Genomic DNA, 72,089 nt, shown 5'->3' with positions numbered 1-72,089 from the left:
TTTTTTTTTCTAGGCACTTCTTCTGGCAAAATGATTCAATTTTGTTATACATTTGAAATTTTTATTTTTTTGTCCAGTTTTATTGAGATATAATTGACATAGAGCACTGTATAAGTTTATGGTGTACAGCATAATGATTTGACTTACATATATCATGAAATGATTACCACAGTAAGGTTAGTGAACATCCATTATATATATACAAAATAAAGAAATATAAAAAAAATATATTTTTTCCATATGTTGAGAACTCTCCACATTTACTCTCTTAACGACTTTCATATATAACATACAACAGTGTTAATCATATTTGCCATGTTGTACATTATATCCCTAGTTCTTCTTTATCTTATAACAGGAAGTTTGTACCATTTGACTACCTTTATCCAATTCTCCTCCCTTCCCCCAACATCCCCACCACTGGTAACCAAAAATGATCATATCATTTGTAAATACTTTCTCCCATTCAGTAGGTGGTCTTTGTGTTTTATCTAGGATTTCCTTTGCTGTGCAAAAGCTTTTAAGTTTAATTAGACCCCATTTGTTTGTTTTTGCTTTTGTTTCCTTTGCCTTAGGAGACATATCCAAAAAGATATTGTTATAATTTATATCAGAGAGCATTCTGCCTATGTTTTCTTCTAGGAGATGTATGGTTTCCAGTCTTACATTTTGGTCTTTAATTGATTTTGCTTTTATTTTTGTCTATGGTATGAGAAAATGTTTTAATTTTATTCTTTTACATATAATTGTACAGGTTTCCCAGAACCATTAATTGAAGACACTGTCTATTCTCCATTGTATAGTCTTGCTTCCTTTGTTATAGATTAATTGACCATAGACGTGTGGATTTATTTCTGGGCTTTCTATTTTGTTCCATTGATCTAGGTGTCTGTTTTCTATGCCAGTACCATGCTGTTTTGATTGCTGTAGCTTTGTAGTACAGTCTAAAGTCTGAGAGGATGATATTGGCCTGTAATTTTCATTTTTGTAGTATCTTTGTCTGGTTTTTGTATCAGGGTGATGCTGGCTTCGTAGAATGAGTTTGCAAGTGTTCCTTCCTCTGCAATTTTTTTGAATTGTCTGAGAAGGATGGGTGTTTACTCTTCTCTAATAGTTTGATAGCATTCATCTGTGAAGCCGTTTGGTCCTGGAGTTTTGTTTGTTGCGAGCTTTTTTAACTACTTATTCAATTTCATTACTAGTAATCGGCCTGTTCATATTTTCTATTTCTTCCTGGTTCAGTCTTGGGAGATTGAACACTTGTAGGAATTTGTCCATTAGGTTGTACATTTTATTAGCATAGAGTTGCTCATATTAATCTTTTATTATCCTTCATATTTCTGTAGTGTTTGTTATAATTTCTCCTTTTTCATTTCTGATGTTATTAGTTATGGCACGCTCTCATTTTTTCTTAGTGAGTCTGGCGTAAAGTTTCATCAATTTTGTTTATCTTTTCAGAAAACCAGCTCTTAGTTTCATTTCTCTTTTCTATTGTTTTTTAAGTTTTTTTTTTTTTTTTTCATTTATTTATGCTCTAATCTTCATGACTTTTTCCCTTCTACCAATGTTAGGTATTGTTTGTTTAGGTATTCTTTTTCTAGTTTCTTTAGGTGTAAGCTTAAGTGGTTTATTTGAGACTTTCCTTCTTTCCTTAGGTAAGCTTGTATTGCTGTAAACTTCCCTCTTAGAAATGATTTTGCTTTGTCCCATAAGTTTTGGATCATAGTGCTTTCCTTTTCATTTGTCTCTAAATAATTTTTGATTTCCTCTTTGATTTCTTTAATGATTCATTGGTTGTTTAGTAGCATATTGTTTATATTTCATGTGTTTGTATTTTTTGCATTTTTTTCTTGTTCATTTCTAGCTTCACAGCATTATGGTCAAAAAGATGCTTGATACGAGTCAGATTTTCTTAATTTTACCAAAGCTTATTTCGTGTCATAGCATGTGATTTATGCTGGAGAATGTCCCGTGTGCATCTGAGAAGAATGTGTATTCTGTTGCTTTTGAATGGGATGTCCTATATATATCTATTAAATCCATCTGCTGTAATATGCCATTTGAGGTCAGTGTTTCCTTATTAATATTCTGACTAGATGATCTGTCCATTGAAGTAAGGGGGGTGCTAAAATCCCCTACAATTATTGTGTTACTGTCAGTTTCTCTCTTTATGTCTGTTAATATTTGCTTTAGGTATTTAGGTACTCCTATGTTGGGTGCATATATATTTACAATTCTTGTATATTCTTCTTGGATTGACCCTTTGATCATTATATAATGTTCATATTTGTCTCTTGTTACATCCTTTGTTCTAATGTCTATTTTTTTAAATCTTTCCTTTTTTTTTTTTTAATAGATCTTTATTGGAGTATAATTGCTTCACAATACCATGTTAGTTTCTGTTGCACAACAAAGTGAATCAGCCATATGCATACACATGTCCCCGTATCCCCTCCCTCTAGAGCCTCCCTCCCATCCTCCCTATCCCACCTCTCTAGGTCATCGCAAAGCACTGAGCTGATCTCCCTGTGCTATGCTGCTGCTTCCCACCAGCCAACTATATTTTGTCTGATACAAGTATTGCTACCCCAGCTTTTCTTTTGTTTCCATTTGCATGAAATAACTTTTTACATACTTTTAGTTGGTATGGGTCTTTAGAGCTGAGGTGAGTCTCATGTAGGCAGCATATATATGGGTCTTTTTTTGTATCCATTCAACCTCTCTATTCCTTTTGATTGGAGAATCAATGCACATTTAAAGTAATTATTGATAGGTATGTACTTATTGCCATATTGTTCATTTTTTTTGGTAGTTCTTTTTTTTTTACTTTATTCTTTTATTCTCTTCCATTGTGATCTGATGACTATCTTTAGTGTTATGTTTGGATTCCTTTCTCTTTTGAGTTTGTGTATGTATTATAGTTTTCTGATTTTTGGTTATAATGATATTTTATATATATATAAATGTACCATATATATATATATATATATATATATATATATATAATTATTTTAAGTTGCTGATCTATTAAGTCTGAATGCATTTTTACAACCCTGCATTTTTATTTTGCCCAACATTTAAAGTTTTGACCTCAAATTTTATATCTTTTTGTTTTGTGTATCACTTATCTACTTATTGTGGATATAGATGATTTGACTACTTTTGTTTTTAACTTTTCTACTAGATCTATAGGTTGTTGATCTACTGTCTTTACTGTATTTTTCCCTATATCAATGATATTTTTCATTTCATAATTTTAATTTTTTTAGTTGTGGCTTTTTTTTCCACTTAGAGAATTCTCTTATATTTGTTTTAAAGTTGGTTTTATTGTTCTGGACACTTTTTTATTTTGTTTGTATGTAAAATCTCTATGTCTCCTTCAAATCTGAATGATAGCCTTTCCAGGTAGAGTATTTTTCATTGTAGGATTTTTCTTTCATCACTTTAATTATATCACGACACTCCCTTCTGGCCTGCAGAGCTTCTGCTGTAAAGTCAGCTGATAGCCTTATGGGAGTTCCCTTTTATATAGCTAGTTAGTTTTTCTTGCTGCTTTTGGTATTCTCTATATTTAATTTTTGCTGTTTTAATTACAATATTTATTGGTATGGTCCTCTTTGGATTGATCTTGCTTGGAACTCTCTATCTTCCTGGAAATCGATGTCTATTTCCTTTCCCAGGTTAGAGAATTTTTCAGCTTTTATGTCTTCAAATATGTTCTCTGACTATTTCTCTCTCTCTCTTCTTCTGGGACCCCTATATGTGAATGTTTATAAGCTTATTGTTGCCTGGAAGTCTGTTAAATGGTCCTCATATTTTAATTCTTTTTTTTTTTTTTTTTTCTGTTCAGCTAGAGTGATTTCTACTAATCTGTCTTCCAGTTTGCTGATTCATTCCTCTGTATTATCTAAGCTACTGTTGATCCTTCTAGTGTATTTTTTATTTCAGTAGTTATAATCTTCATCTCTGTTTGGTTCTTTATATTTTCTAACTCGTTGTTAGAAACTTCTCACTTCTCACTGTGTTTGTCTATTCTTCTCCTGAATTATTTGAGCATCTTTATGATCATTACATAGAACCTCTTTATTGGTTAGATGGCTTCCACTTTACTTTGTTCTTCTAGGGTTTTATGTTGTTCCTTCTTTGGAACATATCCCTCTGTTGCCTCATTTTGCCTAATTTGCTGGGGTATTTTTTATGTATTTGGTAGATTGGTTACATTTCCCAATCTTGGAGAAGTGGCCTTATGTATGAGATATTTTTAGGGGCCCAGAAGCATACTCTTCTCTGGCCACTGGAGCTATATGCTCTAGGGGTTCCCTTTATGTGGACTGTGTGGGCCCTTCTGTTGTGGCAAGCTGATGCTTTGGGCCACTAGTAGGCTGTCCCCTGGTCAATTGGTTGTTAGGCCCTGCCTAGTGTGGAGACTGCTGCTGGTAGCTGGTTGGGGATCTGGGTCTTGGCATGGCTGGCTGCATGGCCCTGAGGAGTTCCTGCCCTGGTACAGGATCACTGGTGGGTGTGGCCACATCTTGAGACAGCTGACTGCTGAGCCCCAAGGAGTCCTGGGTATAGTGCTGACCTCCTGATGGGCAGAGTCATGTCCCAGGTTGGCTGACTGTGGGGCTGGGATTCTAGAGCTAGTGTTGGCCTATTTGTTGTTGTACCAGGGCCAAGGCATCCTGGTTTGTGGGCTGGGTCCTGACATGGCTGGCTGGGGGGCTATGATGCTCCTATGGTTAGGGTCTACCCACTGGTGGACATGGCTATTTACCATGGGGTCCTAGCACTGATGTCTCCACTGGTGGTTCCTGGAGTCTCTGACTACATGGCCTGGAGGCCCCAGAGCTTTTGTTGGTCTGCTGGTGGGCTGGTCCTTGTCCCAGTGGCTGGCTGCAAGGTCTCAGGCATCAGAGTGGAACCAGGTCCTGGACTGGGAGCTTGGGGATTCCTGAGGCAGCCGACCTGCTGGTGGGTGGGACAGTGTCCCTGAACTGACTAGCTAGTCATTTGGCCTGGTATGTCCCAGGAGTGGTGCTGACCAGCTGGTGGTTGAACCTGGATCCCTGTGCTTATAAGCTAGGAGGAGGATTCTAAAATGGTGTTTCTCAGCACCAGTGTACACATGGTACATATTCCTCAAAATGGCTACTGCTAGTGTCTCTGTCCCCAGAGTGTGTCCCTGGAGAGGCAGGAGGCTCTCCAAATCAGAAAGTAGGTCTGACCCAGGCTCCTTTCTAATTAGTGTTTCTACCCTGGGTCTCAGAGTGTGTGAGTTTTGTGTGTGCCCTTTCAAAGTTGGTGTCTATTTTCTACAGCCCTCTGGCTCTTCCAAAACTAAGCCCTACTGACCTTCAAAGTCAAATGCTCTGGGGCCTCATCTTCCCAGTGCTGGACTCCCAAGCTGGGGACCTGATGTGGGGCTTGGATCCCTTGCTCCTTTGGGATAATGTCTGTAATTGTAAATATTCTCCCACTTTTGGGTCACATACCAAGGGATATGGGCCTTGGCTACACCTCATCTCTGCCCCTCTACCCATATTGTTGTGGTTCCTTCTTTATACCTTTAGTTGTAGAAGATCTTTTTCTGCTAGTATTCAAGATATTTTCATCCATATTGCTCTGTTAATAATTGTAATTTTGGTATGACTGTGGGAGGAGATGAGTTCAGGGTCTTCCTACTCTGCCATCTTGGCCACTCCCTTCTAGGAATTTTTTAAAAATTAAATTAAGGAAATTTTATTTTATTCTGAGTTTTCTGTGGGCCTTCATTATTAAAGTTTGGTGATTTTTTTATCATATAATATTTCTGTACCTATTAAGATAATTATATGTTAACCTTGAATGTATTAATATTGTTAAAACTGATTTTTCTTCAAATTAAACTTGTGTTCTTGTTATAGAATCAAATCGATGATTGATACCCTTTTTTACTTAATTTGTATTGCTAATATTTTGTTTAGGAATTGTACATCTATATTCATGGAAGAGATTTTTCTATAGCTTTTAACTCTGACAATTTTTGTCTGTTAAACAGAGCATTTATTCCTTCTATAATGCATGTAATTATATTTATACAATTGATTTTTTATTTAAACCTATTATTGTATGTTTTTTCATGTTGTTTCACTGTCCTATTCCTTTTTCTCTACTTATCATGTGTTTTTGATTGAATATTTGAAATTATTTTATTTTTTCCTAACAATTTATAGTTTAATACATCAATTTTTAAATTTTAATCATTTGTCTAAAACTTACAAAGTACATATTAAAATTATCAAAATGTAATATTAATGGTTATCTATAGTTTTTTCATAGACCATCTAAGAAATTTAGAACATTTAACTCCAAATATATCTTTTATCATTTATATCTCACCATTTTATTTGAACATTGTATTGGGGTACTTTGCCAATGGGATAAGGCAAATAAATAATAAAAGACTATGTAAAGTAAAACTACCACTCTTTACAGATACATTATTATTTATATAAACAATTCTATTTTTAATTTACAAAAAAGCCACTGGAACTGGTAAGTAAGTTTAGCAAGTTGACAGGATCATAGTTCAACATACAAAAATGAGTGACATTTCTATGTACCAGAAAGAATGTAATTTGTAATTTAAACTAAATAAGTAGCACCATCTATTACAGAAAAAAATAAAATATTTGCATCCATGTCTAATATATAGAAAAAAACCTGTATACTAATAACTACAAAACATACATGAGAAAAAAGAAAAGATTTAAATGAATTATATACTCTGCTCATGAATTGACTTATTATTGTTAAAATGTTAATAGTCCTTAAGTGAGTCTATCAGTTCAACACAATTCCTATCAAATTCCCAACAGGTTTTGGTAAAAAGTGTCCAGTTGATTCTAAAGTTTATCTGAAAGTGCCAAGAATCTAGAAGAGTCAAAACAATTTTGAAAAAGAAAGTGTCCAGTTGATTCTAAAGTTTATCTAAAAGGGCAAAGAATCTGGAAGAGTCAAAATAATTTTGAAAAAGAAAAAAAAAAGTTGGGGCTTAGGGTACCTACTTATAACACTTAGCTATGAAGCTACATTAATCAGTGCAGTTAGTCATTGTCATAAATACAGATATATATATTTATGGAAAGAAATATAAAGTACAAATAAAGAAAATACATACAGCCAAATTATTTTTAACAAATGAACCAATGCAATCAATGGATAGAGTATAATCTTTTCAAAAATGTTAGTAGAGCAATTAAGTATTCAAGTTCAAAAAATAATAATTTCATACTTTCATTACATCATATAAAAATTAATTTGAAATCTATCATAGATATCTATGTAAAATTTGACACTATAAAACAATTGTTTTTCAAAATTGAGGAAATCCTACTTACTCTAGATTAATCCACCATTTATTAAATATAAACAGAAAGAGAACCAAAAATTTGAATAATTGTCCTTCATCAACATTAAGACTTTTGTTATTCAAAATACACTATTAAGAGTGTTTAAAAAGTCAAGTGACAGACTGGTAGACAATATTTGCAAAGTATTTATCTGTTGAAGAATTTGTCTCTGGAATATGTAAAGAACACTTACAACACAATAGTAATGATTCAAACAGTCAGGGAAAAAGTTTGATGTAGGCAGTTTATTCAAGAAATACATGCATGGTGAATAATCACATACAATTTTGCTCAACACTATTAGTAACTAGGAAAATGTAAATTAAAATCACAGTTAAGTACCACTACATAAACACTATAAAGGCTAAAATTTAAAAGACTGCAAATATCATCATTTATTTTTTTTTAACACAGTAAACATGTAAAGCAGATTCAGAAGTTTAAACCTGTACCCCAAGAGAAAAAAATTTACCTACTAGAGTTCAGTGTTTATATACAGTATGTAGTTCCTTTTATCTTTAGCCAGTTCTGGAGAAGTCCAAGATCAGGTGATAGTAAACTGTATGTCTGGTAAGAGCCATTTCTTGGTTCATAGACATCTGTCCTATGGTGTGTCTTCACATGGTGGAGGGGACAAAGGAGCTCTCTGGAGTCTCTTTTGTAAGGCACCTTGAGGATTAGGTTCAACATATGAATTTGGGGTGTTGGCAGGGGGGACAAACAATTAGTTTATAGCAGTGACTCGGCAAGGCAATTGGGAAAGATAAGTGCTTCAACAAAAGATCATGGAAAAATTGTGTCTGTATGAGAGGGGGATGCAACAGAATATGAATTTAAACTATACACACTCAACATTTTAAGTTGGGTTTTGGAGCCAAATGGGAAGTGAACACAATAATATTTTACAAATATATGAAGAATATATTCATTACCTAGTTATAAGAAGAGTTTTCTTAATTAACATCAAAAAATATTAACCATAAATAAAAAATAGTAAAATGGATGACATTCAAATTAGGAATTTCACTTCATCCAAAAACATCATTAAGACAATGAGAATATCAACAACAAAAAAAGAGAACATATTCCCCATACATATAACTAAAGACATTTATTCTGAAGATATATTGATTTTCTACAAAGCAATAAGAGAGACAACTTAATAGAAAGATGTGGTAAAAGCATTGAAAATAAGCTTCAAAAATAAGGAAATTTAAAAGACCAAGAAACATTTAAAAGGGTGTTCATAATCAATAATAGTGAAAATTCAAACTAAAACCAAAATTACATAACCCAGAAAAATGGTTCCTAATTATCTAAATTTAACAGTTTTAAAACCCAGTTTTTGGTTATTATGTGTAGAAATGGGAAACTATAGACATTGCTCTGAAAATATAAATTGGGTTCAATCACTTTTAATTTTTTAAAAATATTTAAGGCTTTATTTTTGTGTAGAGCAGTTTTAGCTTCACAGCAAAATTGAGAGGAAGGTACAGATTTTGCCATGTACCCCTTGATCCATACATGCATAGCCTCCCTCATTATCAGTAACCTCCAAAAGAGTAGTACATTTGTTACAAAACATGAACCTATGTTTACACATCTAATCACCCAAACTCCATAGTTTACCTTAGGTTTCATTCTTGGTGTCGTTCATTCTATGGGTTTTAATAAATTTAAAATGATGTGTATCTATCATTACAGTAAAATACTCAGTATTTTTATTCCCTTAAATATTCTCTGTGTTCTGCCTATTCATCCCCCCATGCCACCCCAGCAACCACTGATCTTTTTACCTTCTCCATAGCTTTATCTTTTCTAGGATGTCTTATAGTTGGAATCATACAGTATCTATTTCAGTTTGGCATCTTTCACTTAGTAATATTTATTTAAAGTTCCTCCTTGCCTTTTCAATGGCTTTATATAATAGTTCATTTCCTTTTACTGCCCTCTGGATGTACCACAATTTATATATCCATTCACTTAATGAAGAATATCTTGGTTACTTCCAGGTTTTGGCAATCATAAATAAAATTGCTATGAACACAGATTTTGTGTGGACATAAGTTTTCAATTCTTTTGGGTAAATACCAAGGAACATGCTTGTCAGATCTTATCATCAGGGTATGTTTAGGTGTTTTTTTGGGCAAATATTAACATTTTTAGTGCAGATGGTGGGTACGTGAGCATCTTTTGCATATCTAAAATAATTCAAAAACATAAAAGGAAAGGAATCACAAGCTCACATGAAAGATTTTTTTCAAAATAAATCAGTTCTGGGACATGGTCCCTGATCAGTATGCATTCAACCAAACATTTATTTTCTCTGAAGTCTATAATTCCTGCATCTGTAGGACCAGGGTTCCAGATTTTGTAAATTTGTGTTATTTATATTTTTACCATGGTGATCTTGAGTATGTAATACCCTCAGTCATTACAGAAGTATTCTGCGTCCATTCTATTCTTACTTCAATGGAAAATTTAGCTAAAATATTTTAGGAAAAATTTTGACAAGTGTTCAAACAAAATGATTTTTCCTGCTAATCTGGAATTAGGTAGAAATTAAATTAATGATAGCTTTGCATTCCTTGAAGATTCTAGCTTTTGCAAAATTTTCTGTGAATATAAGTAGATTAGATACATACTGCTTTTTCCCTCAGGCAATGTATTCAGTTCCACCAATAAAAATGCCTGTGAAATGCAATATTATAATAAAATATACAGAAGAGAACATATTCTTTTCTGTAAGTCTACATGCCCAATTCATATTTGCTATGTTTTTATTTCTTTTAAGTCCAAGGATTTTCAGTATGACAGTGATTTTATGTTTTTAATGACAATATGATTTATTTACTGAGCACTTACTATTTGCTGGGAAAAAAGGCACACAATCTTATCATTATAATACTCTAACCAGGAAATGCCTGCCTTCAACTATGAGAGAACTGAGTTTCAAAAATCTTCAGTCAGTTATGAATGTTCTATATATAATTGATATCATTTGGAGCCAAGACTGGTATCAGGCTCTGTCCACCGAATTATAGTTTTGCACAGAGACCCTTGAAAAGAAAGTTCCACTGCCTTTCTTCTCTAGACAGATTATCTCCATGGCCAACACAGCTATGGGATGTGTTTTCTTGATAAACTTAACTGTTTTTGGATTTTGGGGGGGGGGGGTATTTGAGCAATCATTCTGTCAATTGAGACTTTGATAATTTCCCATGTTCTGCATATAAGAGTGATGAAGTTAAAAAATTTCCTGAAACTACACGTTTGGTCTCTCTGCTCTGCAGACTTTGGTTTTCAGTGCCAGTCTATGCCAAGAAAGTTAGGGGCTGGGAAAATGAATTCATGACCCCCAACTCTCTAAAAGCAATTATATCAATAACAACAAAACTGAACTCCACCTTGATGATGTAGGAAGTGCTGGAAACTGTCTCTATTCACTAAGGAAGAAAGAAATTCAGATTAAAGAGTAGGCTGCTTAATGAATCCCTGGGATGAGATCTAGAAGGGAGGGGAGGGGGGAGAGAGATTGGACATGTGTACATCTAATTTGGCACACGTTCAGGTTGCGCTGGATATGGACTCTCCTAGTCTCACTGCTCCTCTTTTCATTTGGTTTTACCATCTCATTTGCATCAAAATGCATTTATCATTGCTGAAACATTCAAAGGATTTTGGATTTGGAATATGGAAGAAAGTCTGGGATAGGGATATGGTTTTGTTTTTTTTTTTTTAATTTTTATTGGAATATAATTGATTTATAATGTTGTGTTAGTTTAGTTTTATAGGAAACCACCAAACTGCCTCCCAAAGTGGCTATAACCTTTTTGATTCTCACTAGCAATGAATGAGAGTTCCTGCTCTTCCACATTCTCAGTAGCAATTGTTGTCATAAGAGTTCCAGTATGTACTGTATAGCACTGGTTTCATTTGCATTTCCCTGATGACATATGATGTGAAGCATCTTTTCATATGTTTATTTGTCATCTGCATATCTTCTTTGGTGAAGTGTCTGTTAAGGACATTGATCTAATTTTTTAATCCTGTTTTTTGTTTTCTTGTTGAGTTTTAAGAGTTCTATGCATATTTCACATCATAGTCCTTTATCAGATGTGCATTTTACAAATATTTTCTTTCAGTCTATGGGAGTTATAAGCAAAAGCCAGGATAATTGTTACCTTTAAGCAATGTTGGAGGCATTTGTAATTGGAAAGAAGAATTCAGAGAAATTTTTGGGTTCTATCAATATTTGCTTTAGAATAACTGAAGCTTTATCCTTAATTTTATGCAGTTCTCTGTAAGTTTCATATATTTTAAAATTTTAATGTAGACTGTGTTCTTAACTCTAAAAAACAAACAAAAAACCATGTCCAAAGCCTTTTTTTTTCATCATTCTAAAAACTGTTTGGAACCTCCCCTAAATCTACTATTTTTGTATATATCTTCTTACTTAACATACTATAAGTAACTTCATGGTTAAATATTGTTATTTCTATTCCTATATGAAGAACTTAGGCCCAGAGGATTGAATATAATAGTATGTGTTCATTGGCAAGTTTATCTGAGACTAAGATTCTAATATAGCATTTATTGAAACTGAGACTCTAATATAGCATTTCTTTCTCTAAAATTTATATAATTTATCTTATTCTTTCTTCTTCTCAGACATATGCTCCATATATTATGTTCTATTTGAACATTGAAAGGAATTCAAACACTTAAAATTAAATCATTTAATTCTGGAAAATAAGATATAAAAATAGAACCACGCCATAAGAGAATAAACCAGAATGAGTGTCATTAAGTCAAAAGACATATAACACAATGTTATAATGGTAGTATAAAAAAAGTGTGAAAATTGTCATTGTATTTGAAATAGACACAAACACATTAAGAGTGTACAAACTCATAAGAGTAAAGGGTAAAGAAAAATATAAATTATGATAAAATTATTTTGATTATTTCACACAAACTTTTACTTTTTGTTCTTAATGTTGTTAACAATTCAGGCCCCCACTATACTTAATTGAACACATGAAATCTAATCAGGAATTATTGCTCTTGACTAAAAACTCATGACCTAAATGTTTTGAGCTCAAGCATCAGTGCCAGTCTTACATAACAAGGGCTGAAGTACATCAGAATCAAAAAGCTATTTAGAGACCTGTGCCAAGACCAAACAATAAATTATTACCAAGTACTTTCAAGAATTTTGAAGTGATAATCCATTATTGCTTTCTCTGTCTGGTTCTCACAGGAACTACCCACAACTCAAGAATTTTTTTTACCGATAGATTTCCAATTTCACGCCAATATTTTCACCCTTCCTGTCTGTTTCTCACCCTCCCCACCTATTACATTTTTCTTTCCAATATTTCCTACCGATCACATATTTTTTTGATTTGGCATTTTAAAAAAATATTTTAAATGTTTTAAAATTTACATTACATAAAATGTAGTGTCTTAAGTGTACAGTTCAGCATTTTTCTTTACTTGTAAAGTTCAGTATGTTAAGTATATTCTTATGGTTATACAACCAATATCTGGGACCTTTTCATATTGCAAAACTGAAACTCTATACCCGTTAAACATAACTTCCCATTTTACCCTCTCCCAACTCCTGAAAACCACCATTTTGTTTTCTGTTTTTATGAATTTGACGATTCTAGCCACCTCATATAAGTGGAACAAATAGTATTTGTCTTTTTATGATTGGTTTATTTTACTTAGCATAGGGTCTTAAAGATTCATCTATGTTGTAGCATGTCTCAGTATTTCCTTTTTAAGACTGAATAATATGCCACTGTATGCATGGACCATATTTTGTGTATTCATTTATCTGTTGATAGATATGTGGGTTGTTTCCACTTTTGTGCTATTGTAAATAAAGATGCAATAAACATGCATATGTAGCTATGTCTTCCAGACTCCACTTTCTATTATTTTGGATGTACCCAGAAGTGGAGCTGCTGGATTATATACAATTCTATTTTTAATTTTTTGAGGAATTGCCATACTGTTTTCAGTTTACATCCCACCAAGAGTGAACAATGATCACACATTTGGTAGTAAACATATGGCAATAAATTTTGAACCATTTCCCCTTAAATACACTGCCTTGCTTCTTTCTAGAGTTCAACATCATTCTCATTGTTGCTAGTATCTTATTGAAATTAACATTCTTTTAAATCCTCACCCTTGAGCTTCAGGAAATTTGTCTTCACCATTATGAAATACAAATAGAGGACTTTTTCTATCCTAGTCCCTGTTTTCTTTCTTCCAGCTTTAGTGAGATACAATTGACATGCAGAACTGTATAAATTTAAGGTGTACAGCACAATGATTTGACTAACAAATCATGATATGATTACTACAAGTTTAGGGAACAACCAATTCATATAGACACAAAATTTAAAAAAAAGAAAAAATATTTTTGTTGTGATAATTCCCAGATTTACTCACTTATCAACTTTCCTATATGACACCAGAAATGTTTATTATATGAATCATGTGTACATCACATCCCTTTATTTTCATTTCCATCTGCATGGAATACCTTTTTCCATCCATTCACTTTCAGTCTGTATGTGTCTTTAGATCTTTAGTGAGTCTCTTTTAAGCAGTATATCTATGAATATATTTTTATCCATTTAGCCACTCTTTGTATTTTGATTGGAGCATGAGGTCCATTCAAATTCTAAGTAATTATTGGTAGGCATGTATTTATTGTCATTTTGTTAATTGTTTTCTCATTGTTTTTGTAGTTCTTTTTTGTTTCTTCCTTCTTATTTTTCTCTCTTGCCTCATGATTTGATTACTATCTATAGTGTTATGTTTGGATTCTTTTCTTCTTTGTGGGTATGTATCCATTATATATTTTTGGTTTGTAGTTACTATGAATTATATGTGTATATATAATCATTTTAGTTGATGATCTCTTAAGAAATGCATTCTGACAAGTCTTCATTTTTACTCCCCCTCCTACGTTAATGTTTTGAACATTACATTTAATATTTTACATCTTTTTGTTTTGTGTAGCCCTTAACTACTTATGGTAGATACAGATGATTTTACTAATTTTGTCTTTTAATCTTCCTACTAGCTTTATGGGTTCACTACCTTTATCATATATTTACCTTTACCAAAGGAATTTTTCTTTCATAATTTTCATATTTCTAATTGTAATCTATTATTTTTCACTTAGAGAAGTCCCTTTAACATTTCTTTAAATATTTCATGCCACTCCCTTGTGGACTACAGAGTTTCTGCTAAAAAGTCAGCTAACAGTCTTTTCGGAATTCCCGTGTAAGTAACTAGCTACTTTTCCCTTGCTGCTTTTAACATTCTCTTTATGTTGGTTTTTTTTTTTTTCATTTTAATTACAATATGTCTTGATGCAGACCTCTTTGGGTTGATTATGTTTAGGAGTCTGTACTTCTGGAACTGGATGTATATTTTCTTTCCCAGGTTAGGGAAGTTTTTCACTATTATCACTTCAGATAAGTTCTCTGCCCCTCTCTCTCTCCCTCTCTCACCTCGTTCTGGGAATCCTATAATGTGAATGTTAGTATGCTTAATGTTGTCCCCAAGTTCTCTTAAATTGTTCTCATTTTTAAAAACTTTTATTTTTTATTCCACTTGAATTCTTTCCACTACTCTGTCTTGATTTTTTTCTCTGTATCATGTACTCTACTGTTGATTCCTTTGAGTGTATTTTTTATTCTAGTTATTATATTCTTCATCTATGTTTGGTTCTTCTTTAAATTTTTTGATTCTTTGTTAAACTTTTCACTGTGTCCATCTATTCTTCTCCCGAATTTGTTGAGGACCTTTATGCACTTTGTCCTTGTTTATAAGAATTTTGGTACCTGGATAACAATCTTTCTCTTCTCCACAACTCCTGCCATTATTCAGGGAAACTTCACATCTTTATGTATCATGCAATATAAAGTTATTACATCTTGATTACAACAATTTTTACTTTACTTTAGGGGTGTGTGTGTGTGTGTGTCTTTGTGAAGCTGTGTAGGAAAATATTCTGAAATCCAAATGAAACAACAGCTTGATTGATATGAAAACTTCATTCTAGTGAAATGTCCATCTTTGATTACTTCTGATTATAGGTGTACATCTTGAAATACAAGTTTTATACATAGACTAGAATTTAAAAAATACCAATGCAATTGCCTAAACCTGAAGGTTATAGCCCCCTTAGTTAAAAAAATGTGATGCTAATAGCTTAGCTTGAGAAATATTCTGGGTGAACAGGAAGTCTCATGAGAAAGTAAAATTATGTTTACAAATTTTTCTGGTAATGAAACATAAGATTATTTAATGCTTAAAATAAAGATAATCTTACTTTATTATTTCTGGCATATGAAAAAGAAAAATCCACACAAGCTAGCTTAGATAAAAGTCATTTGCTCCTCCAGTAAATATATTTTTCTATATAGTAGACTACACACATAAAATACATTGCAGTGATCCCCTTCTATAATTGAACTTCTGACAGAACTATTTTTATTTAAAATTTATATCCTCAGAAGATGATCAAGTTTGCTATATATAATATATTAGTTGTTTGGTAAATTTGTATTTTTAAATTAATTAATGCAATTTTCTTCCATATTTTTGGATACTATTAATCTCTTTGGTTCCATGATTTAGTTAGCAATTTCTGTGTGTATATTTTGATACATATAAAATATTTTCAACTTTTTTTGTTAAAAATAGCAGAAAAAATCAAATTCCATACTCATTTTTTTTCAAATAGTTGTTTTAAAAATCTGTTTTTGCTTCAGTGCAAATATTGCATTCTGAGGAAGAGTATCTGAAACCAGCAAAATGTTATTTATGAATCAGTGCTGCAGCTGAAAACTACATGCCTCCGTGTGATGGGGCACATGGTAGAATTACGTAAATTATGTGCTCACAGACTATTATAATACTTCTCTTGCCATTACTTAGTGGGGTTGTTTTTGTCCTTATATGCACTTGAATGTGAAACTAATGGAAGCTATGCAGGAAAGCAAGGCCAACCCATATGAGGAAGATGGAGATACAGCAAGACTGGGGTTCTAGTTAATCACCAAAGCAGGATGTGGAATAATAATACAGAAGCAAGGAAGCAAGGAAATTTTGTATCTTAGGACAAAGGAGTCTTTCACAGGACCCAAATGAAATAGAGCTCTGCATCTACCTGATGTCAAAAAGTAATCAATCAAAATTATCAAAATGTGATCAGTAGGAACTCTTACAGGTATGACTATACATTGGTACAACCACTTTTAAAAGAGTTTAGTACCATATTGATGTTTACTATCACATATACCTTGGCACAGAAACTCCATTCCTAGTATGCATGAATTCAATAAATCTCTTGTACACATATAGCTGAAGACATGTACACATATATTCACAGCAGCACTGTTTGAACTGGAAAAAAAAAATGGAAAACAACCCAAATACATTAAGTGTATAATGGATAAATATTGATATTGTCATTCACTGGGATAGTCAACAAAATTAAGTATAGTTACAAAAACAATGTAAATAATAACCCTACCAATAATATGAGTGAATACATAAATCCCAGAATCCATACAAACTTTATCTTAAACTTTTCTGAAATAAAAGGAAAACAAAAACAACAGCAAACATTTTTATTAGGACTAAACATATGATAAAACTAGGAGAGTAATAGCATGATAAAAGATTAAGGATCTTACTATATATTCTTTAAATATAACATTATCAAAATGAAAGAACTGAGAAAGTAAAAGAGACAAATATATACCTTGCAAACAATAACCACAATTGAGCTGCAATATTTATTCTGAAAATAGCCACATAAATCGATTTTAAAGTAAATAAATGTTAAAGAAATAAAGAGGCAATTTTACAATGATAAAAGCGTCAGCTAGTAAGACATATATAGCATTTATAAACATATATGCACTTAACAATAGAACCCCAAATACATGGAACAGAAATTACAGAATTAAAGGAAAAATTAGATACTTCAGCATTAGTAATTGGAAACTTAATATCCTATTGTTGATACTGGATCAGACAATTAGGCAGGATATCAATAAGGAAAGAGAAGACTTGCACAACACTGCAAATCAACTAGACCTAAAAGACATATACACAATAGTCCACCTAACAACAGCAAAATAAACATTCTTCTTGAGTGTACAGGATATATTTTTGAAGATTCATTATATACTAGGTCATAAACCAATCTCAGAAAATTTAAAAGGATTGAAGTCATACAACATATATCCTTTGACAACAATAAAATAAAATTATACATCAATAACAGAAAAAAAAATTGGAAAATTCACAAACGTAGAAATTTAAAAGCATACTCAATAAGAAAGTGAAAAGACAACCCATAGAATGGGAGAAACTATTTATAATACATATATCTGATAAGGAATTTGTATATAAAATACATAATTAACTCTTTAAACTCAATAATAAAAGACCAATGACCCCATTAAAACAATAGCAAATGATCTTAATAGAAATTTCCCCAAGTATTATATTCAAAACATAATACGCACATAAAAAATGCTTGACATTATTAGCCATCAGGGAAATGTCAATCAAAACCACAGTACAATGCTACTTTACACCCATTAGGGTTGGAAGAATCAAAATGTAAGATAACAAGAGTTGATGTAATGTAAAGATACTGAAACACACATACACTGCTAGAAAAAATGTAATATTCTTTTTCTTCAATTAGGATGTTGGTTGAGTGGATGTGATCACTTTATAAAAGTCATCTAAGTATTTCAGATTGTGTTTAATGAATAAAGTCATTAACATTTTGTTTTAAAATTAAACACTTTTTAAAACTAAAAGAATACTGTGGGCATATTAATACTGATTACAGGAACGAAATACAGCATAGTGTTATACATGCTGAAAGGTTTAGCAAGTCCCAGATGTGCACCCAAAGGTGCTTGCAATAACGTTTCTAGTTCAGTGTGAATAGTATTCAAGTAGTTCAGGAGAGAACATTCTAACCTGGAACATTATTAAGAGAGTGATTAATTAGTCCTGGGAAGCCATAAATTTTGAAAGAATGTTGGTAAAATGAAAAGAGTTGATTGACTGTCGGTAAGGAAAAAAATGTTTTAAGTGTATCCTCCATCTTTAGCCTTGTATTTTTCACTATATTAACCATGCTGTAAAGTTAAAATTTATAATTTAGTGATATGACGTGCACATCAAATGTTACAACACTATCTCTGCCTACTCTCATATATTTCAAGAGAAGAACTGCAATTGTTATTATATTATTTGCAAATTATGAAAAATTTTTGTGGTGCATATGTACTGTCAATTATATGCTAGAAAAACAACACCTATTGTACAAGTTCACAACAAAATTTTGAATGAGTCAATAAATTTTTAAGTGCATGTTTATTGAGAAAGACATTTTAAAAACCCAAATTTGGCAGAGTTCACTCCTAAAATAATTTTGACCATGTTTTTCTTTTGAAAAGGTAATTTTATATCAATGTTTATATTGATTTATGATGCCAAATTATATGTCATTTTAATTCCTACAATTTCAAGATAAGTAAATTTTATTTTAGCTTTCTTCCTAAATCAAAATAACATGCAAAAATAAATGCATCGAAAGATGAAATCAAGAAATCAAATGAGCATTAGTGTACCCAACTACATGCAAACTGTTGAAGTATGGAAGTAATAGACGTCTACACACTATGAAACAAATACACTTCTGTGCAATTATGCAATGTAAATAATGAAAAGTTAAGTTTGCTTCTAAGGACCTATATTTCCACTCTTCCAATGAAAATACCTATTTCCTACATAACCTTCCAACAATAACTCCTGGCCATATAAACACACATTCACGTGTAGGAGCTTAATTTACGCAACTGTTGTGCATCCTGATTTGTTCTGCTCTATTTTCAAGTTAATTCCATATCTGAATTGATACATCTTGTGATTCTTGTCTCTGAGTTTTCATTTTCATTCAGAAAACAAACAAACAAACAAAACACCTATTTTCCTTTTTTTATTTCTTCTTTGATCCATGGATTATTTTGTAGTATACTGTTTAGTCTCTGAATACTGGGGGAATTTTTAGAGTTTTCTTGTATTGTTTCTAAACTGCTTAAATTTATTGAGTCATTTTATATGATCCAGAATAAGGTCTGCAAATTTCTATATTCACATGAGAAAAATGTGTATTTTGCTATCATTAGGTGCATTGATCCATAAATGTTAATCATGTCAAATTGGTTGATAGTGTTTGTCTACCTCTTATATAAATTATTGAGACAGAAAGAGAGGAATTGAAATCTCCACAAATATTGTTGAAATGTTCATTTCTCCTTGTAGTCTTATCAGTTATTTTTTCCTGTATTTTGTAGCTCTATTAGTAGGTGCATTAATACTAATGCATTTATTCACATTTCTTTTTTACTAGTGTTTACATGGTATATATTTCCCCAACCTTTCATTTTTAACCTATTTTTGTCTTTATATTTAAAATATGTTTCTTGTGGCAACATAGACTTGGGTCTTGCTCTCTTATGTAGTCAAAAATCTGCTTTTAATTGAACTGTATAAACAATATACATTTAAAGAGATAATTAATGTTTTAGTTTTAAATTTATCATTTAGTATTTGGTTTCTTTTTGTCCCATCTGTTCTCTGTTTCCTTTATCCTTTTTTTCCTATTCTCTTTTGAGGTTACTGAGTAATTAAAAAAAAAAAAAATGTTTCCATATTATCTGTTCTATTAGCTTATTTGTTATAACACTTTGTTTTTACTACTTTAGTGTTGCTTTAGGTTTTATAGTATAAAGTTTAGATTTACAGAAAAAGCATAGAATTATTTACATAAAAGTCTACTTCAAATGCTAGTATACTACTTCAGATATAGAGTAAGAATCTTGCAGTAGTATACTAACATTTCTCATAGACTTTATGATTTCATACCTTACATTTTACATGTGTTATAAACCCACAGTGAATTGTCTGATAGTCTATTATTGTTGAAACAGTAAATTACCTTTTTTATAACTATTTTTGAAATATAATACATAACATACAATTCACCCATTAAACTGTTCAATAATTTTGGTAGATTCAAATGTTGCATAACTAAGACAACAATCTAATTTTAGAATATTTTTAATACCCTATGAAAGAAACTTCCTACCTATTGGTAGTTATTCCTCATCCCCAACCTCCCACCTACTATTTCTTTGGATTCTGGACACTTTACTTAAATGGAATAATATATATTTTTAAAGTCCATATATATAGAATCATAGAATATGTGGTATAATTTGAATGCCATCACACTTAGGGTAACATTTACAGTATTAAAAACAACAAAGAAAATCAAATATAAACAACACAAAATATTCTTGAAAAATAAAATAAATGATTAAAAAACAGAACCAAGCAATTCACTCCTAGATACATTAGAAGAGAAATGAAAACATGCATCCACACAAAAACTTTCACATGAATGTTTATAGCAACATTATTCATAATAGCCAAAACAATACAATGACTTTCTAGGGGTAGAATTCCTGGATCATATGATAACTCTATGTTCAACATTTCAAGGTACTGCTGTACTGTTTTCAAAAGTGGTTGTACTATTTTTACATTCCCAGAAAAAAATGTATGAGTTCCAATTTCTCCACACCATTGCCAACATTTCTTATTGTTTGTTTTCCCTTTTTGACTATAGCAATCCTATTGTGTGTTTCTTCCCTTATTTAGCTACTCATTAATTTCTTCAAACAACATTTTCTAGTTTTCAGAGTATAAGATTTTCAATTCTTTGTTAAATATATTCCTAAATATTTTATTTGTTTTGATACTGTAAGTAGAATTGTTTTTCTTGGTTTTATTTTGGATTGTTAATTCCAGAATAGAAATACAACTGATTTCTGTACATTGATTTTGTATCCTGAAACCTTGTCATATATCTATATATATATTCATATATGACATTAACAGATTTAATATGAATAATAATAATAGAAACAAAAAGGAATATTTCAGTATAGGTCTAGTCTCTTGCTACTCATATATAGCTCTATCCTCTCATCCTTTTCTGGGGATTATTATTGTTATTAATATTAATCTATTACTGTTATAAACCTGAAAACATATTGCTATGATTATTTCTTTACCATCTGTAGTCATTTCTTCTGCCTATTACAGCTTTGTTCCTACCCACCTCTTTTGTGCTTTTACTGGCAAACATATTACACACATATTAACTTCTATATAGACACACTTAAAATATATTCTATATATATTATTTTATACAATTACTTTTTAGAATCAGTTAAACAAAGAAAGACAAATATAAACTTTTTTGTCTTTAATAATTACATAATTATTTTTACTCTTCCTTTTGTTTCATTGTGTGGATTTGAATTAATGTTTGGGGACACTCTCCTTCATATGGAACAAATTCTTTTAGTATTTCCTGGATGGCAGGTCTGCTAGCAAAAATTGTTCATAGTGTTTGTTTATCTAAAAAATTATTTTCCCTTCAGTTTTGATAGATAACTTTGCTGGATATAGGAGTCCTGACAGGTTGTTTTTATTTTTTTCTTCCTCTGAGTACTTTAAATACAATACCCCAATGCCTTCTGGCATTTATTTTCAATTGTCCGTTAAGAAGTCAGCTGTTGGGCTTCCCTGGTGGTGCAGTGGGTGGGAGTCTGCCTACCAATGCAGGGGACACGGGTTCGAGCCCTGGTCTGGGAAGATCCCACATGCCGTGGAGCTACTAGGCCCGTGCGCCACAACTACTGAGCCTGCGTGTCTGGAGCCTGTGCTCCGCAACAAGAGAGGCCGCGATAGTGAGAGGCCCACGCACCGCGATGAAGAGTGGCCCCCGCTTGCCACAACTAGAGAAAGCCCTTGCACAGAAACAAAGACCCAACACAGCCAAAAAATAAAAAAATAAAAAAAATTAAAATTAAAATTAAAAAAAGTCAGCTGTTAGTCTTACTGGGTTTCCCCTTGTAAGTGATGCATTGTTTTTCTTCTTCTGCTTTCAAGACTTTTCTTCCTTGTCTTTAACCTTGAGTATTTTTACTATACTGCATCTGGTTGTGGGTCTCCATATTTTTCTTACTTAAAGTTTTCTTTTAATTCCCTAGATGTGTAAGTTATTTTTTAAATAATTTTTTTATAAATTTGAAAGTTTTCAATCATTATTTGTTTGAATTTTTTATTGTCTCCCTTTCTTCTAGTACTCCCATTACATGTATGTTGATGCTTTTAATGGTATACCACATTTTTCTGAGTCTCTGGTCATTTTTTTTCCTATTCTTTTTCCATTTTTCAACTTGCGTAACGTATCTGTGTATCTTCAAGTTTGCCCATTGTTTTTTATGCCAGTTCAAAACGAATGTTGAGGTTTTTTTCAAGATGGCAGAGGAGTAGGAGGACGTAGAGGTTATCTCTCTTCACAAATGCATCAAGAATACATCTACAGAAGGATCAATTCTCACAGAGCACCAGCTGAACACTAGCAGAGGACCTTGGACACTGGAAAGGACAGGAAAGATCCTTGCATAACTGGGTAGGACAAAAGAAATAAGAAGGGAAAAGGAAGAGGAGAGGAAGTGGGATGGGACCTGTGCCCCTGGGGGGGTGGACACTGAGGAAGAGGAGAGGTTGCCGCATCCGGGGAAGCCCCCTCACCAACAGGGAAATCAGTTGCGACAGAAGAGGAGAATCTGAGGCTGTTGGAAGAGGGTGAAATGTCTGGTCTGTGGCAGACAGGACAGAGTGTGACCTACATAGACAGTCCATGTCACAGCCCTGTGTGCTCCAGACTGGGACGTGTGCCCACTGGTGAGCACGGGAGCTGGGAGCTGGAACGTGGGGATTAGAGAGCAAATCCAGGGAGAAGACTGCCATTGCCTATGAGGAGACAACCTGAAGGGATGGAAGGGAGGTAATCTGCTACCAGGAGTGCTTATGGAGGAAACCCAGACTGCCATAGAGGCAAGGTGCCACTGTTGTGTGATGCACAGAGTGGAGCTGTCATTGCAGCCTCTCCCCATGCACAGGCCTTTGTCCCTGCAGGCACTAGGAAAGGGCCCCTCCAAGGCTGTCTCTCACACACCTGCCTCCAGGCATTAGGAAAGTTCTCTGCCAAGGCTGGTGCACACACACCTGCTGGCTGGCGCTAGGAAAACCCCTACCAGGACTGGCCTTCTCGCACCTGCCACAGGGTATTAAAGGAAAGAAATCATGAAGACCAGAACAGAGATAAATGAAAGTGAAACGAAGAAAACAAGAGCAAAGATCAATAAAAGTAAAAGCTGGTTCTTTGAGAAGATAAACAAAATTGATAAACCTTAACCAGACTCATCAAGAAAAAAAGAGAGAGGATTCAAATCAATAACATTAGAAATGAAAAAGGAGAAATTACAAAGGACACCGCAGACATACAAAGGATCGTAAGAGATTACTCCAGGCAGCTATATGCCAATAAAATGGACAACCTGGAAGAAATGGACAAATTCATAGAAAGGCACAAACTTCCTAAGTTGAATCAGGAAGAAACAGAAAATATAAAGAGACGAATCATAAGTAATGAAACTGTAATTAAAAATCTTCCAACAAACAAAAGTCCAGGATGAGATGGCGTCACAGGCAAATTCTATCAAACATTTAGAGAAGAGCTAACACACATACTTCACAAACTCTTCCAAAAATTTGCAGAGGAAGGAACACTCCCAAGCTCATTCTAGGAGGCGACCATCACCCTGATACCAAAACCAGACAAAGATACCACTTTTTAAAGAAAATTACATACCAATATCACTGATGAACATAGTCACAAAAATCCTCAACAAAATAGTAGCAAACAGAATCCAACAACACATAAAAAGTATTATACATCCTGATCAAGTGGGATTTATCCCAGGGATGCAAGGATTCTTCAATATAAGCAAATCAATCAATGAGGTAAACCATATTAACAAACTGAAGAATAAAAACCACATAATCATCTCAATACATGCAGAAAAAGCTTTTGACAAAATTCAACACCCATTTAGGATAAAAACTCTCCAGAAAGTGGGCATAGAGGGAGACTCCCTCAATGTAATAAAGCCCATATATGACAAACCCACAGCAAACATCATTCTCAACGGTGAAAAACTGAACACATTTCCTCTAAGATCAGGAAGAAGATAAGGATGTCCATTCTTGCCACTATTATTCAAGACAGTTTTAGAAGCTCTATCTATGGCAATCAGAGAACAGAAAGAAATAAAAGGAATCCAAATTGGAAAAGAGGAAGTAAAACTGTCACAGTTTGCAGATGACATGATACTATACATAGAAAATCCTAAATATGCTACCAGAAAACTACTAGAGCTAATCAATGAATTTGGTAAAGTTGCAGGATACAAAATTAATGCACATAAATCTCTTGCATTCTTATACACTAACAATGAAAGATCAGAAGGAGAGATTAAGGAAACAATCCTATTTACCATTGCAACAAAAAGAATAAAATACCTAGGAATAAACCTACTTAAGGACGCAAAAGACCTGTATGCAGAAAACTATAAGACACTGGGGAAAGAAATTAAAGATGACACAAACAGATGGAGAGATACACCATGTTCTTGGATTGGAAGAATCAGTATTGTGAAAATGACTCTACTACCCAAAGCAATCTACAGATTCAATGCAATCCCTATCAAGCTACCAATGGAATTTTTCACAGAACTAGAACAAATTTTTACAATTTGTATAGAAACAAAAAAGACCCCAAATAGCCATAGCAATCTTGAGAAAGAAAAACAGAGCTGGAGGAATCACGTTCCCTGACTTCAGACTATATTACAAAGGCACATTAATCAAGACAGTATGGTACTGCACAAAAAGAGAAATACAGATCAATGGAACAGGATAGAAAGCCCAGGGATAAATCCACACACCTATGGTTACCTAATCTATGACAAAGGAAGCAAGAATATACAATGGGAAAAAGACAGTCACTTCAATAAATGGTGCTGGGAAAACTGGACAGCTACACATAAAAGAATGAAATTAGAACACTCCCTAAAACCATACACGAAATAAACTCAAAATGGATTAAAAATCTAAATGTAATACCTATAAAACTCTTAGACACTATAAAACTCTTAGAAGATAACATAGGAAAACCACTCTCTGACATAAATCACAGCTAGATCTTTCTTGACCCACTGCCTAGAGTAATGAGGATAAAAACAAAAATAAACAAATGGGACCTAATGAAACCTAAAAGTTTTTGCACAACAAAGGAAACCGTAAATGAGACAAAAAGACAACGCTCAGAATGGGAGAAAATATTTGCAAACAAAGCAACTGACAAGGGATTAATCTCCAAAATATACAAAAGGCTCATGAAGCTCAATATCAAAAAAACAAAAAAAACAAACCCAAATCAAAAAATAGTCAGAAGAACTAAATAGACATATCTCCAATGAAGACCTACAGATGACCAAGAGGCACATGAAAAGATCCCCAACATCACTAATTATAAGAGAAATGCATATCAAAACTACAATGAGGTACTACCTCACACTGGTCAGAATGGCCATCATCAAAAAAATCTACAAATATTAAATGCTGGAGAGGGTGTGGAGAAAGGGGAACCCTACTGCACTGTTGGTGGGAATGTAAACTGATACAGCAACTATGGAGAACAGTATGGCAGGTTCCTAAAAAACTAAAAATAGAACTACCATATGACTCAGCAATCTCACTACTGGGCATATACCCTGAGAAAACCGTAATTCAAAAAGACACATGCACCCCAATGTTCACTGCTGCACTATTTACAATAGACAGGACATGGAATCAACCTAAATGTCTATCGGCAGATGAATGGATAAAGAAGATGTGGTACATATATACAATGAAATATTACTCAGCCATAAAAAGGAATGAAATTGTGTCATTTGTTAAGACGTGGATGGACCTAGAGTCTGTCATACAGAGTGAAGTTAGTCAGAAAGAGAAAAAGAAGTATCATATATTAATGCATGTATGTGGAATATAGAAAAATGGTACAGGTGAACAGGGCAGGAATAGAGATGCAGATGTAGGGAACAGACATGTGGACATGGGGGATAGGGGACTGGAGTGAATTGGGAAATTGTGATTAAGGTACATGCAGTACCATGTGTAAAACAGATAGCTAGTGGGAACACAGCTCAGGGACCTCAGCTAGGTGCTGTGTGGTGACCTAGGTGGATGGGGTGGGGGGAGGTGAGAGGGAGGTCTAAGAGGGTGGGGATATAGGTATACATATAGCGATTCACATCATTGTACAGCAGAAACTAAGACAACATTGTAAAGCAACTATAACCCAATTAAAAAAAAAAAAAAGAAATGAAAAAGGAGACATTACAGCTGACACTGCAGAAATACAAAGGATCATAAGAGACTACTACTATAACATTTTCAACCAGTAGCCTGTTTATGTATATTTGAGTTGTAATAGTATTTAACATTACAAATAATACTGCAGTGAATAGCCATGTGCCTATGTCGTTTCCTTCCTTCCTTTCTTTTTTTTTTTCTTTCTTTCTTTTTTCTTTTTTCTCTCCCTCGCTTTCTGCCTTTGCCCCTCCTCTCTCCCTCTCATCCTCCCTCCCTGGATGTCTGTCTCTCTCTCTTTCTTCTTTTCTAATAGCCTCAGTAATATCAAAACTCAGAAATCATTACTGGTTTCTTAAAATGTGATCTAAAATAATGGTAGCTCTCTAAAGTCACCTACTTTGAGATACCCATCTTTGGTCTTGAGGTTTGATAGATTGTTAAAGTTAAATAATTAAGTATTTTAACTTAAAAGTCATATTGTTAGAACTAAAAAGGGGCAGCATGTATGAATGGTAATTACCAGGAGAAAGGAGAGGGAAGAAATTGCTAAGATAATAAATGATAAGGCAGGATGAGAAGAATTGTGAGCAAGCAGGAAGGAGCCATATAAAGGAAGGTTATTTGGAAAGAAAGAAAGGAAGAAGAGATCCACAAGGATAAAAGCCCTAATTATGTGACCAGTTGTATGCAAATATTTTGAGCAGTGGACTGAATAATAAAAGATCCAGCTATCTCCTTCTTAATCTCTTTTTCTTATTGTGATATTTAAAAAAATAATTTTTGTGTTTCTGCTTCCTTAATTTAATTTACACTGGACCAGATATCTGGTTAACCAGATAACTGTTAACTCTGGAGCCAGCCAAATTTTTCACGGCAGATTTCAGGGATTATTTGTAGTGTTCATAACCTAAGGTAGCTAGAGTATGAAAAATATAACATTTTGTTCTTACTCTGAAACCTTGAAAGGGATATTTAAATTGAGATGACTGATTTCCTGTATCAATTTGACAGAGAACTGCTACCCAAGAGAACATCAGTGACTACAGGTCTTTTCCTTCCCAATCCATTCATTTCATTCACACTTAAGGGCTCTTACTGTGTGGAGAAGTTTCCTGATGTTGTTTTTCAGTATTCTGATTACACTTATACCACTTTTCTGGATCCTTATAATTTCCAAGATATTACTTTGTATTCACTTTCTTCACAGAATTTTTCTCTCTCTCTCTTTCTCTCTCGCTCTCTCTCTCGCTACATATATACATATATATGTATATATATCAGAACAATTTGGCAATACATAGATGGAGTATTTAGCTGGAATGGAGTGTTCTGGGTACTGATTTTCATCCTTGGATGTGTCATTTCTGTGGAGTGTTCCCAGAAGTACATAATGGTTTTCTCTAAAACATTCTCTGCTTGTTATCTTTTTTCAGCAGCCTCATCTCTGCCTTACGACTGTGTGAACGAACATATGGGCTTCAATGCTCTTTTCTTATAGCAAATAGAGTAAAGAGTGACTGAAAAATCATTCTGAACAGACAAGCACACAATGTGCTGGGTTAAATGAGTTTAGTGAATTTTAATGCCATTTCTATTATATCGAAATAAGCTTGGCACTGGGGACATTCTTTGTTTAGAAAAGACTGAGAGAACAGGGGTTTCTGTGCATTTTCATCTGAGCAGAGGGAGGCCCACTGAATGCAGAACAAAGTCAGAGGGAACTGTTAACTGGAGATTAAGCTCTAACAATCAAGCTGCTTGCCAATAAATTTCAAACCCATCTATGCAAGTCATTCAATAATAGCAGACTTGCAAAGCAATTAAAGTCAGCCCTTCCTGTTTAACTTTTGCAAAATGGGGCTGGGTTGCCTGAGCTTTCATTTGCTGTGAAATAATAAATGAAATGAGCCAGGAACATACTGATGTCTTGATGAACACCTAGTGCCCTCTCACAGATTTTTTTTTTTAAACTTAGGGGAGGAGTGGACCAAACCTTACTAGCAAAAAAAGTAAAATGGGAGAACCTGATTAATCAGCGTCACTGTTTCAAACCAAATCAAATATTTATTTTACCATCTACAGCCACTTTCTTTTGCACATTTTTTTTCTTTTTAAACTGATTTCAAAGCAACATTATAGAAATATTTATGTTTAGCAGAGTAAGTATATTACTTTGTCAGACATAATCTAAGTTTACCTGTGTAGTGTCCCACCTTCCCCTCACCCAACTCCAATTTTTCTATGCCTGTATCTAGTAATTCTTGCCACTCAACTTTTGAGGGAAATTGGGTTAAAGTAAGTGTGAGATATGGTAAATTTTATTTAAGGTTACAATTCTGGATAATGCACTTACTTATGCTGATCATTTGAGTGGGTAAATTATTCCACAAGTAAACATTTTATTGTATATTCTCTGAAGTTTACATTTTATATGTCTATACTCATAATGCAATATATGCATGTAGTCAGGTTATTACAAGTATAGACTTTCTCATTCAGCCGATTTTACTTTCAGTATCAACTCTGCCACTAACTGGCAATATTGTGGTTTTACGTACAAAACTTAGTCTTTGAGACTCATTGTGTATATCTTCAAATTGGTTATAACACAATACCATAAATAAATGAGATAATGCTTATAAAGTCCTTAATTCAACACCTGCTGCAAAGTTAGTTCTCAGTGTATATTTTTTGTGTTTAATCTTTACATACGTATACCTTTATATTTTGTAAAGATGGAGTTATGTTATATATACTGTTTTATGACTTACCATTTTTACTTAACTGTACATTATAGATCTTTTTGAATAATGTGAATATACAGTGCCTAGCATCATAAATTTTATTTATCATAATTTTAGTATCTGTCCAGAATTTCAATGTACAGATACACCAGTATAAAATGATAAAAGAATAACGTGAAGGTAAAAATTTCTACTCAAAATTTAAAAATTTTGTACACACTTTCAAATTTCCCTTCAAAATATTTATATGAATTTCCATTTAATAAATAGTTTGTCTCAGTATAAATTCATTAAAACAAAAAGATTTTTGCCTTATTTCAACTATATCTGTAATAGCTAAGGAATATTAACTATATTTTGAATGAAATCTACAATACATTTCTGAATCTGAAACTATAGCTATAGTAAATTCTGCCAAAAAGTTAATACAGTAAGTCCCCTACATATGAACATTCAAGTTGCTAACTTTCAAAGATGGGAATGTGCATTTGCATGTCCAATCACGTTAAGTTAGTTCACTAGTCTGGCATACAATGTCACATGCGTGCATCCTCTACAAGTAGGTGTGCTTTTGTGTACTTTACTGTACAGTACTATATAGAGTACAGTAGTACAGTATCTTTAGTACAAGCCCAGGATGTCTGGAAGCAAGCATAAAAGCAGCAGTGATGTAGCTGGTACTGCTAAGATGTAGCAGCGGTGATGTAGCTGGTATCTCCTATTGCTAATGATCCTTCAGCTCTACCATCTCCCACCTCCTCTCCCTCCTCCAGTTCATTGGATGCCAGCCACTGTATGTCAGCTGTTGTACTTTTCAAGGTACTGAACTGTAAAATTAAAAATGTTTTCTTTATTTTTGTTTGTTTTTATTTATTATTTGTATGAAAAGTATTATAAACCTATTACAGTACAGTACTATATAGTCAATTGTGTTAGTTGGGTACCTAGGCTAACTTTGTTGGACTTACAAACAAATTGGACTTATGAATGTGCTCTCAGAACAGAACTTGTTCATATGTAGAGGACTTACTGCATTGCATAGTCAAATTAAAATAGTAGTTATTCTCCAGAAGTATTTATATTTCATATTTTTCTAAAATTATGAGTAACTCATTTTAAAGCAAAAGATAATTAAAAGTAAATACTGTCCAGGATTTTCTCTTTAAATAGTTAACTATTTGTTCTCCACAGGCAGAGAAAATGAGTATGCTGATTAGTAAAAATTTGAATATATCTTAAAAATAATGAATTACCTATCAAGTTTGTGTCAGAGTGAAGGAAACATTGTAGAGAATGACAAGTTAGGAGACAACTGCTCAGAAACATGTGAGTCCCTCTTGCCGTAGACTGAAACTAAAGTGTTACTATTGTTGAGTATCCCCTCCTTACGGAGGTCAAGACTCATCAATGTGGAGGCTGAGGTCAAGAGAGCAGTTAAACTTCCCCAGGATGGGGCAACCACCCCTATTCTCAGAATCCACTGTGTGTTCCTCTATCTTTGTGCTTATAACATTACATTAAAATTATCTGCTCTTATTTATTTTTCCCACTAGACTATATGACATCTCATGGATAATCTATATTTAATCATATTTGTATATTTGACATCTAGCACTTACATTCTGAAATGAATTAAAATGAATTGAATGGTTGTCTAAATTAGAGATCCAAGAACTGTGGTGCTAATAATATATTTCTATTACTTTAAAATTGTGTAAATACTGCCAGTGACTAAAGACATTGATAATACATAATAGGTTGTGGATATTGTTGTAAAGGGACAAGGTATAAAGAGAGACTATTAAACTTGTCACTAAGAGATATAAATTTCAGCTCCATCAGTTTCCTAGTTAAACATTGTACACCCTTGGTCTCTCTCTTCTTATAGAGTTGTTAGTTTAAGGTTTGGCTTTTATAGTTTTAAGACTTACAAGGCACTTTTGTAAAGCTGCCCTACATAAAAAGTAACCAGGAAATGATAAGGTAAGTTTCACATATTTATAATACCTTGACTGAGATACAATATAGACCATTTTTTAAACAAATTCTCAGATTGTAAACAAAGAATTAGAGTAGAAAGTCTCGTCAAAACAACAAGTCTAAAAATAAATACAAGGGTAGTGTAACAGCAGAATATGGAAGGGCATCTACAATTTGTACAAAGCCTACCATTTAAGGTTCAGAATTAGGTGATTACTTTTATTATGTTATTAAAATTATGTTTGACTATGATTTAACAGCAATTCAAAGTAAAGGTGGCTTCAATAATACATGAGTTTATTTGCCTCTTATGTACGAGTCTAGAAGTTGTTCATTCCTGCTAGAATGCTAGCTCTGTTCTATGCTGTCCTCAGGGACCCAGGCTCATTATATCTTTCCATCATCTCCAGGGTGTACCTTAATTCTCACGGTCCAAGATAGAGCCTCTAACATTATGATTATAGTTCAAGAATCAGGGACAAAAAAAAAAAAAATAAAAGAGAGGAGAAGTCTCAAAAGGGAAGCATCAGTTGATCTTTAACTAAACCTGAAACCTAAACTAAAGACTGTTACATAGATAATTTTGCATAATATAAAACCTGACACTTAGCCAAGAAAGTCACATGTAGTCACATGTAAACAGATGAATTTCTCTTCTGTTCTATAAACAGATGAACATTCTATTAATATGGAAGACATGAGGAACAGGTATAACAGTACAACTTTTTCCCATAATCTTACTCTTTGGTTACCTCAATAATCATGTGCAGCATTCTTTGTTCACATAGACTGTACTAACTACCTTAGGAGAAAAATACCAATAAAGTCTCATCCAGTTTCTGCCTCCAGCTCAAAGTTCAGAGCTTTTGGGTGCCACACAATTTTTTTCTATTAGATGTGAATGTGGTTTCTCCCGGTCCAGACACCTCTGAACCAAAGAACATGAAATCTACTTTCCACCATATCCATCCTACCCAGCATGTGATGGTGATGGTAGGATAAGAATAAGACAACTGAAATAAAAACTTCCACCTGGAAATGAGGATAGGCAACTAGCATTCATTGTCTACAAAAACTATCACATCTTGTTGGGTAGAAATAGAAATACTTGTATTTTTAGTAGTACAATTTATTTTGTGAGTTCATCCAGACTTTTCTTGTTCTACACTGTGGAACAAATAATCTTGTTCATTGCCATAATTCCCAGCTCTCTTTTCTCGGTACTTACTACATATATTTTACCTCTATAAGCAAAAATAAAGTTATCATTGAAGAGTATCCATTTCTGTAATCTTAACAACTTTAACCATCTCCTTTCTGCTGGTGCAAAATTGAGGCTCCAAGCATTGCGTTAGAGGTATAAATCAGGCTTTTACTGATTAGACCTATAGCTTCTTTGGCAATATAATTTCCCCCAAATCTTAGAAGGCATACTTGCAAATAACCACAGCCGAGATCTTGCCTAGACCTACTTTTAAGCTTTAAGTTTCTTATATTTTTTCCTTTTAGCATCTGTAGTAAAGTAGCAGCTTTAACTTGATCTTTGCTACTGCACTCATCTCCCTCTGTTTGACAGGGAAATATCAGTGAAAATTTCTTTTAAAAAAAGTTTGGGGCAATAGTTATCTCCTGCTAAGGATTCCTCTTCATTGTCATTGTTTTTATGTGTGCTTCAGTTTGGACTCCAGATGCAATGAACTTTTCAATCCTCCAAGATTCCAAATTAGTTGTACTCTCTTCATCAGCTTAGATTTCAGGCTGCAGAGAGACAGACTCTCACTTGACAAAGCTATAACCCCTTCCACCTCTGTTGTCAGTTAAATTGGTTCTAGCCTGAGTTTTTCTCTATTTGTAGGATTCAGTTAAAAGCTTAAAAAAATCATCATTTCCAGGTTCTCAGATCTACTTCACATAGAATAATATTGAATTCAAATGTTGAAAAAAAGTGTTTGAAATGAGATACAATATATTTTTTCTCTCTTTCATAAACAGATGCTAGAGGTAAGTGGTCAGGATAAGGATGGGGACTGGAGTCCATGGTGTCCTCAAGGATCCAGACCTTATGTAGCTTTATAGGAAAAATTTAATCCTATCCTCACCACTTTTTAAGGATAGCTTCCCATCACATCCATGATCCAAGCAGTAAGATGTAAAAAACAGGGTTAAAAAGTGAGCAAAGAGCATGTAACAAATATTTGAAGTAAATTTTCCAGAAGCTGATATTTCACATTTCTGTGAATTGGCCAGAACATAGTTATGTGGTCTCATATAAATGTATTGGAGGTTGGTAACGTAGTCTTTGCTTTCCCTGACCACTTCCAGGTTAAAAATTCTTATCATTATGGAAAAAAAAAATCATGAATACTGTGGAAGAAAGCTTTCTCTGTCATATTAAATAAGCCACAAATGACACCAATCAGTTTTCTTCTGATTGTCAATTATTCCTTTATTTATCCACTATATTGTGAATTAAGTTTATTCAATTAATTATAAACAAAATTGGGCATCATTAGGCATATGTAAATAAGTAAAAGCAATCACTTCATTTCTAAGCTAATCGCTTACTCTTATAAAACATTAATTATTCTATCTTCTGAAAAACAAAAACAAAGCAAAACAAAAATCTTTTTTTCCCTTCAGTGAAATAACACAATTCTTTTATTTGGTCTCTATTTGAACAAGAATACTACTGGAAATCAGCCTGAGGCATTTTTTTCTTTCATATGATTGATCAACTCCCACTTTGTATTTTTTCTAACTCCGTCCTTAAACCCTGATGCATTTTATCATCCTGTATACCATGTGGTACTCCCCATCATCTCACTTTCTGACTGATATTGTTCAATAGGAAAGATTCCCTGCTGTTATCTTTTTACAGAAACACCTATTACTGTGCTGGAAAGGGCAGAATGTACAAATCTTATTTTCTTTACTTTCACTTCTCAACAGATTAGAAAATCTCATTAACAATTTCTAATATGAAGAACACTTGACATTTTCCTCAGTTTTAAACTGGCCCTCATTTATAATATTTCTATCATGAGTTTAGATCTGTCAGAGACTTTCACAAAGAAGTATTAGAAAAAAATAAAAGTAAGTAAGAGAACTGTTGCTTAGCGCTTCCAAGAAGTCATGTATTATAGTAGGATAAAAGAAGCTGAGCAAGAAGCTGACCATTTTCACTATAATGGTCAAGAAGAAATCACCAACACCAAGGATAAACTGAAAAACCTAGGGACCTGTATTATGTCATTCCCTCTAAGAAACAATCTATCTGGAACTGGGAGACTTGTTCCTACACTCAGATCAGTGTTTAGGACATATTTATCCAAATTTTAACTCCAATGACTGAAATCCATTTTCAGCTCAACTGTTTATAAAACTGTTAAAAGTCACACAAAAAATACAAGAGTGATATCATTGGTTTCACGGATCTTCTGTGTCTCCTTCCATCTTGACAAGTCCTACACACTAAATGCTTTCATATAGAGTAAAAAAATTCTAGAGAACTAATGATTGTTAGAAGAATTTCGTTTTCTGCTTTAAAATTATCCACATGCATTTTCTGGTTAAAAGGGAGATATTTCTTCGTTAAAATGAGGTTTGCAATATATTTTCCCAATATTTTTTGTTATTTCGGACTTTGATCTTTTATGCTATTATTAATATATCGTACATTGGCATTGAGCATTGTTTTTTGAAGAGTTGGAAGTATTTACTTTGTATATAAATTAAGGATGATAATAGAATCAGAAGTAAATATTTAGTACTTGAATCTGTCATTCTCTGTAATAAATGGTCTACACCAGGGGTCTCCAACCCCTGGGCAGAAGGCTGGTACTGGTCCACACCCTGTTAGGAAAGGGCCGCACAGCAGGACGTGAGCAATGGGTGAGTGAGCGAAGCTTCATCTGCTGCTGTGCATTGCTCCCCATCGCTCACATTACCACCTGAACCATCCTCCCCCCACACCCCGTTCTGTGGAAAAATTGTTTTCCAAGAAACTGGTCCCTGGTGCCAAAAAGGTTGGGGATCACTGGTCTACAGAACTGACATAATTTAGATAACTTTATTTTTACGTGTAATCTCCAGTATACCTTACAATATTATAATAATCATGCCTGATGTTTAAACAGGCATGATAATGATAATTTAGTACCATTTTATTTATACACTTTCAAAATACACATAAAATATAAATAGGCAATCGCATCATTGTATTGGCTGGAGACATAGATTTTTATCAATCTTTATATATTTCTAATCACAGAATAATAATTCTAATGCATAGAATCACAGACAGAAAGATATTTTGTAAAGACTTTAATTTGTGTGCTTTAATAAAGTAGATTAGAGAGGAATTTTTCTTCTTGGGTCACATTCAGATTCATGAGATAGGCTGCCCAATAGAGATAGGAGACCTATTCTGACAGAAGTTCTATAAAATAAGGTTTTGAAATTAGTTGTTTTGAAGATACCACCTAGGGTGTCCCTGCTCAGGCACTAAGGTACAAAAAAGATAATATTATTGGTAGGAGTCGTCAGGGAATGGGTTCATATGTTATTTATCTTTATATTCCTGATTTAAATTTTAGCTCAGTGCCAAAAACTTAGTGTTGCCTCAATAGCTGATTGATGACAATACAAATAAGTGATTCTGCATGTGTGTGCACATGTGCTGTGTTTAAGTCAACAAACGTGCATATGTAACCCATTATAAAATACACTACCCAGATGTGATTCTATTCAACTACTAATCTTCCCATTATAGGAATGAGTAAAATTCCTACAATGGGAAGGATAACCTTCAGCCCTGTTCTTAATCAAACTGCTAACATTTGGATTGAAGTCATTTATTTTTAGCCCTGCATTTATTTTTACTCAGATAGCTATCTTTTCTGTATGAAGGTTTCTCCAAGAGAATTACATTAAAAAAGAAGGTCTTTAGAAAATCTAAATGTCAATATGGAAAGCTGTAACTACTATTCCTACTACTTCTTTCACATGTCTTCCATTACTTTTCTTATCTCTTCATATGCTGCACATTTTTCTCTACCAGTTCAGAAGTTTCATCTCCAACATATTGTAATTAGTACATTCTAGTAATAGTATATGGAGATTAGTTTCCTCAATGCTACAATAAGCAATAAACTTTGCTACTGTGAACTTTCTTATATTCTCTTTTTCAGTCATTTTCCAAAGCTCTTTTTTCCTTGGTCATGAGTATTTTGTGACAGGTGTAAAACGACCTGGTTCATTGATAATTCTTAAAATTAGCCACATAGCCATGGGACAAAAGACCTTACTGGTGACTCTTATTATTTTGCTTCCCACCTTGGCTATACTGATCAAAAATGATATGGATAAGTGAAATAAGTCAAGACCAATACTAACATCATTCCTCTATCATAACTTTTCTCTCCACTAAAAACCTTGGGTCTATGTTAAACTTTCTGTTTTCTCTCAACTAAAGGGAAGATTTATTTAACTTGTTTTTAGGGGAATGCATATATTTTCAGTTAAGTTCTTTCTATTAGAAAACCTGTTCTTTTTGGAAACAATAGAAATCATTTCAATCTTTTCCTGTCTCCTTTAAGTCTTTCTCACCTAGCCTGTGAAAGTTGTTCTAATTCATATTTTCAAAAACAATGCTTAATGTTCAAACAGCAAAACACTTATCCTAATCTTCATCAAAATATCAGTCAACTCAGTGGTAAAATAAAGCATAGTTGTGTTGATTAAAGGAAAGGAAATTCCATATGTAAAGCACATTTACAGAGGTGAGCATGAAGTCATATTCAATACAATGGCAGCTATTATTTACAAGTAAATTACAGGAACTTCTAATCAAAAACAAATATTTTCAAGTAAAGATTCACATGATTATCTACAAATGCATCTTTTGTTCGTGTGTGTGTGTGTGTGTGTATGTGTGTTGGCTGATTGTTGTGAATAACAGGAAAATATTTCAGTTAATAATAATATATTTATACATTGTATTCAGATAAACCACTCTCAGGTTTAAGGATAAGACATTGAATGTTGTTAATGGTAGCTAACAGGAAATTTTCCCCCATATTCAAAAGTTATATTCCTGCATTTGTCAAGACTGAAGTAAAAACAAATCTATGGTCTTGACACTGAAGAAAAGCTAATTTATGGTCTTGACATTAACACTTCTCTTTAAATACTCCTGTGACTGCTTAGTCGTGTATAGGTTTTAAGTCTTAATTTTGTGCAGTTTAAACGATTTTATATTTTGACAAATTTAAATGCATGGCAACAGTACACCAAAAAAATCTTATGAACTACTGTTACAGAATCCTTAGATGGTCTAAGGAATTATTTTTTATGATGGAAGAGCAAACTCATTTCACCCATGTCACCCTTTTCTCCTTTTATTCCCTTGTTCTTCTATGCATATGCCTTTGAGGCAAAATGTATAATATCATTACGTTTTTTTACAAACAAAACTTAGTTTAATCTTCTAATTTGTTAAGTTTGTCCAGAGATTCTAATGGATACATGCTCTCTGTTTTCCACGCAAGTTTTTATTATGTTGACTTTGTATTTATTTTTTAATTCTCCCTTCTATTTTTCCCATTTTTCTTATTTATCACCAAGAATATGTCTCTTTCCTCTGAAATTTTCATTGAGTCTCAACTTTCATGACTTTTTAAAAAATTAATTAATTAATTGATTTATTACTTATTTTGTTGCATCAGGTCTTAGTTGCAGCACGTGTGATCTTCATTGTGACATGCGGGGTCTTTCATTGCAGGGTGCAGGCTCAATAGTTATAGTGCAAGGGCTCTCTAGTTGTGGTGCATAGGCCCTAGAGCATGTGGGCTTAGCTGCCCCATGACACATGGGACCTTCGTTCCCCAACCAGGGATCAAACCCATGTCCCCTGCATTGGAAAGTGGATTCTTAACCACTGGACTTTTAATTGTTAATCTTCTGGTTAATGACTTAATCATTTTGTACCACCATGTAAAACAAAACTCCCAAAATTTTGCCCACTTCAATCATGTATCCTCTTTAGTTGTCTCACAAGAATTTTGTAACATGAATTTTTCCAAATCTATCTTTCATATAAACATTTTTTTCAAGAAGTTAAAATAGTTCCATATTTCTTATTCTATATATCCCAAAGGCTTCTGTGTGGATTTCAAAGCCCTGAATCATTTTTTTCCCAAATTGCCTCTTTCCTCTTATTATTCAGTATCCATATCCATTCTATCAGTAATAAGGTGGACTCGTTAGTCATCCACATAGGCCCATGGCAGACATTGGCTAAGTACTCCCAATCCTGATTATTTTTTCTGAGTACATATAAAGTTCTTTCTCAGGCTCCTTTGCAGTTAGATCCATGTCATGTGAAAGAATTTAGCTAACTGATGTATCTAAATGTGATGTATACTAATTGAAGTTTTGGTCCTTATTATTTCCTGAGATAGCTTTGGTTGATTCTTTCTCCTACCCATGCTGCTAGAAATTTAAAAAATTTAAATGAAAAATATTCTATGATGGAGGAATTTGACACCTTCAGTTAACTGGTCAGAAGAGAGACGTCTGAAAGATTCACCTGACATATAGGACTGTGACTAAAATGAGAAATAAACTTTTATTTGGAAAAGCCACTGATTGTTGTTGTTGTTAAAACTGCCAGAAGTGTTATCATTGCAATGTAATGCCAAATCCACCTCTTGGCTCCTATTAGTCCCTTGTAGTAGTTGTACTCTTTGATGGATCATTTAATGCATTTTTTTGCTCGTCTGTCTTTTAGATTGACTTTTAGACTGCAAACAACCTGAGAGCAATATCTATGGTTTAACTCAGATATATGATAGTTTCTCTCTCTCTCTCTGTATATATATATATATATACTAATTAATTAACTCTGAATATACAGAACTAAATAACTCTCAAGCTCTGTTAAAGAAACTATTCCAGTACTTCCAATTCAGGTCAGTCTTGATGTAACAACTTTAAGAAATGGACAGACATATAGAACAACTGCTTTTAGAGTTTGTAGAACAGCCAGCACAGGAGTGTGATCTCAGAAAAGAAAACAAATAAGGAATGTCCTATGATTGCTCTAGTTTAGCACTTGGAGAAAATGTCCAGGTTGCAGTCAATCATCAGTCAGCCTTATCATCTTCCTGATTTGAAGAAACGCAGATGGGGTTTAGAGAGCACAAAGAATCTAGAGTTTGCATGGCACAACAGAGCACAAGAGAGGAGATATTAGGAGAAAGACAGGGAGAGAGAGAGAAGCAACTATGGAGATCTCTAGAGAGTACTCTTCAAGTCTTCAGTTAAGTGGTGAGAAGTAAATGTATGTAAAGAGCCATCTGAAGGAATGGATAGAACAATCCTTGAGGCTCAAATAGGGCCAGGAAAAATTCTTGTTCCTAACAATCAAAGTGGAAAAGACTTGTAATTCACATGTCATCAGAGTATGCAGAAGGCTATTGTCTCAGTAATGGATAAAAATTAGCCCTAGACTAAATGTTGCTGTGGTGCTGTCTAAAAGACCCTAAAGAGCTTCCTCAAAAAGACCAAACTCTTTCCATATAACTCAACTGCATCCAAGAAAAAAAACCTCAAAAATATTTAAAATAATACAATAAGATCCAGCATACAAAAACATAAAATGTTCAATTGTTAGCATGCAAAAAAATAAAATATTAAATTAAAATATAATTTTAAAAAATTACCACTCTTGCAAAAGAAACAGGTAATTACAACTCGTGTAAAAAGGAGAAATCAATTGAAACTGATCCAGAAATAATTAAGTTGATAGAATAAGTATTCAAAGACATTAAAATGTATTGTAATTATATTCCAGGTATTCAGGGAAACTAGAGCATATTAAATGGAGATATGAAAGGTGTGTAAAGAGCTCAACTGAGAATATAGAATTCTACAGATTTTTATTTTTAAATCTTAAATTTAGAAAACCACTGGCTTGGATTTAAAAAGTTAGATTAGACACAGAAGAAGAAAAGTTTAATGAACTTCAAAATATAGAAGTAGAAACTACTTAAAATGTAACACAGATGAATAATAACTTAAGAAATTTGAATACAGTATCAGTTAGCTCTGAGCCTAATATATGTATAATTGGAGTAAAGATGGGAAAGGGAAGAAGGGACAGAAAAATTATTTTAAGAAACATCATCTGAAAATATTTAAAATTTAAGAAAAAATATAAGCTTCAAAATGCAAAAAGCTCAATGAGCCCTAAGCAAAAAAGACATCAAGAATATTACATTGATGTACATCATAATCAAATTGGTTAAAACCAATAATAAAGAGAAAATTAAAAGCAGTTAAAGAAAAAAGTCATGTTACATATAAAGGAACAAACAAGAATAGTAGCATGTCAGGACCATGAAAGCCAAATACAGTGAAACAACATATTTAAAGTCTTGAAGGGAAAAATAATCTAGGAATTTAGACTGCTCAGAAATAAAATAAAATATAAAATAAAACAAAATTATATCCATATATATTTAAGTAAAGGCAAAATAAAATTTTCAGAAATACAAAAGCCAAAATAATTTATTTCCATATATTTGCACAAAACTTCCATCCATTACATGTATAAAAACTTTACTGTATACCTGGAGAATGAAGATGGAAAAAGTAGATATTTTATTTCTTAAAATTTTTCTACACAGTATGTTATGATTTTCTCCTCTTAAACTGAAAAAAAGAGAAATAGCATTCTAACTATATTTAGTTAGGTCAATTTCCCTGTCTTCTTCTAGTAGTTAATGATGTGTATTTTTTAAGTAAATATTGTTTGAGCTAATAATCTTTAGAATAATAATTTTCTACATTCTTTGGAGGAAATAAGCCAATCAGTGAAAAGACTCCACTTATGTTTTAACCACTTAGGAGTAGACTGAAGCATCTGAGGCCAATCTTTGTGATGGACAAAATAAAGGAGTGATTGAACTAGAGCCCTGTAAGAAGGCAGACATCTCGGTGGTGGACATCTTGCTTTTGTCACATGATGCTTTAGGATTCATCAGGACCCTGTTGATTTCCTCAAAAGAAAAAAGCCAGATAACAAAAAAAATGGAGGCCACTACGAAAAAAATTAATTTTCTAAATGAAGTATTATTATTACAATGAGTGCCAGTAGTATCTATACAGAGAGCAACAACAACAACAAAAATCCCTGAGATGGTAAATAAGTTTTGACCAGAGGTGGGAAAGAATTTGAGGAGGATGAGGATGGAGGAGAAGAGAAATGTAATTTCTGTTGTTTCCTTTGGTATACATTATATTCAGATAAAAACATTTTAAGGTGCCTTTTGTGCTTTAGAGATTCTTAAATTTTAGAATTATATACAAATAATTAATTGAAATAAATGCTCTAAGGTTAAAGGTTATCTAAAACTATTGTGCCAACAATACAACAGTTTTCACTGCTCCCTAATTTTTCTGAATTTTCCTATTTTTTCTCCTGCATATATCATATATTCTTCAAGGGAAAAAATCATGTTTTATATATTTGTTTATAAACATTTTGCTAGGTGTATATTTATGTATATAAATAATAATAAAACACAACTAATGTAAGTCAAAAAACATAGGAATGAAAACATGTATACCACTTTGAAATACAGAATAATATCAATTAAGGGTTAGAAAATGAGTACTTAATTTATATATTTCCTAAAGAATATGAGTAACTCAATCATATGGAGCATAAAATGAAGTAGCAACCAGTCCAGCGTTCCTATGATTATTTTAGGAAAAAGTCAATTTGGTGCTTAGAACTCTAAATCTGCGTAAATTATGATGAAAAAAGATTTTATGGTCTTGAATTCAACAGTATAAAAGTAAAATATAATTTTGAATTTTGCTCAGTGTTATGAGAAAAATAGTCTAATAATAATCTTAATAGATGTGTTTGATAAAGGACAATGAAGACAGGGACTTCAGAAGAATTGGGGAAATGGGGATGTTAAAGGAATCTAGAAAAATACTTAAAGAAAAAGATGAGAATCTTGATTTGAAAGTAAAATAAGAAATTCAAAATATCTGGCTTTGATCCTAGGTTCTATATATCTGAGACACATAAACCTAGAGAAATTTATTTAATCTCTCTGTTTCTTGATTTCATTATAGATACAAATATATTTAAAAATAGAATTTATTTAATAGTATTAGGGGAATTAAATGAATTATCACATGCAAACTATTTAGAGTACTGATTAACACATGGAAGTAATTTCATAAATGTTTGTCATTGTTAATACTGATTAAAGGTGCTCTAGGTTGCTATGTTTTACGATTTTTGATTTGAGATAAAAACAATGGTAACTCTCACACGTACAACTTATATATGTAGTACAACTGATACTAGCTCACGAAGATGGATAATTCCCATTTCCTCCAAACTATACCATTCAATGACATCACATAAATAGTTCAAAATCATCTATAGTTGGAGTATTTATACCACAGATATTGTCAAATATTACAAATCAGGTTTGTTTGTTTTTTATTTGTTTTTGTTTGTTTGTTTTTATTCCTTTGGAGAGTAGTTTGTTAAAAATTTGCCAGCACACGGCTGGTTATATGAATCACTGATGTGAAGGGGCACAGTGACGCCTATATTTCACCACAAAGAAACAGCTCAGACAACAAAGCTGCTGGGGAAGGTGAAATGATCAAGGCCACATGTTCAGTGTGGTAGGTGCCAGTGGGCTTGCAGAAGCAGTGAGAAGATGAAATCCAAAGCCCACAAAATTGAAAACTCTCAAGAGATTCAAGATGGCAGAGAAGTAGGTGGACATAGAGTTCATCTCTCTCCACGGATGCATCAGGAATACATCTACAGATGCAACAATTCTTGCAAAACACCAGCTGAAAACTAGCAGAAGACCTTGGACACCGGAAAGGACTATAAAGATCCCTGCATAACTGGCTAGGACAGAGAAAAGAAGGGAGAAGGAGGAGGAGAGGAAGTAGGATGGGACCTGTATCCCAGGGCAGGGAGCTGAAGCAAAATAGAGATTCCCGAATTTGCGGAAACCCACTCTCTGATGGAGAAACCCCTCATCAGATGGGGAAATCTACTAGGACAGAAGGGAAGCATTTGAGGCTGTTGGAAGTGGGTGAAACAGCCTATCTGTGGCAGGTGAGACAGAATGAGAAATACACAGACGGTCTGAAGCATGGCCTTATGTGACCCAGACTGGGACATGTGTTCACAGGTGTTCAAGGAGGCTGGGAGCTGGTGCATGGGGCTTGGAGAACAGGTCCGGAGTAAGAACTGCTGTTGGCTATGGGGAGACTGACTGAGGGGACAGGAGGGAGGAAATCTGCAGCAGGGAATGCCTATGGAGGAAGACTGGACTGCCATGGAAGCAGGGCACTACCGCTGAGTCACACACAGGGGGCAGAGCCACTATTGTAACCTTTCTTTCCCCCCACTCCAGCACCTGCCAACGACAATAAAAGAAGCCAGCTCAGGGCTGGCTCTTGTGCACTGGATGCTGACCAATAAAAAAAAAAGCCCTCTTAGGGCCAGCCCTCCCACACCTGCTGCCAGGTGCCAGAAAAAGCCCAGCCAGGGCTGGCTGTCATGTGCCTTATTCCAGGTGCCAGAAAAGGCCCTCACTAGGGTCATATCTCTTGCGCCCATGGCCACCAGCTTCCCTGCACATTTGGCACTGCTGGGGCTTCTGAGATCCAAGCAGTCTTACCACCTCTGTGCCTGGTCCTCACAGGACCAAGAGCTCTAAGGCAGCCTCAGGACAGACTCCTGTGGGTGGACCACACACAGAGGTGGGGATAAAACCAAAGCTGAACCCCAGGGATGGGGTGACTAATGAAGAAGATTGAAAATCTTTCCATCAGCAATACAAGCTGCAGATTAGATCCCTGTGATCAGCTAGGTAGACCCTGCATCTATGGAATATTTGAGTAGGCAATGAGTGTTCCCACAAATGAAAACGGTCTAGCTCTAGCAGCTGTGGACTTTAGGGGCAAGGACATGCAGGAATTGGGCCAGATCAGAGTCTGAGTGGTGCCCACAGGGTCCACAACAGGTCCAGAGACCAGCCCAGAGGCAGAGTAGAGCCTCTTGTGGAGGCAGAGGTGGGCTGTGGTTCACAGCATGTGCAAGGACATTTACAGTGGAGACCTCAGGGAAGCATAATTATTACTATGAATTTTATCATGTTTTGATTCATTCTGTTGTTGGTTCTGGCTTCTTTGTTTTTGTTTCTTTTTCTTACTTTCTTTTTCCTTTGTTTGTTGTTTTAGTATTTTTTTTTATTTAGTCATTTGGGATATTCATGTTTAGAAGATATTTTTATTTTTATTTTTTAATTTATTCTATTTTTACTCTGCTTTTCTGTTGTTCTGTGTTCTTTTCCCTTATTTTTTTCTTCTTTTTCTTTAATATATTTTTCTTATATTTCCATTTCTACTTGGCTTTTCTGTTGACCAGTGTTTTTTCATTTTTTATTTTATTTTATTTTTTTAAATCATTTTTACCAGTTAGTTCTGTTTCCTTGCTTTATGGTTCAGTTGGCACACTACTTTGGTTTTATTTTTAGGTTATGTGTTTTTGTTAATTTTAATCCTAACTGTTTGATTTTGTTTTTGAGTTCTATTTGTCTGGCTGTTCTCTTGCTTTTTGTTTTATTTGGCTCTGTTTTTGTTTCTTTTACGTGTGTATGTGTTTCCTTGTTTCTGTTTTTTGTTTGCTTGATTTTGTTTTCACCATTTCTCTGGGGTTTTGTCTTTTTTCTTTTTCTTTGCTTAGTATATTTTCTTTTTTTAATATTTCTACTTCTACTTTGCTTTTCTGTTGTTCTGTCTTCTTTCCCCTTTCTCTTTTCCTTTTTCTTAATTAAAAAAAAATTTTTTTTGGTTCGTTTTGTTTCTTTGCTTCATTCTTCAATTGGAATTCTGCTTTGGTTTTGTTTTTGGTTTTATGTTTTTGTCAGATTTCTTTTTAATTGTTTGATTTTGTTCTTGGGTTCTTTTGTTTGTCTGGTTGTTCTCTTGCTTTTTGATTTATTTGGTTCTGTATTTGTTTCTTTTGTGTGTCTGTGTGTTTCCTTGTTTCTGTTTTTGTTTGATTTTACTTTTTACCATTTGTCTGGGGTTTTGTTAGTCTTTTTTTTTTTTTAAGTCCCCCTATTGCTGGGACGAGTCACTTGCAGGGTCTTGGTCCCTCAACCAGAGGTCAGGCCTGAGGCTTTGTGGTGGGAGCACCAAGTCCAGGACTCTAGACCACTAGAGAATTCCTATTCTCAGGGAAGATTATTCACCAAGACCTCTCACGGGGGCCTCTAAATGAATCCAAGAGCCGGCTCCACTGAACTGCCAACAGCTCCCAGTGCTGGATGCTTCACACCAAACAACAAACAAAACAGGAAAACAAACTCACCCATCAGCCCACAGGCTATCTAAAGACATACTAAGCTCACAGACACCCCAAAACACACCATTTGACATGGCCCTACTCATTAGAGGGAAAAGACTCAGCTCCACCCACCAGAATGCAGGCGAAAGTCCCTCTCACATTAGGAAGCCCACACAAGCCACAGTTCAAAACTCACCACCAGGGGCAGAAAAAGAAGAAAGAGGAACTATGACCCTGCAGCCTGGGAAAAGGAGACGTCAAATACTGTACACTAGAAAAAATGAGAAGACAGAGAAATATATTGCAGGCAAACAAGCAAGATAAAAACCCACAAGACCAAATAAATGAAGAGGAAATAGGCAAAATTCCTGAAAAAGAATTCAGAGTAATGATAGTAAAGATGATCCAAAATCTCGGAAATATAATAGAGGAAATACCAGAAATGTTTAATAAGGACTTAGAAAAACTAAAGAACAAACAAACAGTAATGAACAACACAATAACTGAAATTAAAAATACTCTAGAAGGAGTCAAAGGCAGAATAACTGAGGCAGAAGAACGGATAAGTGAGCTGGAAGATAGAATGGTGCAAATAACTGTCACAGAGCAAAATAAAGAAAAAAACGAAAACAATGGAAGACAGCCTCAGAGACCTCTCTCTGGGAAAACATTAAGTGCACCAATGTTCAAATTATAGGCATCCCAGAAGAAGAAGAAAAAAAGAAAGGGTCTGAGAAAATATTAGAAGAGATTAGAGTCAAAAAACTTCCCCAAAATGGGAAAGCAAATAGTACAATGAAGTCCGAAGTGCAGAGAGTGCCATACAGGATAAACCCTAGGAGAAACACACTGAGACACATGTTAATCACACTAACAAAAATTAAATTAAAAGAAAAAATATAAAAAGCAGCAAGGAAAAAGCAACAAAAAGCATAAAAAGGAGTCCCCATAAGGTTATCAGCTGATTTTTTTAACAGAAACTCTACAGGCCAGAAGGGTGTGGCTGGATATTTAAAGTGATGAAAGGGAAAAACCTACAATCAAGATTACTCTACCCAGCAAGGATCTCATTCAGATTCAACGGAGAAATCAAATGGTTTACAGACAAGCAAAAGTTAAGAGAATTGAACACCACCAAACCAGCTTTACAACAAATGCTAAAGGAACTTCTCTAGGCAGGAAAAACAAGAGAAGGAAAAGACCTACAATAACACACTCAAAACAATTAAGAAAATGGTAATAGGGACATACATATCGATAGTTACCTTAAATGTAAATGGATTAAATGCTCAAACCAAAAGACTGGCTGAATGGACACAAAAACAAGACCCATATATACGTTGTCTACAGGAGACCCACTTCAGACCTAGGGACACATACAGACTGAAAGTGAGGAGTTGGAAAAAGATATTCCATGCAAATTGCAATCAAAAGAAAGCTGGAGTAGCAATACTCATATCAGACAAATTAGATCTTAAAATAAAGACTATTACAAGAGACAAGGAAGGACACTATATAATGATCAAGGGATCAATCCAAGAAGAAGATATGACAATTGTAAATATCTATGCACCCAACATAGGAGCACCCCAATACATAAGGCAAATGCTAACAGCCATAAAGGAGGAAATTGACAATAACACAATAATAGTAGGCGACTTTAACACCCCACTTACACCAACGGACAGAACATCCAAACAGAAAATAAATAAGGAAACACAAGCTTTAAATGACACGTTAGACCAGATGGACTTAATTGATATTTATAAGACATTCCATCCAAAAACAACAGAATACACTTTCTTCTCAAGTGCTCATGGAACATTCTCCAGGATAGATCATATCTTGGGTCACAAATCAAGCCTTGGTAAATTTAAGAAAATTGAAATCATATCAAGCATCTTTTCCAACCATAACGCTATGAGACTAGATTATCAATTACAGGAAAAAAAAACTGTAAAAAATACAAACACATGGAGGCTAAAAAATATGCTGCTAAACAACCAAGAGAACAGTGAAGAAATCAAAGAGGAAATCAAAAAATACCTAGAAAAAAATGGAAATGAAAACACAACCCAAAAACAAAGGGATGAAGAAAAAGTATTTCTAAAATGGAAGTTTATAGCAATACAATCCTACCTCAAGAAACAAGAAAAATCTCAAATAAACAACCTAACCTTACACCTAAAGCAGTTAGAGAAAGAAGAAGAACAACAACAAAATAACCCCACAAAGTTAGCAGAAGGAAAGAAATCATAAAGATCAGATCAGAAATAAATAAAAAAGAAATTAAGGAAACAATAGCACAGATCAATAAAACTAAAGCAATCAGAGAAGAGAAAGCCATAAAAGGAATCCAAATCAGGAAAGAAGAAGTAAAACTGTCTCTGACTGCAGATGACATGATACTGTACGTAAAGAATCCTAAAGATGCTAACAGAAAACTAGAGCTAATCAATGAATTTGGTGAAGTAGCAGGACACAAAATTATTGCACAGAAATCTCTCACATTCCTATACATTAATGATGAAAAATCTGAAAGAGAAATTAAGGAAACATTCCCATTTACCATTGCAATGAAAGAATAAAATACCTAGGATTAAGCCTACCTAAGGAGGCAAAAGACCTGTATGCAGAAAACTATGACATTGATGAAAGAAATCAAAGATGATATAAACAGATGGAGAAATAAACCATGTTCTTGGATTGGAAGAATCAACATTGTGAAAATGACTGTACTAGCCAAAGCAAACTACAGATTCAGTGAAATCCCTATCAAATTACCAATGGCATTTTTCACAGAACTAGAACAAAAAAATTTACAATCTGTATGGAAACACAAAAGACCATGAATAGCCAAAGCAATCTTGAGAAAGAAAAACAGAGATGGAGGAATCAGGCTCCCTGCCTTCAGACAATACTGCAAAGCTCCAGTAATCAAGACAGTATGGTACTGGCACAAAAACAGAAATATAGATCAGTGGAACAGGATAGAAAGCCCAGAGATAAACCCACGCACATATGGTCACCTTATCTTTGACAAAGGAGGCAAGAATATACAATGGAGAAAAGACAACTTCTTCAATAAGTGGTGCTGGGCACCAGGACAGCTACATGTAAAAGAATGAAATTAGAACACTTCCTAGCACCATACACAAAAATAAACTCAGAATGGATCAAAGACTTAAAGGTAAGGCTAGACACCATTAAACTCTTAGAGAAAAACGTACACAGAACACTCTATGACATAAATCACAGCAAGATCCTTTCTTACCCACCTCCTAGAGTAATGGAAATAAAATAAAAAATAAACAAATGGAACCTAATGAAACTTAAAAACTTTTACACAGCAAAGGAAACCATAAATGAGACAAAAAGACAACCCTCAGAAGGGGAGAAAATATTTGCAAATGAAGCAACTGACAAAGGATTAATCTCCAAAATTTACCAGCAGCTCATGCAGCTCAATATTAAAAAAACAAACAACCCAATCCAAAAATGGTCGCAAGACCTAAATAGACATTTCTCCAAAGTAGACATACAGATTGCCAACAAACACATGAAAGGATGCTCAACATCACTAATCATTAGAGAAATGCAAATCAAAATCACAATGAGGTAGCATCTCACACCAGTCAGAATGGCCATCATCAAAGAATCTAGAAACAGTAAATGCTGGAGAGGGTGTGGAGAAAAGGGATCCTCCTGCCCTGTTGGAGGGAATGTCAACTGATACAGCCACTATGGAGAACAGTACGGAGGTTCCTTAAAAAACTAAAAATAGAACTACCCTATGACCCAGCAATCCCACTACTGGGCATATACCTGGAGAAAACCATAATTCAAAAAGATACACGTACCCCAATGTCCATTGCCACACTATTTACAATAGCCTGGACATGGAAGCAACCTAAATGTCCATTGACAGATGAATGTATAAAGAAGATGTGACACATATATACAATGGAATATTACTCAGCCATAAAAGGGAACGAAATTGAGTTATTTGTAATGAGGTGGATGGAGTTAGAGTCTGTCATACAGAGTGAAGTTAAGTCAGAAAGAGAAAAACAAATACCAGATGCTAACATACATATATGGAATCTAAAACAAAAGGTACTGATGAACCTAGTGGCAGGGCAGGAATAAAGATGCAGACATAGAGAACAGACTTGAGGACACAGAGGGGGAAGGGGAAGCTGGGACGAAGTGAGAGAGTAACATCGATATATATATATATATATATACACACTACCTAATGTAAAATGGATGGCTAGTGGGAAGCCACTGCGTAGCACAAGGAGATCACGTCGATGCTTTGTGATGACCTAGAGGGGTGGGAAATGGAGGGTGAGAGGGAGGCTCAAGAGGGAGGGGATATGGGGATATATGTATACATATAGCTGACTCACTTTGCTGTACAGCAGAAACTAACACAACATTGTAAAGCAATTATACTCCAATAAAGATATAAAAACAAACAAACAAAAAAACTAAAGAAAACTTTCTTAAACTCATACCAAACCGTTACATCTTACCCATTCTGTGGCATTGAAAAATGATTACCTTTTCTGATTAATAAAAAAATGAAGACTTTTTCTGATTAATAAAAAAATGAAGACTCGTGAAGACCTCACAGTGGCCTGGTAGTTCTAGACCTGAGATGTGGTCCAGAGCACACACAGAGGTGAATCTGCAGATCTCACCTCCAGCTCTGGCAGGGTGCAGAGAGAAAGAAACCAGACTGAGGAGTTGATAGATGACAGCTAAGCCAATTAAGACTTGGAAGTCCCCCGACTGCGTTGTCCCTTCACTCCCTCATCTGACATTAGTGGACACAGTGAGAAGACAGTCATCTGTGGACCAGGAAGAGGAGCCTCAGACTCTGAAAGCGCTAGCAAATAGCAACTTAATCTTGGACTTCCTGGCCTCCAGAACTGTGAGAAATAAATGGTTTTTGTTTAAAAAAAAAAAAAAAAATGAAAATTAAAGTAAAAAAACCCCCAGAAACTATGCCTCTGCACTTATTATACAATGGTATTTACTTTTTTATATTGAAACCTTGGATATTATTCTTAATATATGCCATGCAATGTTCTAAGTAGTTACAAATATTAGCTCATAAAATCCTATGAAAAAGGTAATATAGGTAGAAAGGTCAAATGTTAGTAATTGTTGTGGTTAGTTTTACTCATGGAACTTAAAATATAATTGCGTAAAATGCTATGAAAACATATTTTGTTGTCATTTAAACCTTGAAATGATGAAGATGAGATGTCTAAGATGAAACTTGAATTTCCTAGCCCTGGAGAGAATCATGCTTGCTTTGCCATGGCATATCACCAATCATAGAAAGTAGCTGCTGTTATTTATAATTTTCTATGTTTTTCCACTAGTAAGATATTGATTTAGCTGACAGAATTTTCTTCCTCTCCTAATCAGAAAGAACAGAATCCTTATGTGAACTATAAGGTTTATAGAGAGACATGACATAAAGGGTCGAAAAGCTGCCTTAGATTTTGAGAGCTATGATGTTTGCTCTGCGGATTAACCTGGTTAATGCTCAAAATTTAGTGTCCCTGCTGAGTTTCACATGCTGATATCAGTATGAGATACAGTCTCTAAAGCTGACGTTTTTTATTATGGCCTTAGCCATTATAAACCTGATCCAAAAAAAAAAAAAAAAAGTGGCTTTAGAATTATTTTCGAATTTAATTTCTTTCCCCAAGGTATGAATCTCTCTCATTTAACATGTGCTTATGAGTATGTTTTATCTGTTCAATAATGAGGTGAAAAAATCTTTTAATATAAAAAATATATTTTAACTAGTTTTCTGGTCTCAAAGCCAGAGTTTAGAGGGGAAGACTGTGGATTAAAAAACATTAGAAGATTATCTGAGAAAATAATGTGAACTCAGTTAATATGATACAGGTATACAGAGAAAGGAGCCCATTAAGAATGGAAAGTTATTAATTAACATCTATTAGGCACTTGTCATAAAGTATATAAGACATTTATACTAAAGATTAATAATAAGACTGACCTCTGGCTTTGAGAAATTTAAATATTGGCATGTACATTAAGTTGAAGTTAATGTTCCTAAAACATTTCCTTCCCGATAATACACATGCTATTGTACCTGGGTAGGAGTTGTCAACCATTATTTACTGTCTAAAACAGATCAGAAAGGGTTCATAATCCCTAGCAAGGACTTTTTCTCTTGCCCTAATAAAATGCAATTTTATCCAGAACTCTAGCCAAGGGAATGGCTATTCCACCCCAAGCCTGAATCTGTGAATCATTTCACTACTGCTAATCATGCTTCTTCCTCTAGCTTCCCATTCATCCAGATACTCAAATCAAAACTCAACATTTACCCTGGATTCCTCTCTTGCCTTGAGTATTCTATTAACACAATTTGTTGGCTCTGACCTCAAAATGAATCCTGATTTCATCTGTGAGTCACTACCTCCAGTTCTCATACTTTAGTAGACAGCACCAGTGTGTATTCTCTGGGCTACCAGAAGAGCTACCATACTGGATGCTCTATTTTTGCTCTTGCCTCCCACCCTCAACAATTAATGTTCCACATGTCATTTAAAACAATCCTTTTTTGGTAGATCTTTAAGATATTTAATATTGAATCCAATACCTCTAACAAGAACAATGGGACTCTGCATGATCTATCCTCTATCCACCTCTCCCCCCTCATCTGTAACCACTCACCTTTCCCTAGCCCTATATATGGTCTAGTAACAATACAATTCCTTGGTTTGTCAGGTATGTAAAGCTTGTTCTTCCATTTGAGTTTTCCTTCAGCTGTTCCCTTTGCCTGGAATGCTCCTGCTTCACCCTTTCTCATGGATGGCTGTTTCCTATCATTCAAGCCTCTACTCAACTCAACTGTGGCCTCCTCCACAGGTGCTCCCTGACCATCCAACTCTTATCACTCTACCTGATTTGTTTCCCTCATAGCATTTATTGCTGTCTGAAATTTTAATTCTTCTTTCTTTTTATATTATTATATTTGTCACTTTAAAGTAGGTATTCTGTTGGTCTTATTTGTTGCTATAAAACCAGCATCTAAACGTAAAAAGGTAAAAAAGTACGTGGCACATATCAAGCTTTTATAGTATGTTAAAGATTGAAAAACTAAATAAACACTGATTATGAAAAGAGACAACTCATCAACTCACTTGGGAGACTATGGTAACTTGCAATGAGATAAAGACAGTTGGTTTTTAACCTCAGGCCACAAAATTCAAAATATCTATTTCTAGATAGTTTTTCACCGTATATTCTATTACATTCTAAATGGGAAGGGAAGAAAACACTGAATCTATTGCTCAACTTTCACTTCGTTATTGTTTAGTTTTAAATTCCGTATAATTGTTTATCCCTATAAAGAAAACTAAAGTTGCCAGATTCAATGACTATGAATACAGACACCAAGTAAAATTTGAATTCAGATAAACAACAGATGTTGTTTAGTATACGTATACCCAAACATTGCATGGCGCGTGTGTACCAAAATTGTTCATTAATTATCATAAATAATTATTTCATAAATTATTTTGTGTTTATGAAATTCCAATTTACCTGGATATTCACTATTTTATCTGGCAACCCTATTATAAACACACTTTTACAACTGATATGCTTCTATGGAATTCATCATTTACACAAAAATCTCTGAGTATGTAGCCTGCATAACTAAGAAATCTCTGGATTAGAAAACATATGGTAAAAGCACAATCTTTGCCATTAAGGACCTCACATGCTAGTCAGGAATGTTCACAAAATGGCAAGGTGACTCAAATATTTCATGCCTTCTAAATGTGCTAAGTACTTTGCAAAGAAAATAAAGAGTGGTTGTATTTTTAATGTGATTTTCAGGAGTGAGAGTGAACACCATGAACATGCAGAAAAATTAGGAAAGCCTTCTTGGATAACACAGAACTTTAAAATGATTTTTTAAAATAATGAACATAATTTGACAAAGATGAGAGTGGCAGTTTTAGGCACAACATTAATACAGGAATATTGCACATGGTATATTTGTACAACAGGTTCTTTTGGAAAGAGGTTTAGGTTGTATAACACTGGAGATGTAAGTCTGGGGACAGTAATAAGAACCAAATTGTTAGGCCTCTTAATGATAGGTATAGAAGTGTGAGATTTGGCATTGGGACAATTAGCATCTACCAGAAATTTTCTGTAAATTGAAAGCAAATGATAACACATTAGGAAACTTTCTTCTGATGGTAATATTTAGAGATGAATTGTAGAATAGGAAAAGATAAAACAAGCTACTTCAATAATTTTAGCCTGAGATAAATGGAGGGCGATAGTAGGAAGTTTATATTGTATGATGCAATATTGTTGGAGGTCAATTCCACCTAGGGATTGAGAAAGAGAACAAGAAAGAGATATTTCCAAAGCTTTGCACTTAGTGGATCAAAAGAATTACAGTGCCACCTATAGATGTGAGATATCTAATTTTGGAGGAAAGATAATCAGTCCAATTTTAGTTAGTTTGAATTTAATAATATTTGGTGTCTGGGCCAGAAATGTTGAGGTCTTCTTTTTTCACATGCAGCCAAAGTAGTGAAATTAGGTATCTCCTCTAATGCAGACAATGTAATGCAGGGTTAAAAACTGAGTTCAATGCGGTACCCAGCAATGGAGAAGAAGGAAGGAAAAGAAGCCAGTAGAAGATGCAGTGTCTAGGAGTAAATGGGTTGTGTACATTGGAAATATAAGCAAAAATAGTCAAACTTTTAGAGGGTCAGTGACCCACTAAGGAAACCGATGAAAGCTATAAAAGTCTCCCCAGGAAAGAAATGTGTAAATTTTTACACATGAAAATCTTGTACATGCATTTTATGTGTCTACTGACATCTATAATTCTTTTCACAAATGAAGGGTCATTCCCTACTCTAGAAGGAGCTGAGTAAAAACGTAGAGGAAGACCCTTCAAGAAAACAGAAGTGAATGGGGCTAAGAGTAACAATTGGAAAAAATACCACCCCTTCGAGAAATGGATTAGAAGCAGGATATGGACTTGAGGCTACAAATTAAGATCAAAAGAAACAAATGGAATGTCAGACATACAAATAAATAAACAAATAAATGTGTAAAATATCCCAGCGTTCAGATCCTGAGGAACAAAATGAAGTTAGTCAGGAATCAAGTAAGGCAGTTCCTTGATATCAGGCAAAGATTCAAAAGTCTAAGAGAAACCCGATCTTGAGCTTTAGGTGAGGCTGTGAATATCTCAGACTCAAGTGTACAACCAGAAAAGTAAAAGCATGTGTCACATGCCTGATGTTCATCTGAGATGGAGCTCGCTGGGGTGACGAAGTCTTTTATGACAGTAGAATCCACGTGCTGACTTCCAAAGCGAAAAGAAAAGTGGTGCTCCACCACAGAGGAAATTAAGCCAAGATTAAATTTTACTCCTCAAAGTCCCAGCAGATATGTGAACTTAAAATGTAATTTTCCATGGATATATGTTGACCTTGGGGAAATAATACAAATGTGATTACCTCCTTTCATATAACATATAAAGATAAGGACAAAAGATTGTAGCAGCCTTCCTTGGGGATTGCATGAAGTAGAAGTGAAGATGATCAGATGATTGCTTATTGCGTGGAGCACATAATTTAGCTCTTAAGCTGTCTTTTATTTATCATCTCATTTTATAGTACACACTTATTAGAGGCAGGGATCATATAAATAGTTTGAAAAATTATCCCTGTAGTACCTAGAAGTCATGCACATATAATAAAGTATGTTCAATAAATATGAAATGATTAACATAATTGAATGATAAGTTAATTATTATTTATTAACTATGACCCAGATTGTCATTATTTTACTAATTGATGATTTGCTTGAAATATTTTCAGAAATACATTTAAATAATTGAGATTTAAGATGAAAAATCCAACATTAAAACATAGTTCCAAAATAAAAATTAAAAATTCATTTTGTAAAGCTTCAAAATTGAGGATACATTTGTGGAATTATATTTGTTTTAATCAAATTTTATAGCCAAACATGTGTAATATTCTATTTATAAAAGACATCTATCAATTTTATTACAAGCAGAAGAAAACAATATCATGTACTTCAATATCATCAAACTATAACAATTCTCAGATTCTTTTATTGTTAGTAAAATTGCATTAAGTATTTAAAAAATTTTTTCACTGTTTTTGTGCTGATCTGAGATGAAAATGGTTTCTTACGGACATAGCCTGACCATGCTACTGGGATAAAAAGTAATTAGTCTCCATAGTTCCTGTGAATTTTTAATGTGAAAATCACATTTATGTGATCATGAAGGGAAATAATTATTTTCTTTACAGAGAATACCTTATGATTGAAAGGAAAATTCTGATCTATTAAGCTTTCTTTTAAAATTGCTAAGGTCACTTCAAGGAAGGGGCCTCTCAGCCAGTAGCAGTGGTAAACCTCACATTCAGTAGTTTTTTACTTCTCTTTTACTGCAGCACCCTCATCATTTGCCTAAAGTGATGAGAAAAAAAATGACTAAAATAATGGTTTAACTCTCACTTTCCTGAAAACAGGCATTCCTAGCTTAAGCAGGTTTCATAGGATACATATGGCATTATCTGCTTGGGTACTCTGTGTGTCAAAACCAGCACAAAACTTTCTGATAGTTGCTATGGTGATTGCCATTTTAAAAAAAGTGAATTACAGATTAAAAAGCTTCATAAAACATACATACATGGTTAGCACATAAACTACAGGTGCCTGCAGCTATAGCAATTTAAACACCACTTTCTGAAACATTTTTTAAAACTTCACTTCTGAAAAGCACATCTAATAATAAACCCAAGTTGCTTGCCCCCCTTGTCTGTTAAGGTCAATGCATTTCCCTCAGGGGAGAATCGTCCTTGCCAGGTTCCAAAGGAAATTATAGACAGAAAGCAAGAAAGGCTGCACAAGCGGAGTTGTCATATCCTTCTCAGACTCTGAGGGCTCCCTACTTTCCGCTATCTCCCGAGGGCAATACAGGAACACTGTCCCTCTGCATTTTCAGGTGCCACTTAGAAATGTAGAAGCATTTCTGTATTTCAAGAATTGAATACTTGGTCTGATGATATGCAAAAATTATGAGTTATTCTAGAAGTACTTATGTATCACTTTATTGCTTGAATCTTCATAAACATTGTATTAAATGTTAATTGTATCAATCTTTTACATTAGAGAGCCAAAAATTTGTGACAACTTTGTGCCACTTTTTGTTTTTTTCTAAATTTTTAAAAAATTTATTTATTTTACTTATTTATTTTTGGCTGTGTTGGGTCTTTGTTGCTGTGCACAGGCTTTCTGTAGTTGCAGCAAGCGGGGGATACTCTTCATTGTGGTGCACAGGCTTCTCATCATGGCGGCTTCTCTTGTGGCAGAGCACTGGCTCTAGGTGCGTAGGCTTCAGTATTTGTGGTGCATGGGCTTCAGTAGTTGTGGCACGCGGGTTCAGTAGTTGTGGTTTGCGGGTTCTAGAGTGCAGGCTCAGCAGTTGTGGTGCATGGGCTTAGTTGCTCCGTGGCATGTGGGATATTCCCAGACCAGGGCCTGAACCCGTGTCCCCTGCATTGGCAGGCGGATTCTTAACTGCTGCACCACCAGGGAAGCCCTCAATTTGTATTTGAAATAGAAAAAATAAAATAAAATATATATATATATATATATATATATATATATATATATATTAGAAGGGTTGCACTTTGTAATGCACTTTTATGGCTATACATTGACTTTTGTGTTCTTTTACATTTTCTTTTCTGTATTTCTCTCTCTACCTACACCAAATCTCACACATAGTGTACACATGTTATTCATTCTTCTGCACTAACTCCGTACAATATTAAATTACTTATAAAACAGAACTCTGTTGCATTTCTCATATCTGGACTTTCTTTGGCAGAAAATTACTCCACTGTTTCTTCTAGTGAGTTACCTTGTTTCTGCCAAGCTTCACTCTATTCACATTTTCTAAGGTGAAAAGAACTAGTGTGAAATTCAGAGACATCACCTGCTGAGGGCTGGCAGTCTCACTCTCTTAACATCATGGCTCTTAAATGTATATCTAAAATCCTATAATTTCAACTTTTACCAAAAATGAATTAAACTAAAAGTATATATTAGTCACATCATTTTTAAAATGTAGTCAACAGCAGCCTTTACTATCTTATGACAGGATCCTCTCTCTATATTTCATACCTCCCTGATTGCCTCACACATGGCCCCAAACTTACCTTACAAAATCACTGTGAAGACTAAACATGACTATATATGTGAGGAACATTCTTCCACCTGTAAATTATTTAAAATTGCTATCCACATGTTAGGTGGTACAGATAAAATGCTAGAGAAATGGGGTAAATGTGGAAATGCCACGGCCAAATCACCCTTAAAAGCATTTGCTGCTCATCTGTAGCATACTGCTGCCATTGCTAATGTCATTTCAATAATCAATGAACTATGATGCTACCTAGTTTAAAAAGAGAAGTGATTATTTGCATTTTCATATGCTGAAACCTTTCTCTTAGGGCAAGAACACGCAGGTTCCATGAAAGGAGGGCTCAAGTGTGAGTTATGAAATCTGGATTGTTCAGTAGTAAGGATTGTTTCAATTTCATCACTTCACATATACTGCCATAATTAACACACTGATGAAGATGTCTAATTTTTGTAATCGCTCTTTCCAGCACAATTGTCTTTTTTATGTGAATTCAGATGTATCCAACCCTTAAAAATGTTAACGTGTTGCAAGCATTTTGAGATCCCCAGGTGAAAGTAGCAAACCATACATCTGTGCTCCAAATGTATTTTAATTATAAACACAGCTTTATAGAACCTAAGAGAATAACTTCCTTGACGGTCAATGTTAATGCAAATTTGGTATATATCAATATTCCTGATGTTCAATCAGTTGTGAAAATGGAGCAGAGGTCCACTGGTTTCTCAACTATCTATGTCTACATCTTTCTTTGAGAAAGGAATCATTTGTGAGATATTAGGGTTGCTCACATAACTTTACCAAAAAAAAAGGGCATATTCACAATTCTCTTTTTGCTTTTATTCATCCCTATTCCTAGGATGAGCCATCAGAGCAAAAAGTTGGCGGTTCAATGTTATCTTGTCTCCTATTTTTGTATGCCCTGTTAAAAACAAATGTCCTTAATTGACTTGTGATAGTAGCAAATTAATTCTAGAATGTCAGGAATATCTAAGAACAGATGGCTGTGTGAATCCCATTCCTCTTGGACCCACTCAGAGCTACAGCTGCCCAGGGTTACATGTAATGTCTGCAGCCCTATTTTCTGTTAGCTGGCTATTTTGATGATGAACATGTGTGCAGGTAACTCTTCTCTGAGAATTTAGTTTCTTTTGCATGTCCTCTATTTTGAATGTACAGTCCTCTGTATCTTCACAGAATACTAATAGGTTTTATTCAAAAGGTGACCCCATGAAAAGATTCAAAATGTCTCTATTGATGATTGCTCCCTTTTTGTCTATCTGACTTGGATCTGATATGTAGAGCTGGAGACTGTAAAATAGCATATTGTGAATAAAAACAACCTCATACACTCCAAGTCGATTTTGCTTTTTTTCCCTCAAAATCATATATGCAATTTCTAGTGGCCCTTGCTTGAAGAATGAGAGAACAGTTTTACAGAAACAATAAAGATGTAGTGAATAAATGTCTTGGTGGGAATGCTTTTGAGAAGCTATATGCTTTTAAGATTGCAAATATATAAAAATATTATTTTTCTCCTCTATAAATATAAAAGATCTATGAAATTAACAAATAACATTTAAACATGTTAGTAACTAATACATAATACTGATCATGGCTTAAAATTGATGAAATTACGTGGAATTATGTAAATTATATAATTTCCTATATACGATATGCCTGAATAGTCCTGTTGTATTGTAACAAATTATATGTATAAAAAAATCATATTTCAAGTATACAACATAAATATATAAGAAGTAGTAGCATAGTTAGAGAAAATGCCCTGGGTCTTTTTCTCCCAGCTTTGGATTCTATTCACTAGAACTTCAAATACAGATATCTCTGATTAAAATTTTTTAAAACTACTAATTTGCATATCTGACCTGTACTGGATGTTTATTCAGTTGCCTAATCAACATATTTATCTCACTTTAATTTCATAAAATCAGCCCCATTCTATTATCTTACTTTGTTTGTTCTTCTAGGATTCTAAGAAAGCTGTCAGTGAAAGAAAATGCATACCTTTCTTTTTTATAAAGAAATTGTCTACCATTTCTTGTGGACAGATCCTTCCGTAAAACAGTATATTAGTTTTTCTTTTGGAAGCTACATTGTTTTTGTTGAAGTGGCCATTTACATAATTAACTTAGCATGCAGAAGTCATTTAGACTTTCAACCCCACAGAGTGGATTTGTCTTTTTTTTTTTCATTCCTATTACTGGTTTAGGCACTTGTGAAATGAAGACAGTCCAGGCCATGACTTTCAGGGACATAGAATTACAAATTCGATAGTAGGTAAGCTGCTTATGCCTAATAAGTAAACTCAGAGTTCCTACCATAACAGATAGCTAACTGGCACCTATTAATCTGTCACACTAAAAAAAAGTTTTTTTTAAAAAAATATGAATATTTTGACAAACATTTGAATTTGGATGTTCGTGGGAAAATCTGTGTAACTGACATATCAACTATGGTCTCCCCGGAAAACACTGAGAATTTGTAAGTATCTCCAGGCCAATATACTATTCAGTATTTACTGTTTCCTACCTAGGAACAATCCATACACATAATTGAGAAGAAATGTGAGTTGATTAAATTCATGAACTGAAAGTGGGCATGGTCACTCCATTCAGTGGATGAAACTCAAACTCTGGGACTGTTGCAGATTAGAGAGAGACAATGTCTCTTCAGGGACATGAACCATGGAATCAAACTGTGGTTGCTGATTGAACTGTCTGGGTGACTCACAGATGCCCACAGAAAGGACCTCCTCACTGATGAGACAAACTGGCATCAGGCTCTTAACAGTGTCTGTATTGCTTGGACTACCAGATTGTTTCATAAATCCACCGCACCAGTCATGGCAACATGCTCACATCATGGGCTAGGCACTAACACATACCCAAACCAAACCGGGGCAAACCGAAGCAACACGGACTCTGTTTCTGATGCAGAGGCTATAATTGCATATGCCAAGTTTGTAATTCCCACCAAAAGCTGCAAGATGGGAAAGGAGCATGGTCTCCTGTTAATTCTGACAGACTGACTACAGCTGGCTACTGACGAGCATTGGTGCCATCTGTGGCATTTCCAGTATTCATTTTTATCCAGTTTCTCTGTTTCCCTTCCTGCCATGCCGATAGGGCCGTCGCAAGTAATATGGGTCACGTGTTCAGCATTCCAGACTGATGGCAGGTTTTCAGTCTGTGACTTTTATGGCAGAGACTACTCAGAAAGCTGATGGTCTACCTCTCCTTCTCTCATCTCCTCCTGGTACGCACATCTTAATAAGGCAGTTTGGTCATTAAATGCAACTATTCCCAGGAAGGGATCACTTTCTCTCGTCTACTTAAGCACTGAGATGGACAAAGTGGAGGTCGCGGGGAATGCTATATAGATGTTTTTTTGAATATTCAAGATTCTACCTTGAATATTCCTGGTCTTCAAGCATCTTTCCTTTCCCTAGTGGACATCCAGAGAGGCTGGGCTGGTATTCAGTCTGAGTGGCAACCGGACTAAAGGGGAATTAGGCATTCAAATTTAATTCTGATCCAGCCACCTGAGTTTGCGGATTGACATGATTTTAGGTCATAAGGATAAGGACTACTGCCTTGAATACATTACCCTGGGAGGGCCACTCAACAACAACAATAACAATAACAGAGGTAGATTAGGTAGTTATGATATATTCACCCTTATTAGAACCAAAGTATTCCCAGAAGACAGTAGTTAAGTGAACTCTGAAATCAAGGAGACATTTATCATTTCTCTGTTTACACATCTGAATTTTAAACAGGCAATTTTAATAGAAAATACATAAGGATAGCTGCTAAAAGGTCTTGATCTATCTTGTACTACTTTCATATCCATCCAAGTTCAACTGTCCATGCATATGCTTAAAGTTTTCTTAGTAATCCATTCATTCTGATTTTTCTAACCAAGTTTTGACAATTTTACATCTCTTGAGGATATAACTAATTCATATAGATAAAAGAACTTTGAATTGTAATTTCTTAGAGCAATTCTAAGTTCTTTAGTGAAACCCTGTCTTTTGTTATGAGGGATGGATAAGTCCTTAGCTAGATTTTGCAAATCTGACCTTCACCAAATTTCTAAACTAGAGAACTAATGGAGCTTGGCATTTTCTCCACCCAGGATAAACATTAGGAGAAATTCTGAACAGTGACAGGGGAGTGTTTAGATAGAGGTGGTCATGGAAAGGGCAAAAAAGTTTGGAAAAGGTACAGGAGGAGGGAGAGCAGGGTAAGAGGCAAGAGGAAGTCCATGTAAAAGAGTACAGTAGGGGTGTCAATTTGCAGTTGGGCTGGAAGAGGGAGAGGAAACAAATTCTACATTTTTATTAGCCTTTTCTAAATAAATTCTTAATGGAAGTAATTTTAGGGTTTTCATGGGGTTTTTTGGCAGTTTCTTCACACCAATCAAAAAATGCTTACCATTGAATACTTAGAATCTTTGAATCCTTTTATTCTAAGGTATCACAGAGAGGGCTTATTTATGTACCAAAGTTAGTATCACAGTGTGATTTGTAAAGTAATGTTTGCACATGTAAGAAGGTAAGCAACGAACTGGAGACATGTTGAATGACAGATGATTGCTCATACTCAAACGACAAGAATGAACAAGAGACAGTCACATACAGAGAGTCTTGTCACTATGCTCCTGCATCGTCTATGAGACTCCTGAGCAGTGAAACAAAATGAACCGAAGAGTGCCCCAAACACACCTAAGACAGAAGAATAAAGGCTTATGTGGTGCACCAGTGTGAAAAGAGAGGGGCACTAGTTTGTTAGGAACAGAATTTACTCAGGTGTGTAGTCAATGGGACTCTGAGGAGGGGAGCCATCAAGGACTATTTGACAGGATCTGTCCTCTTTGAGAGTCCTGGGCTGAGCAGAAGGGGTCCAGTCCTGATTCAAGGCACAACACATGAAACTGAAGAAAATCAACTAGAGTATCACTAAGCATAAATCTTTATTTAAAATCCCAGGCATGAGAAGGTTCTGAAAGAATGTTTTGGTTTTTGTTGGGGAGGAGGCTTTATCTAGAAGAGTGAGTTGAAAATTCAGTTTGCTTCAGAAATAGAGGGCTAAAAAATGTATTCTGAAAATGAAGAAACTGTTCTTGAGGTTTTGTAGCCACCCAGTTGAGAAGCTTGGGTTTATCAGTGTGGGTGGGGAGGAGCAGTTTGGGGCACTAAGTTTTTCAGGGTCTCTTACATTATTTTTTAATAGTAGAGGCATGAGAATTAGAACCAGTTTTAAGGAACTGGATTTAGTTTAAATGTTCAGGGATGATTCAAAGTAAATCATTTTTTAAAGCATTAATTCATTCTAACAAAGAAATCTCTTTGGAAAATATTAGGCTTACCTCTTTTTTCTTTCATGATATTTATTTGCTTTGTTTTTTTCTTTTACTTTTCTAGAACTCATTCTGTAATAGTAATGTTTTCCTAGGTGCCATAATATTTATATTAATATCTTACTCCTTCTGAGTGATCTCAGCTACTTCCAATACTTCAACTAGTCTAAATCATTTTGAATTCTTTGTTCCTAGAATGTATTTTCTTCTCTTTTTTACCAGCAAAATCAGACTCATGCCTCAACGTTTTTACGTGTTAAGCATACTAAATTGCTCTAAATTGTGTACATGTTAATCTTCATCCTACTGTCAACTATTTGAGAACAGCGTTCATATTTTATCGGTCTAAGGGTTCCAACATTTAACATGTATCTGAAACATAGAACATCTTTAACAAATATTGGTGATGATTAGTCTTTAAAAATTTAGTCAAATGCCGCTTCCCCTATGAAATCCTTAACTTGGTTGTTTCAGGAAGGATTCCTTCGGTAACAATCAAGTGATAACTTGATATAACACAGATCAAAACAGAACCAAAACACCAAGTAGCACAGGAGGGCATATGAGCTTCAAGCAGGGGTGAATCAGGGGTTTGAATGTACTTATGACTCTCTGCACCTCACAACTCTTCTTTCTTCCTGTCTTCAGTCTTTTGCATGACTTCCTCTACACAGATTGATAACATGGAGTTTCACAACACCCAAAACTTGTAAGTCCCAACTTCATATTAGCAAGGGATTCAAGTTCACTCTCAGTAGTTCCAAGTTAAAAAAAAAAAAAAAAAAAAAATCCTGAAGAAGCATGTTAATTAACTTACATCAATCAAGTGTTTACTTAGGAGCAGCTGTGTTCAGCTGGTTGAGCTCTGCGTGGAAACTCCCATTCAAACCACAAAGAAAAGGGCTTTTCAGAAAAGAAGAGGATGGTGCTGTACTGGGCAGATATATATGTATATATGTTTTTAAAGTAGTTATGTCGACCTCACTTCTCAAATACAATAATTTTTTTCCTATGGGTTCATGTCGAAATTTCATTTTCTTTATTAAATCACTAATGATATTGCTTTGTAAGTTTCTCCTGTACATGATTATATTGCCTATAGTTTTATACTCCTTAAGTTCAAGTGTATAAGCATGATACAATTTTTATTCATCACACTATATTACTGAGCACTTCAAGTATACAAAATCAGATTCATTACTGTGTAAAAAAAGAGTTAACTCATCAGGCCTGGGTTGCCCAAGTCCCCCACATTCCAAAGACAGACTTGCCTTCAGGAGGGCTGGCCCTTAACCAGCTCCTAGGAGATAACCTCCAAGCCTGCGAATGTCCTGCCTGATAAGAGTGTTTTGGGTTGCCTGAGGCCCTGGGCCATGCTAATTCTGTTTGATCTCTGTGGTGCTAGAGACTGAGTTGTGGGTGCTGCCTGCCTATGTGACTGATCCCCAATAAAAATCTTAGACACCAAGGACTAGGTGAGCTTCCCTGGCTGGCAATACTTCAGGTGAGCTTCCCTGGCTGGCAATACTTCACATGAGCTGTCACACATTGCTGTTAGGAGAATTGAGTGCATCTCCACGCCACACTACTTGAAGGGAACACCTGGAAGCTTGTACCTGATTTCTTCTGGACTTTGTCTATGTGTGTTTTCCCTTTGCTAATTATCACTACATCCATTCTCTGTAATAAATCATAAGCATGAATATAATGAATTTCTAAGCTCTGTCAATCCTTCTAGCAAGTCGTTGAGCTTTAGAGTTGTCCTTGGGAGCCCCAACACAATTATAAGCCTTTTTTAGTAAAGCTTACACATTAATTAGCTCACTCATGGACTAATTTTGTTTCTTTGTTTCTCTTTTATTTTGGTCCTCCATTAGTAATTTTTAATTTTATTTTTTAAATAAATTTTTAAATTTACAATAATTTTAGATTTACAGAAATGTCGCAAACATAGTACACAGAATTCCTGTATACCCCTCACTCACTTTTTCTTAATGTTAATACCCTCCATCACATTTTTATGTTTGTAACAAAATGAAACACACATTGCTGCACTACTATTAATTAAACTGAACACTTTATTCATAATTCACAAGTTTTCCCCCAGTGTTCCTTTTCTGTTCTAGAATTTCATCTGGGTACCACATTACATTTAGCTATTATGTTTTTCTAACTACCTCTCCTCTATTCAGTTTCTCAGACTTCCCTTATCCTTAATGACCTTGATTGTTTTGTGGAATACAGTTTTAGATTTCAATAATGTTCCTCAATATTATGGACTAAATTGTGCCCTTCAAATTCACATGTTGACGCTTTAACCTCCTATGCAACTTTAAGTGGTAATAGGGCTTTGAATTAGGTAATTAAGATTAAATGAGGTCATAAGGGTGGGGCCCTATTTTGATGGGACTTGTGTCCTTATAAGAAGAGGATCAGACACCAGAGCTTGCTCTCTCTTTCTGTGTTCCCCCACAGAGGAAAGACTATGTGATGACACAGTGGCCATCTGCAAGCCAGGAAGAGAAATCTCACCAGAAACTACCCTGTGGGCATGTAGATCTTGGACTTCCAGCCTCCAGAACTGTCAGAAAATAATGTCTATTATTTAAGTCACGGAGCCTGTGGTATTTTGTATTGGTAGCCTGAGTGGACTAATACACTCAATTTAGGTTTGTCTGCTGTTTTTCTCATGTTTAGATTGAGCTCACTGGGTTTTAAGAGGAAAATAACAGAGGTGAAGTGTCTTTTCCTTACATCATATCAAGGGTACATACTATCAACATGACATAATTGATTATGTTAGCCTTGATCACCTGGCAGAGTTAGTATTTGCTAGATTTTGTCATTGTAAATTTACTTTTTCCCCTCCTCCCTCTTCTACACTCTAGTCTTTCTTTGGCAGCAAGTTCACTAAGTACATCCCACATTCAAGTTGTTGGGAGATGTTAGCTCCCCTCCTGGAGGGAGGAGTAGCTACATAAATTACTTGGAATCTTCTATACAGGAGATACAGTTATTCTTTCCAATTTATTTAACTAATCAACTGTTTATCTAGATCTGCATGGACTTATTTTCTACTTTGGACTATAATCCATTTCTACATTATATATTTTGATGCTCAAATTATTTATCTTTGGTCATTGGGAGCACCCAGCACTTATCTTAAAAGTTAGGATCAATAGTGAAACCAAGCAGGACACTATGGGGCTCCTGGGTATGGAAGGCTTTCTGTGCCCCCCCATTCCTTGTTTGCTGGAAACGGATTCCAGCCTCCATGACCTTCCCTGAGTCCCAAAAGTGTAGGTTCAAACAGTTGCTAATCAGGGAAGGGAGGGGATGCAGAGACAAGGGAGGAGCAGCCAAGAAACAATAGTGCAGCTGTGGGGCTGGGCCCTGGTTCCACCTCAAGGAATAAACACAACAATATCTTTGAGCTCTTTACAGAACAAAACACTCAACAAATGCAGTTAGCATTCTTCATTCCAGAGAAGACCATCTGAGGCCAGATTAAAGGAACCAGAGAAGCTCATCAAGAGATTACCTGACTTGCCACTAGGTTCTTCATGACCTTTTTTTTTTTTCCCTTAGATTCCATATATATGTGTTAGCATACTGTATTTGTTTTTCTCTTTCTGACTTACTTCACTCTGTGTGACAGACTCTAACTCCATCCACCTCACTACAGATAACTCAGTTTCATTTCTTTTTATGGCTGAGTAATATTCAAGAACCTAGTGGCAAGACGGGAATAAAGACACAGACCTACTAGAGAATGGACTTGAGGATATAGGGAGGGGGAAAGGTAAGATGTGACAAAGTGAGAGAGTGGCATGGACATATATACACTACCAAACATAAAATAGATAGCTAGTGGGAAGCATCTGCATAGCACAGGGAGATCAGCTCCGTGCTTTGTGACCACCTAGAGGGGTGGGATAGGGAGGGTGGGAGGGAGGGAAATGCAAGAGGGAAGAGATATGGGAACATACTTATATGTATAAATGATTCACTTTGTTATAAAGCAGAAACTAACACACCATTGTAAAGCAATTATACTCCAATAAAGATGTTAAAAATAAATAAATAAATAAAATAAATTAAATAAATAGCAAATTAAAGTCTGGGAAAAAAACCAAAAAAACAAAAAAACAAAAACAAACAAACAAACAAACAAAGAAAACAAAAAGAAAGAGATTACCCAAGCCCAGATTAAAGGAGTGCAGACGCTGTACACACCCTAATCTTATCAGCAACTCTGCCCTTGAACCATTGTTATAAAACTCCTTACCAAATCCTCCCAGGTTGGGACACACCATTTTCAAGGGCAGGAGCCCACTGTGTCCCTCTTTGCCTGGCAAAGCAATAAAGCTATTCTTGTCTACCTCACACAAAAATCTGCCTCTGAGATTCAATTCAGTGCCTCTGCACAGAGGCTGAGTTTTTGGCATCAATAGACCCTAACAGCCGATCAAATCACATAGTGCCTCCCACTAATCCATTTTCCTGCCTTTCACTAGTGTAACTACTATCTCAAATCCTGCTTTCATCATTCTTTCTCTCTCTCTTTTTTATATATCTTTTTTTTTATCTATATGTCTTCTTTAAATGACTTTTTGTTTACTTGAAAGATATAACAATATGTGTAAACATGTGGTAGTATTTTCCCCTTATTATATTGCTAGATTAATTCACGTGTTTGCATGTTATTGTCATTTATGAATTTTAATTATTAACTAATATTCTTTTATGTGACTAAAACAAGGTGTGAGCTAAGACATGACATATATTGAGAATCAAATCACTTTTTGCTGAATCATTTGAATCAAATGAGAAATTCTTCAATATATAAGAACATCCACCAGAAAACACCCATGGGAAATTATAACTAAAGCTTATATGAGATAAATCAAAGCAGATTTTTAAACAAAAATGTCATCTGTGCTGTTACCATATTATTCCTTCTAAAGTGATATCAGAAAAATTGAGATTTTAAAAATTCTTTCAGTTATCTCTAGGTCTTAAAATTCAAAATAAGCATTTGCGTGGGTAATCTGTATTATCCTGTTTCTCTGTCAGTAGAAGTGAATAGTCTAAACTTTCCCTCTATACCATGTTTTTTAAAAGAAAATCTGTATTAATATTTATTTTTTCAAACCAGAGTATAATAGTTGTCTGCAAAATAGTCATAAAGAATGCCATGACTAAAGTATGTCAATGACAGAATTTAAATTGTTTACCTTAAATTGTATTATGTATAGGAAAGAATGAAGAGTCTTAGTTACAGATGTAGAGGTCACTTTCTTCTCTTTCCCTGTGGCTGCCTAGGCAGCACACACACTTCTCACTTTCTTATCTTCATACAACGGGCCTCTTCAAGATTGTTCATATAGTGAGGTGCAAAGCCATTGCTTCTGTGTGACCTGAGTGGACATTTTCCATAAGGATGGATAGAAGACTGAATCATCCTCTTAGACATTGCTAGAGCTTTGATATCTGCTGCAGTCTAAAGAGGCTTACATATTGTATAATCAGCATTATTATGAGACTATATGAATTAATTTTTTTCTTTTTGGCCATGCTTCCCAGCACATGGAATCTTAGTTCCCTGACCAGGGATCAAACCCACACCCCCTGCAGTGGAAGTGCAGAGTCTTAACCACTGGACCTCCAGGGAAGTCCTGAGACTGTATGAATTCATTTAAGAGAAATTTCATTGTATAACTATTGACTTCCATAAGAATTTTGAGCAGCTTAGTATCAGCTACATTATGATGTAAAATGTTGATTGATATGACAAATTTGAATAGAATCAAATGGGTAGGAAAAGATATGGAGGAAGGTATGAATGGTTGATAAGAAGAGAAGGTATAACACGGATAAACAGAATACAGTAACTTGAAAGTATGTCATTAGATAATATATCTTATTTCCTTTTTTAAAGTGATGAAGAAAGATGCTTTTATGATACTTTGCTATAACTTTTCTTCTCCAGAGTACTAAATAGGTAGAGACTACTCCCAAAAAACCATTATATAACTTCAGAAAAATGAAAAAAATTAAAAACCCACATGTGCATTAGACCCTACTTAATACATCATTTATGTACTATTAAATGGAGTATTTGTAGAAAACAAAAAACAAGCATCTGTTCTGATGTGGATATCAAACAAATCATCAGTATCAACAACTTATCAGTGTGTGTGTGTGTGTGTGTATATTGTGTATTTGATAGAAAGGGAATATATCAACATTTGTAGATTAAGTGGTATAATTCATGTCCAGAAAGTCTATTTTAATATTTTTTCCAGCATTTCTATTAAATGGGTGCTATTATGTTCATGTAAAAATAAGGAAACTGTGGCTTTAGAGAGGTACCTGGCTGTAGATTAGTAGACAGTAGAACAAAGATGTAAATTCAGGTTAATCATATTTCAAAGCCCATACCATTCTCAATATCTCCTTGCATAACTAACTTAATTTTCATGAAAAACCTGTGAGGCAGATCAGGAAACTGAAACTTGATAAATAGCATGCAAAGTAATGCAGAACATTTAAGTATTAAGAAGCAAGATTTGAACCCAGGTCCCCCTTAGTCTTTACTGAAAAGCCACACCACAGATGGAATAAGATGGTGATATTAGGAAGAAGCAGTATAGGACAAATATACTTTGTTTTCTTTGATAACAAAGAAAAATAAAATCCAGAGCCTGAATAAGGAGAAAAGGGGGGAGGGTGGTATATTGCAGCTACTCTCAATTTCCATATGTTAGAAAGTACTACTGCATACATTATCAGCTATTTTATCAATAGATAAAGAGAACCCCTAACAACAAACCCTTTTTGTATTTAGGAAGTGAAATCCTTTTATAGCATTTAAGTGACAGCACATTTAGACAGAGCATTCTAAGGTATCATTTCAATTTTATTCAAATAAATATTTTCTGCATGCAAGAAATTGTTCCAGATATTTAGGGAGAAACAGAGGTGCATGTTTCAAAACTTATATTGGCGGAATGTTCAGGCCTAGGAAGGCAACAGATGCTCTATGTAAATTAAAATGTGAGATATAATGTGATAAGGTACAAAAACACTTGTGAGCATAACAGAGCACTGAGAGTTTTATTATTATTATTCCGTAAGTCAGAGAAGTCTTCTTGGATTTGGGCCACTTGGCCACAGGAACAACTTTGCCAAGTAGAGATGGAATAGAGGACATTCCAAGAAGAGCAAACAGGACAGACAGAACTGGAGAAAAGAAAATGTTTAAGGAAGAAAAAAAAAGTTATTTCCCTGCTATTGTTGTGGGGTGTGTGTGTGTATGTGTGTGTTTGTGTGTGTGTGCAAATGAGCTAACCTGGGAAGGATAGTAGGGCAAGATCTTGGAGACATTGAGATTTTGTGATGAGGATTTACACTTTACTCTGTAGATGTTCATTGAATTAAAGTTTTCAATTTTTATTTTCAAGAATTGGGCCATCTCTACTAAAAATCATGCTATTAGAAAATAAAAATGTATGTAATGTATAGCCTGTCACACTTACCAATGTTGAAGAGTATAGAACTTTTGGTATGAGGTGGACCCATTTGTGATACTATGCAAGATGGTTTTACTGATACTACCTAACAAATACTAAATCATTCAGAAAAAAATATTCTGCGTGAAAGTTTGTCATTTAACATGATAATCTAATCAAAATAAAATGCCATGTAAATGAAACAGGTAAGCAAATTTTCAGAAGAACTATGTATTATCCAGATAAGAATTTGATAATAAAATTCTGTAGCTATATTGATAAACCTGGCTTTGGAAACCTGCTGCTGATTCCACATCACCAAATATCAATTTTTTCCATTTTCAAAGGTGAACTTGATTCTAAATTACAAATAACATATTATTTTGTCCATTGTGTTTGCATCTCCATTAACTTTATATATCACTTCATTAGGGCTCACATACTGTATGATCTACCAGAGATGAAAGCAATATAAGCTATCAATGTATTGTGGATAACTTTTTCACAGACTGATGAGAATTGGGAATTGGGTTGATTCAAAGGTCAGAAGCAATTTTGTTCCTTCAATCAGGTGTTGCAGAAATGGTCAGAGGGGAAAGGTACATGTTTTCTTTGTCTGGAAGTGGGCCCCAGAGGGCCTTGTAACACATTCAATGACTGAGCAGAAACTTCTCAGTAGACTATAAATAGATTGAAGGTTTGAAATGAAATAATTTTTCATAAGTCCAAAATCAACATGAAAATTCCAGGTTCCCAATAACATCTCTTAGAATTTTCATTGGCTGTACTTCTTATTAAACCATTGCACAGTATTTTCATGAGCATCTCTTCCTTCCATTGAGCAGGATAGAATTTTATCCCTCAGGTCGTTTTGAATTTGTCTGTAATAAAGCTAGCATATTCAAAACTCAAATATTCTAATGATTTCCCAGAGACATTTCTGAATGTTTTTTAAGATCACCCAGT

The sequence above is a fragment of the Eschrichtius robustus genome, chromosome 11 (genome assembly GCF_028021215.1).
Source record: "Eschrichtius robustus isolate mEscRob2 chromosome 11, mEscRob2.pri, whole genome shotgun sequence".
Lineage (NCBI taxonomy): Eukaryota > Metazoa > Chordata > Mammalia > Artiodactyla > Eschrichtiidae > Eschrichtius > Eschrichtius robustus.
Note: the sequence above shows the minus strand (reverse complement) of the source record.